This window comes from Acanthisitta chloris, unplaced genomic scaffold, assembly GCF_000695815.1.
Source record: "Acanthisitta chloris isolate BGI_N310 unplaced genomic scaffold, ASM69581v1 scaffold12091, whole genome shotgun sequence".
Taxonomy (NCBI): domain Eukaryota; kingdom Metazoa; phylum Chordata; class Aves; order Passeriformes; family Acanthisittidae; genus Acanthisitta; species Acanthisitta chloris.
This window is the reverse complement of record NW_008656563.1, coordinates 59,984-117,246: the sequence shown is the minus strand read 5'-3', so window position 1 is coordinate 117,246 and position 57,263 is coordinate 59,984. Positions and strand designations below refer to the sequence as shown.

General features: G+C 41.5%; 1 protein-coding gene across 1 annotated transcript; it reads left to right on the top strand.

Annotated features, from left to right (window-relative positions):
* Nucleotides 1-19,147: 19,147 nt before the first annotated feature.
* Nucleotides 19,148-55,487, top strand: MAPRE2 (microtubule-associated protein, RP/EB family, member 2). The gene is given in 7 exon segments (XM_009084384.1): nucleotides 19,148-19,271; nucleotides 31,290-31,435; nucleotides 33,406-33,488; nucleotides 33,490-33,605; nucleotides 44,860-44,999; nucleotides 49,450-49,608; nucleotides 54,701-55,487. Coding segments are annotated over 7 exon segments (837 nt in total). The 5' UTR covers nucleotides 19,148-19,150; the 3' UTR covers nucleotides 54,773-55,487.
* Nucleotides 55,488-57,263: the final 1,776 nt, after the last annotated feature.

Genomic DNA, 57,263 nt, shown 5'->3' with positions numbered 1-57,263 from the left:
TCTCGGGGTTATTTTTTTGGGGGGTGCGCACGTCTTTTTTGTCGCGGTTGTGATGAATCGTTCGGCATGGCGTTGCTGGCAGCGCTTCTGCATTAACATCTCTGACAATATGTTCGGGCAGATAAGCTCATTAAAATTGTTTGCATTGTTTTTGATAAGGGTCGCGGCGCAGCCCGTAACGCAACTGGTTTGATGTGCTGCTTGCTGCCGACTCGAGGGGTGATAATAGGGCCGGTGGTTCCCCCTATGTCAATACAGTTATTTTAAATGCTGCCTGGGTGACAGCGAGCAGTGCCTCTGCAGAGAACACGCCCCTTAGAGCTGATTTTTCAAACAGCAGGAAATGATGCTGCTCTCAAATATCTGACTGAAGTGTTGAGTTGTATCTCGATTAGATGAAAACAAACGTGGATGACTTGGCTTGTTCGTCTGAAGAAAATCACAGTATTTTATCTTCTGCTGAGGGATAAGGGAGCTGCTGCTGGCATAGCTGACCATTAATAACCTTAACAGGGAATCTCATTGTTGATCACACGCTGATGGGTGATGGCAGAATGTGTCGGAGATCCTGGTGTGTGGTTTGTTTGAATTGCACAAAATTTAGTCTGAGAATCTGTTTATAGCAGTGGAGCCCCAATGCACACATTTAGGACAAAGTAGCAAGCAAAATTGCTTTTGCAAAGACCTATTTTTACTTGCAGACAGCCTGAGACTCTTTATGTCTAAATTTTGGCTGAGCGGTACAAGATTCCATTTTAAAGGAAACCTATGTTTTTGTCATGCACCTAAGGATAAGTATGTAATAGATTTGAAATATCATCTATCTGTCTTTAGTTTTTCTGACATGTCATAGGTGCTACTGATTGCTCTCTCACCTCTTCAGAGAGGTTCTTTGGAAAACCTCTGTCGAATGGGGCTCTCCATTTCCCGTTTGCAGTAGGTTTGTATGTGTTTTTCTGCAGACACCAACAAGTCAGTTTTCTTGTCCTTTTGCCTGTCTTATCATACATTGAACTATATCTAGAAAGCGCATTTTGCAAAGCTGCTATGTTGAGCACATGATGACAGAAGTAATTTCATCACTTGTCTATTTTTCTCAGAAATTGTGAAGTTTTTCTGCATCTGAATAGCCTCTCATCCGGAGAAGTACTCTCTAGTCTTGTAGGGATTTGTATCCAGTTGTATCCCTATCTAGAGCAATATAAAGGAATGCAGATCTCCTAATGCTGACATTGCATGTTATTTTTGGGCAGTAAATAAGTAATCCAGTTCAGTAGATTTCAGAAATAAACCTTTAATGCACAAATAAAAATTTCCAGTGGGGAATTTTATTTGGGTTCTGTTTTCCTTGTGGAAACTTACCCTGATCATGACACACATATCTTGATTTCCTCATTTCTCCAGGGAAGAGAATAATACTTAACTTACTTTCATCTGTAGCTTTAAGGACTTTAAGAAGTAAGTAGCAAGCATGATAGAACAGAAACCTTAAAGAACACAGGTGAAAACTATGGTGAAACTTCTTCTTGATACTGCAAAAATGGGCTTTTAACTTCCATGAAAACCTTTAGTAGCTAGGCGAGTTTGGTCCTTGTTCAGTTTGAGCTGCAGCAGGAGATCAGTAAGTACAACAGATGAATACCATCAGTATTGTGCCTACTCCCACTCTGGACTGTCAGTGCCATTGCTGCCTTTGAAGCAGCCTTATGGAGCAGCCTCTGCAACCTCACCATATGACACATCAAGTTGCTATGCCTCTGATTGTTGGGCTGGCTTGTTCCATCTGTATCTAGGAATACGGAACAAATACGTCATTAAATGCAGCCTGGAGCGTGACCTCGGATCAGCAGTTGTACAAAGCTAGGAGTGTGTACTTTGCTCACAAAACACTTGTGTGTGCTGCAGCTTTGCTCTTAAGTTAACCTGTTGCTGCCATGATTCAGTAGAGGTTCAGTATCTGCCTTTCTGTCCTTCTCTCCTGTGACATCAGAAATGTGTTCTCATTTTACAACTTGTAACGTGCTCTGTTTCATAAATATATTAAAATATAAGTAGTCTTTATTGATTGGAACAAATTTGTGTTTATCAGATTAGATATTCTCAGAAATAAAAAAAAAAAGATAGCTTTGCTATTTCTAGTACCAGGTCGTACCGTAGAGTTGGTGTCCAACTCATGGAGCAGATTTGAAAACAGCCTTTTCACAGACTAGGAAGCTGACATGGGAGGAGTTGCCGAAAGTCATCCACTGAGTGGAGGATGCAGCAGGGAATTGAACCTATATGACACGAGTCCCAACCATGTGCTCTGGATGCAAAACCGCAAATAGTTTTCCCAAGTCTTCCAAAGGGCATATTATATTTTGCAGACTGGGACATACAGGCCCAAGGTGTTAAGTTTCTCATCCAGCTTTACTTAGCTGGTAAATGGAAACCAGGCACATTGGCATAAAATTTCGTCACAGGGAGATGTTACCTTTCAGAGTTAATAACTGTAATCAGTCTGTATTGCTTTAGTGAAATGCTGTTTCATGTGCTGCAGATCAGGAGGCTGAGGTTAAGATTTGTTTGGAACTGAGGTGTCTTTTTGTTGGCCCAGAATAGATATGGGGTCATTTCTGAGAATGGCATTGCATTTAAGTGTAGTTTTACTTTTGTGTTCAAAGAAGGCTGAAAACATTCTATGAGAAACCAAATCAACAGCTGGAGATTTATTTTTTTTAAAATAGAGCAGGTCTGCAGTGCCTTTTCTTTTTGCCATACTCTAGGCATCTTGTGTGGTTGATAGCTCATCGTGTTTTTAAAAGCTAGCTGTGCAAAGAGGTTGAACACTTCCAGGTTCCAGTGGCATACCTAGCCTAAACCACCCTGGTGGTGAAGGGGCAAGCTGTTGTACCCTCCTTTGCAGGATACTATGCTTAACTTTTGGTTTGTCTATGTGTGTTGGTAGAAAAAGGGCTTTCTGGTCCTTCATTCAATGTCTGTATTTAGTTTTATACCCAAAACTCACACGAAGCAGGGGGAAGGGGGCCAACTTCCTGATTACTTTTTGTTCAAGACACTAAGCTAAAAGGAAAGAGTTCTTTTGTTTTAGTTTTTATCCGAGTGTGTACCTTTCTGATGTTATCTGTTTTAAATATTTGGTTTTCCTAAGCGTTGCCTTCCTTCTAAAAATCATTGTGTGAGCCGCTGATGAGCGATGGTGCTGTGCATAATAATGAAACCTGGACAGAAGTGGCGATTTCCTCACCCACTGCTGAAATAAACTGTGGAGTGTTACAGGGCATATCTGGCTGCCTTTTGCAGCAGTATGAGCTGATAATTTCCACGCTGAAAGTCGAGATTTGCGTTGTAGCAAAATCTGTTTTGGTCTTTGGCTTCCCAGCTGCCTGTGAATTGCCGGATGCAGGCTGGCCCTGGCGGCACAGAGCATCCTTCCCTTGGCAGGACCTGCCCCTGTCTCTGGCGACTCTGTGCCTTCCACACGTGTGTGGCTTTATCCACGGTTCAAAGGGAAACGTGGCTTCGCCTTACTTTGGAAAGAAGGCATTTCTTGCTCTAAAATTAGGTTCCATTGCATATGGTAAGCAGGTAGTTCCACTTAAGTAAAAAACGAGCATTTGTGTTGATAAAATTAATATATCAAGGCTCAAACTTGCTGAGAACAGGGAAGATAATGCAGAGTAAAAGCAGTGAGTTGTATTCTCACTTCATAGTACAGAGAGGTGTGACTGGTCCTCTGAAGCTGTAAATGCTAGTCAAAGCAAATGCTATTAAATATGTTAGTAACTACATCATTACTTTCAGAGATGTTTGCTCTTGGCCTAACAACTTTATTGCAGATTACGAGAATTCTGTCCTAGGTTGCACTGAAAATGGAAGAAAGGCAATAACAAATGTTTTAAAAAATCCAGCAACAAAACTTAAGTCACACCCCATGAATTTGGCTTGAGCTTTTCTAAAAGTGGTATTGTTGATATTTGTAATAACCCCCTTGTCTGTCAAGCATCAATAGTTATTAGCTATCAGGGAGAAAACCATTCTGATGACTTAGAACCAGTAGCTACTAGCCAGCATTAAGAGGGACCATGCAGAAATCTTTCCTTGGTTCCTGTGAGCTTAGGTACCCTCTATTTTCTCTTCTTTCACTTTCATAAAGCTGTCTTCCTATCGCTGCTGCTGCTGCTGCTCTTTAATCTTGTTTTCTGATTAGGGAGTACTCTGCCTAGAGAGAGCTGTTTTGGTGAGTATCTTCTGCTGGGCAGGTCCAACTCTCAAGAAAGCACAGGGTGAGATTGTCTGAAGATAGCTGGCAATCATATGTGAGTGTATGTAAGTGTGTCTGAGGGTTACGGGTATGACTCTGCTGAATATTGCATCAGTAGTTTGAAACCTCGATAGTCCCTGCCTACATATTGGGCTACCTCTCCTGACCTGGATTTAGACCTTCCTTGAAGGAAATATCTTCACAAGCGTTTGGGGCCTGTGGGTGTTTGTTAAAATCGTCGGCTAAGAGGAAAGTAGCTTGGGGGGGAGGGGAGAGGAGCAGGAAGAAAACAGCACTCCACAGACAACCCAGTTTGTGTAAGGAAATGAAGATAACTTTCAGACAGCACCATCTTCTTAGCTTGCACCCGAGTGCACTCACCAAAAAGGTCTGAGAACGCCTGATTTGCACCCAGCCTCTGTGGGCTTTGCAAACATCCTGTAGGTGGGAGGCTGCATTCTGGATTTTGTTGTGTGATGTGGTTTTTTTTAAACTACCTTGTTGAGCTGCATAGCAACAGCAGTGTGTTTCTGGCATATTAACAAAAAAAGGAGCAAGTTTAGGATATGTGTGAACTGAACCTGATGCTGTAACTTTTTGAAACAGACATTTTTGGCTTCTCTCTGGTGTCTTCAATTTAGTCTCCGTGGAAAACAGGCACTGAAGAATATGCTACATTGTGAAAGGTGATTTGGAGGTGGGGCTGTGGAGCAAGAGACCCTGATTAAAGCTATTTCTTTGGCTGGTTTGAGGGAGATGCAGCTGCTGCCTCATGACAAGCAGGCTGGACCACAGGAATGTTCTCCCAGGGGGCATACCTGGACTAACCTTTTGAGATATAAAACTTGCTCTGGGAGGCAGTAAGGAAAAAAAAAGTGTAGTAGGCCTACGTTTCAAGCCTTGGCATTTGAATGAGTGACTCTTTAAAAATATCTTCAGAGGTTTTAGGGTTTGGTGGGGAGATAAGTTTGACAGTCTCTTCTCCTTTCTCATGCCCAAAGCTAATTATAGTAGCGGCTTGGTAAGGAAGAAGACAAATCGTATGCCAGCGTTTCATTTTGGAGATGCAACTTTCAGCCTTTGTTTGATAATTGAAAACGAGTGGTCTCGTCACATCTGTTCTCAATCACACAAACCACTGAGTGGGATGGCACAAAGGCTGTAGTGTGGCGTAAGTGAGGTGGTGGTGGTGGTGATGGTGGCAGCGAGACTCACGCTGCACCAGGACAGTGTTTGGATACTTGAGTTCCTCCTCACTCCCTGAATCCTGGACTCCAGCTAGCAGCACTGATCACTCACTTCCAGTATCACGGTTAGGGAACGTAAATGGAAAACATCCGTGTTTCTTCTGCGGATGGTGTTAGCTATGCACTGCGTAGCTGTTTGGATCTTGCTCAGATCTTGCTGCCTGACTCACCAATAAAGCATCTTCTTCATATTGTTTCATTGTAATTAGGTGGGAGGGGAAAGGGAATATCAGCTGTAAAAGTTTACTAAACATGCATTTAACTGCTGGGTTTTAAAAGCAGTGTTTTGTTTTGTCTAACGCAATTCTACTGTCTTCACACTATCAAATACTGAATTCAGAATTAAAATTTTGCCTGTGATATTTTGGCAGAAGTTTGCTAGTTTTCCAGTGGTATACTGAGTTATTAACTATTTTGCAGAGAAGGCTCTATATACTGAAAGCACACCCATTAAATATCTCAGCCTAACTACTCTGAAATAATTTCTTGTTTTCCATAGAGCCCCATGCTTAGTGAAGGGTGCTTTTGTGTTAAGTCTGGTCTTTCTGCTATACTGTCCAAACAGGAAGTGTAAACATTCATCAGCAAGTCGAGACTTAAGGATGTAGCTTCCGTAGGAAATCCTACAACTGTGCCAAATCATTCTGCCTGGAGAGGAATATGCCATGTGGGTTGTGCTGTTAATCCTCTGGCCTTGATACAACCACCTTGCATTGTATTGTTCACTTTTCAATATTGTGTTTCTTGGCAATTTGGAACCCTGAGAGCTAGTTAGTGGCATGCATGGACTTCAGCTTTATCTTTCAGGAGCAACTCAAGTGAATATCCCACTACAGCAGGGTTCCTTAGTACCATACAGATTTCCTTCCCAAGCAGCTGTAATTATTCAGAGATGCACATGAATGCGAATTCTTGCCTGTCACTATGGAATGCAGTGTTGATGCTTGGAAGGTCTTGCTGGCAGTATGTATTAAACAATTTGGGGAGAATGAAAATTCATTTTAGGCAAATTTTACATGGTTGTTATGCTTTGCTTCTTAAGGTTAATCTTCGTGGAGCTAGTCCAGTAACATCATGAATAGGGAGCACTGAAATATTTGATGTAGAATGCTCATTTGTTTTACTTATGGATTCAGTGTTATACAAATCATAGCTTGTTAAAATAACTATAGAATCTATGAGTAATTGTTTGTATGAAAGTGGAATACATAACCCAGTGATATGAAGGTCCCGCGGGAGCTTGAGTATACAGAAAGACCATGGTGTGTAGGAGTGCTGAGAACATGGAGGCTGTGGTAATTGGTTGAATAGAAGTGATACATTCTCCCAAAAGGACAGCATTCACATGTAATTAGCCATTCTGCTGGAAACCTTGTTATGGAGAAGAGTGTTAGTTATATTTTATTGAATTTTTTTAGGGTCCATATCATTCCTTGCTCATGTTAGTGTTTCAGAGTTATACAAGATGTTTCTGAATCAGGGTCTGAAAACAGTTTTCAGTCAACACATGCCTGTTGTGCCAATTGTCAGACTCAAGGAGGTATAAGGAATATTTCTTTTTTTTTTTTTCTTCATTTAATGTTTCTCCTGTGAAGACAGGCTGAGAGAGTTCGGTTTGTTCAGCTTGGAAAAGAGAAAACTCCAAGGAGACCTAATTAAAGCCTTCCAATACCTGAAGGGGCTACAGAAGAGTTGGAGAGGGACTTTTTACAAGGGCATGTAGTAACATGGTACGGGGCAATGGCTTCAAACTGGAAGACACTAGGTTTAGATTAGGTATCAGGAAGAATTTCTTTACTGTGAGGGTGGTGAGACACTGGAACAGATTGCCCAGCCAAGTTTTGGATGCCCCATCCCTGGAAGTGTTTAAGGCCAGGCTGGGTGGGGCTTTGAGGAGTCTGGTCTTAATAGAAGGTGTCCTTGCCCATAGTAGGGGGTTGGAACTAGATGATCTTTAAGGTCCTTTTCAGCCCAAACCATTTTATTATGCTGTATATTTGTGCTGGCAGAGCTTTGGCTCTCTAGGGTACAGTTTTCATCTGTGGTCCCCAAGTGTAAAATGAGTTCCACAGCAGTGAGTATGTTGTAGAACTGCCTTGTCTCTCAAGCAGCTCTAATTTTTAATATGGTGAAGTGAGATTTTTTTGTCCACTACATTACACACTCTCACCAATTGTTCCTGAAGTGCGGTACAATATGGACCCGGTGCTGCTGGTGAACAAGATGAACATGAGTCAGCAGTGTGCTCTTGCAGGGAAGAAGGCCAAGCCCATGCTGGGCTGCATTGGCAGGCATGTAGCCAGCAGCTCTGGGGAAGTGATTCTTCCCCTTTGGTGCTTCTGAGGCTGCATCTCACATACTGTGTCTGAATTTGGCGTTTCCAGTTTGAGAAAGACAGTGACATACCGAAGTGAGTGTGTTGCAGAGATGCAGGGATGGTCAGAGGGCTGAAGCATGTAAGCTGAGTTTGATCAGCCTGGAGAAGGGAGAGCGCAGGGGAGGGGAAGATCTCATTGCAGTCCTTAGCTGTCTGATGGGAGGCTGTGTGTAAAGAAGATGGAGCCAGGTTGTTCTCTGAGGTGCATGGGGAGAGGATGAGAGGCAGTGGCAGTCAGCAGCTGCAACAGTAGAAATTACTTTAGATATTGGGAGAAATGTTTTCACAGTAGGGATGGTCAGACATCGCAAGAGGTTACGCAAGAGGGGCTGTGGAATATCTGCCCTTGGGAGGACTCAAAACTCAGATGTGATCAGCAGCAGCTTCATCCAGAGGCTCTGGGTGAGATCTGGACAGATCATTGGCTCTGCAGTGAATGGAAGGTTGGGGCAGATGTCTCCGGAGTTCCTGCCTACCTGGGACACTTTATGGTCCCGTTCTGTAACTCTAATAGGAATAAACAGCTCTTGACTTAAAAACAAAGTAATGAAATCAGGTGCTTTAAAAGTGAAAGGAATATCATTTGGCAACAAATATCGTATGTCATGAAGGTGAAATCATCCCTATCATCAAAGGTTTCAAATGGAAAAGAAAAATGTGTATGCAGTCTCAGTTTGGCTTCATCAATTTCAACTGCTTTCTAGCTTAATTCTTGCAGAGTTATACTGCTGCTGCTGTAGGAGCTTATTAATTCCTTCATATTGCATTCTCTAAACCACTGGGAGCAACTTCTGCAGTTTACTACCCAGGGATGACTGAAAGTTTGTAGAGACATGGTAGAGTGAAAGGATAGTTTTGCAATGTCATAACATTAATTATGTACATTGCAGTTAAAGATTATGCCTTGAAGTTAATAGCTGATAGATTGCTCCCTCTGCTTTTAAGCAATTGTGTCTTTTTTTTCAGGCAGAAAAATTTTAAGTTTAATCTGTAGAAAATGTTTTAACTGTGAGCGCAGCTCTAAAACTCTGTCAAATGTCCGCTTAGTTTGACGTGTTTTTACAGGGAGTGGTGCAGAACTGTCTTGTTGCATGGCCTGCAGCAACACTGAGGGAGTTGAAGAAACTAAAAATTCGCATTGCAGCACAGATTATTACCTTCTTAACTGTACTTATATGTAGTCAAAGGCAATTCTAGCAATAAACTTTTTTTTTGTTTCTCCTTGTTTATTGTGGGAGTTGAACTTGGTAATGTCACCGTTTGCCAGCTGGAAGCAATACACTTTAGGAATTGACCTCAAGATATTCCATGAAAGGAGGCCAAATCCTATTAAACAGTACATCTATGCTTCTCTTAGCTTAAGGTACAAGGCTTTACTGGGGCTTGTAGATAAAGACTGTTGTAACTAATTCTGTTTTTACAATCACAGTTGTATCAAAGCAGTAAGCACCATCTGAAGAACACCGGAAAACAAAGCTATGGGGATTTTCCCCTTTAGATAGGCAGAAGATGGTAAAAGTTAAAATCTGAAGGAAAATGTTGATTTCACAGACCTTCAAAGACAAACATGGTTGAAAAAGTAAGTTTTGGAGAAGCTTTACTTGATGCTGATAGCCTCAGCAATTGTGTTGGTAGTACAACAATGGTAAATGAGTCTGTGGTTACTGGCACACAGCAAGAGTAATATGTTACGTAAATCACAGATGGTTGAGCTAGCATGTTCCTAAAGGGCAATTTACTTCGTGAAGGATTAGTGAATTCTAGTTTTAGTTGCTCCAAAATTAATTTAGCAGTTAAGCAATTGTACTTAGAAGTTCAGCCCTGTTCTAGATAGTACTTGGTAGGATTAATTCTTAAGTGCAAGTCATTTACTGGTAATATGTTGAGCACCAGAATAATTTGAGTGCTTCCTTCTCTGTTATAGTATTAACTCATGAAAATGAGGGAGAAGGTCAAGCTGCTTTGGTATCCAAACCCAAAATTAAGTGTTGTGGCTGGTAGTCACACTTGAAATCTGTATAATATTAATAATGATTTGTGGGGAGTACAGACAAGGGTATTTATTTGGGCCTATAACAATAACATCAGAGATGTCAGAACTCCCAAGATTTTTTTATTATTATCATTGTTTTTAGTCTGGCTTTCACCAGTGGTGGAGAGAGAAGTGTGAGAGAGTTTGAATGGTGAGCCTGTTGGAAAGCCATAGAGTGTGCTGGTGCAGTGCTCTGCAGAGGCAGTGCTGGCAGCTGCTCCAGGTCACAGGTGTTGTTTGGAGTTTGGTCCTAGAAACCTGCCCACCAAATGTCCTGCATACCCAGAGGAAAGCCTGCTGCTTCTCCTTTCCACCCCAGATGGCCACAGAGATGTGATAGCAGTGAGAACCCTGAGCAACCATCCTAGAGCTTAGTATTTTACTCTACTGAAATATGCAGCCGTGTTTTAGAGAGTGATGCACCAGTGAAAGCAGCCGGCATGGTTGCCTGTTGCTTCATCTGCTGTCACGTGCTTGTTTACAACGTCAGGGTCAAGGTGGCTTAAAATAAATATTGTCTTATACCCCTGATCAGTGTTGTCACCTTCCTGCCATGCTGACTTGTTCAGAGATGGAGTGGGGCTGACTGCCTGGCTGATGTCTAGGCAGCTCTGTCGTGCTTCCTGTGCCTTGGCACCTTTGCACACAGGTCCTGGCACATTTGCACAAGTGGTTGCTGTGCTGTTTCTTGTCGCTTCCTTGGTGTCACTCCAGGCACCTTCAAAGTGAAGGTAGCCTTAAGAAGGCCACTTCCAAAGGGCCTTGTTCCCTGCAGTAACAGAGAATTTGACTCAGTGATCCTTGGTGGGTCTCTTCCAAGTCATGATACTCTGTGACTCTAACATACGTTTACATTAAGGTTAGAATAAATGTTGCAGTACATAAATCAGTGTGCATCTACACTTGTATTTAATGTAGAAGAGAGAAAAGTTGGTGCATGACAAAGTCCTTGTTCTCTGCATCAGATTACATCATTTGTGAGTAGAAAAGGTGTATTGCAGTCCCTCCTTGGCTAGTGCAACAGCTATTCCCATGAGAGTGCTCTCCTCGTTAGCTTTGCCTGCCTTGGCCAGCACTGAGTGTACTGCAGTCTCTTGTTATGAAACGGCAGCTATGTGTTAGGAGAAACGCATTGCATTTCCCCTTGTTAAATCCTCCAGTTTTCCCTTCTTCCCAGGCTTGTCCTCTCCTGAAACCCGCGGGTGCTCGGTGCCGTCTCCTGCTGAGTCACTGCCTCTCTTGCCTGGCTCCGTGCGGGGTGTGCGGCGCTTGGAGGCTGCTCAGCCCCGTGTCAGGAGGGCTGTATAGCATTACAAAATCTCTTTTGCCATTACGTTATGCTTGGAGTAAACCAGCGTGTTACTTTAGCCTTTCACCTCCGAATGTATACACGGCGGAGAGGAGGAGGGGGGCAGCAGAACCTCGGATAGGTCAAAACTAAATTCATTTGGTGACTTCATCTGTCTCTAGTTGGATGTCATCCCTGCTGAAACTCCCGAGCCTGCCCACAGCATTTTCTGGACTTACAAGGTGGAAATGGCAGGAGTCGGGAGCAGCGGCAGCGGGCCTGCCTGCCCGGCCAGACCTGCCCCCGGTGGGCTCTGCCTCGGTGCCCAGCAGCGGTGATTTTTCTTAATCGGGGTTTCTGATTGTCCTTATCCCTTCCTAATCACGGGCAGATGTTTCCTTGGTGTAGATGCAGGTGTCTGCTTAGGTGTGTGCCTCTGCCCACATCGTTTTGCCTAGGAGTTCACAGGCTGCACTCAGGTGGGGCAGTGGCTTTGGGGACAAGCTCTGCTCTGCTGCCAGCTTCATTTTCCAGTAAATTTAGGTTTGCTAAAGCACTTGGGAATCTCCTGTCTGAGAGCACATCTATCTACTCATCCATCATCTGGTTGGAACAAAATAATAGGAGGTTCCCCTGTTATTTGCAGAACTCGGGCTAGGAACTGTTTGCTAATATGTGCTGCCTCTCAAGGCATCCTTTCTCCAGTACTCAGCACTGATGTTACCTCGCTTTATGGCACGTTTTTACCTTCTTAAAAATCCTTTAGCAATGTCTGCATGTGTGCTTAGTAATCTGTTATTTTCCATTACGGGGAAAAATTAATAAAAGGAGAATTAAAGTTCCCATGTGTGTCTTGGTTTAACAGAAGATTAAATGTTGGTTTGTTTGTCAGCTTTTTCAAGGTTTTCCAGCTACAAAATGGTCATAGACCTCTTCTGTTTCCTAAAATCTAGGCATTTCTAATTGTCTTGAGTTTATTGTGTAAGTCTGAGCATTATTTTTCTTCACATTCCTTTGTCTATTCTGGAAGGTAGATTCGTTGCCAGTGTCTATTGTGAAAACGTTACAGGTTGAATGTCTTCCTTCAGGGCATCAGAGCAGCAATTCAAGCTTAAGATCTTACACTTGAAAGCTTTGGAGGGGGAAGGGTAGTAACTCGAAGTAAGAGCAGTTAAATTTTTTCAGCATTGCAGCCCTGCCACCCTTGTATTCCTATCATTGAGCCCATTGCAAAGGTTTTTTGTTGTTCTTCATTAATAAAATGCTTTCTTAATGGGCAGTAACACTCTTTTTATACTGAAATTTCTGTGTCCTTGTCCCAAGTTAACTAGTGCCTATCTGTTAAGCGCAGAGCATTACTATTGTGTGGTTCAACTATCTTAAGGTGCAGTTTGAGGGTGGAATTCATTCATTCACTGCTGGGATTCATTGCTAACCAGATTGAGTATACCTGTGTGGAAATGGTGGTGGCCAAAGACGGAATTGCTTTCATTTTGTGGAAGCTATTGATGTCTGCCTTGCTCGAACCCTCTGTCCTTTGTCAGGAATGCATGTTAAGATTTGTTTACTCATAGAAATTGCTAAGGAGCCTTCTGGAGCATGCGAGTACCTACAGCCACAATTAAGATACAGTGTAGTTCAATGTTAATACCTCATTGTACTTTTGGAGGCAAAGGTTACCTCTGAAAAAAAAGAAAGTGTGTTACTGTAGAGACTTGATGTTATGTGCTACATTGCTGTACAGTTTCAGTGGCAGCAGGCAGCTGGAGAAATAAAAAAGTCTTACTTGTGCTATGCAAATATGACTGGCAGATTCAAGTGAGTCAGTGAATGTGGCTTGTCTTCCTCAGGTGCCCTAAAGTCTTCCAAGCACTAAATGATTTTCTTGGAATTTGTAACTGTTATTCTTGTTTCTGTGAATGACCCCAGTTTCGTAACTGGTTAGTGAATGAACTTAAAACTATTTCTAAAAGCTGTGCAGTAGACAGTGTAATGCATTGCTAGTTATTAGGTGATCTTGGAGGTTTTTGCTCAAATTATATATGTTCTTTGAATACTTTTGGTTGTGTTTTTCAGATTTGGGGAAACTGAATGTCTGAAAAAGAACCAATATTTTTCTACCTCTCAGTCAGCTGAGTTTTTTTGGGGGAAGTGCTGTTTTCTAAAGCCATATGTAGCACAAACAAGAATTCCCACCAGTCTTTCTGTAAGAGTTACTCAGATTTGGGTCTAAACCAGTCCTTGAGACCCATCATAGACATTTATGTAGGTCAGAACATCCCAACATTGGCAGGCAGCCTCTAATTTAAAAGAACAAACATTTAAAATGCCCTAATCCAATCAAAGTAAATTTTACTCTAATCTCACTTGCATTTAAACAGGGAACTGAAATGAGAACAATAGAAAATATGCTGTTGGCTGTGTTAGATGGTAATCCTACAATATTCAGGCAATAGAAATGTGCGTGGATTGCCTCAGTGTTGTCTAGACTCTGTAGCGTGCTTCACAGATCATTTTAGGTCAAGTCAGATCCCCGTGGTAAATGTAAAGCGGCATTCAGAAGTGAGTGAGATATGCAGATAATAAAAATATTTTTAACATTTCGAGGCTATTTAGTAACACGGGAACAGAGCACAAGAGATTTGACATTCGGCATAGTAAAAGGTGTGAATTTCTCAAAATAATACAACCACAGGATTCTTTTCTCCTTTTTTTTTTCCCCCATGGCAATGCTTTGTTGTGATTTTATCTGATTCCGTTTCTGACTAGGTAGAGCCGTTATGCCGCTTGCTACAAATATCACTTCAGTTGCAGCACTCTGGTGCCATGTGATTTGCTGCAGAAGTGCAGCATAAGTCAAAAGGGAGAGTAAGAACAGTGTTGCCAGTGTTGCACAGGAGCTTTTTGTGGTGTTTTTCGGTCCTCAGGACTCCTTTCAGTAAAGACAGCCTCGAGCATAACTGGCCTGTGATGACTGTGACTAAGGTTATGTATAGTGAGTTTTAAAGAAACAGGCGAGGTCCAGCTGCAAATCAGTTGCCATTTCAGGGTGATATACAAGGATGAATTTTCCTTGTACAGGAATTCAGCCACTGAGCCTGGCAGGTTTCTTCCTTCAGGGATTTTTTTGTTATACAGTTGCTTTAATCTAGAAAGCCTTTTCAACAGCAGCTGCAGCAGTCTCAGCTACATCTTAGCCTTTCTGCTGTATCTTTCTGCTTCAGTAATTTTGGTGTGAGATCTTTTGTGTTACTGGCAGTATCTATCCTGGTGCTATCAAGTGCCAGCTTCCAGAAGGCTCCTCTTTGTCCTGTCAGACACACTTTCCACTGCATTTGAAGACTTAACATCGTACTATGCCTATTTGTACTAAACGAGAGACAATGGACAGAAACTGGAACATGGGGGATTCCACCTGAACACGAGGAAGAAGTTCTTTACTGTGAGCGTGACTGAGCACAGGAACAGGTTGCCCAGAGAAGTTGTGGAGTCTCCTCTGGAGATAATCAAAAGCCATCTGGACACAATCCTGAGTAAGGTGCTCTAGGTTGTCCTGCTTGAGCAAGGACGGGGGACTAGGTGACCTGCAGTGGCCCCTTTTCAACCTTGCCTATTCTGTGCAAGCATTAAGGCCTTGCAGCTTCAGAGGTGGTGGCATGTGTGATGAGTTTTTACACTACAAATATATTCATTGCTGTAATCCTTCATTATTACTGATTTGTTGTAATACAGCTTTTGGTGTCAACAAGAGTTAGTTTATCCCTGGAAAAAATAAAGTAAATATGCCTCTTGCGAAACTGTCCTTAAGAGCAGCTGGATAGCACCTTGTAACAGCTGCAGTTATCTGTAGCAAGAGCAGTGGAAAAGGCCTAGTAGCTAAACATTCAGTGCTGCATGCAGTGCCTTAAAAAATTAATAGACCTTTGGGTATAATGTGTTCATGCTGAGCCAATATATTTCTGACTGGGAAAACTGCTTAAGCATATACGTGATTTTCAGCACCTAACTAATCCTCTGAACTGTGGGGCATAGTTGTGCCTGTGTGATGTGTTTTCCTGAAATGGCCTGGACTACTATGTGAATACTCCTATGGCTTAGAGTAAAACAAGGGAGAGTCCTTTGTGGTCAGGCAGTACTATTAACAACCAGAAGTTTTTTATGTCCACCCTGAGCTCTGAAGTGGGAGGTATGATGTCCTGTCTTAGATCTGCTTTTAGTTGCTGTAGAATTGCCAAGCATCTCTATGGAAGGTGAAAGAGCTCAGGCAGATGCTGGTTTTCAAGGTTGTATAAGCCTCATTGCAATGTTATGCTTGAGAGCCTTCAGTCTAGATAAGGGAGAGCCTAACAAGTTGAAAATGTAAATAATGTTATTGGAAAGAAGTAGAACATTAGGATGTACAATCAAGTTGTTAGCTGCTTGGCCATTCAGAGCATGGCCTGTGTGTCTCCACCTGTCCAGCTGTTCTCTTGCATTGCCTTACACACATTTATTAACGTGTTTTGGAACTGGATCACATTTTTTTAAAGTACTTCAGTACTCAGGAAACTGGGTCCTGAAGAAAACCTGAGCCCGGCTGTAGGTGTTGAGCACCAGGGTTCTTGGCTGTTGCCAGGCATGGTGGCTGTGCTACCTATACCTGCTTGTTCTTTTTTTCTTTCCTTTTTGTTTTGTTCAAGCTCTCTGTGTGGCAAACAGGATATGTGTGTATCTTAGCACCAAATTAGAACATGCTTACTGTAAAGGAAACCTTTCCCAGCTGGGTTTATTTAAAACATAACCAGTAGGAGGGTGGGGAACAGGAGATGCAAAGACAGGGTGAACTTTCTCAAGAGAAGAGACTGGAAGATTCAGATATATTTTAAATAAGTCTCTGAAAATGAATGACAGTGGCATGTTACTGAATGTTTTACACACAGATTCCAGTTAATTTTGCCTAACTTCGTTTAAAATTTGCTCATACACCCTCATGCATACTTGTGTGTACAAATGTGAAGCTATTGTCTCTAACAAGTAGCCTGAACTTTTGTTTGGTCCATAGACCATAATAACTCCTGTGTAGACACAGCACTAAGTTGTATTACAGGTACCCTTGGAGGGTGTCATTGTAAAACTCAAGGTTACTCATTTGCTCAGTTTCCTGCAGTAGAGTTCCCCACCCCATGTACTGCAGCAAAGGAGGTTGGTTGCTCCCCTGTGGTTTGCAGAAAGGTGGGTATTTCTCTTTGCAGTGTGGTAAAGGATGATGAGGGAAGTTCTGGTTCCTTCCTGCATGTGGATTTTCTTGATATTTTTAACAGAGCAGACTTTCCCCTTTCTCTACTGGTAGCTGATGGTTATTCTGAGCTCTGCCTGGCCTCGAGAGGCCCATTAAAATCTTCATGAAGTAGTGGCAATTACAGATCAGAGTAGCTTTATTTCAGGTGTTGTCATCTAAATATCTTTAGCTGCTTTAGAATTGAGTGGACTGTTCCATATTGAACAGTTGGTTTAATATTAAGCTCACTATTCTAAATCTTAAGTGAATATTAAATTCATTATTAAGCTGTTATTTCAACTGGTCTTACAACATTTAATGTGTTAAATAGCAACAGTGATAGTATCGTTCTGTTAGTTTCGTATCTGTATAAAAAGGCTAAAAATAATAATGTAAAAACCATGCTAAGAGTGAGGTTTCAAACTTCAGATGTCATTGTCATCAAAGGTACTGTTTCCCTGCTCGGTGAGTCCCTTCCATCCTGACATTGAAGCTAAGCTTTTATGGTTAGCCATTATGGTGCAGTTTTTAGAGTAAAAGGGCACTCCCTGTTTCTGAAACTTTGTTCTAGTGCTCAGTTCAATCCAAGCACTTGGTGCATGCCAAGAAAGCGACCTTTGCTGACTGCTGCAGTGAATACAGGGCTGTGTTCATACACTTGGCTGTGCTGTCTGGGAGCCTGCAGGAAGGACTGAGCAGACAGACTGAGCACGGGCTGATTTCTGCTGTGCTTCGGAGGTGCCCGCACAGAAGCAGGTAGAGAGGCAGCCTGGTTCTGAATGGATTTCTGGCAGTACCTGCTGACTACTGGAGCATGAATTTTTAAAGCTTATTTTATCTTTTTTTTTTTTTTCTCTTTCCCACTTCCTTCTTCCCCCCCTAAAGCAAATGTGAGGCTTTTATGTTTTGGATGTTAATGTCAGCAGATGGGAACAACTTGAACAACTTTCTGTTTGTGAAATTTGTTTCTTAGAAAGTGACCTGTATTATTAACTTTGTAATCTTGTATATAACTTTATTTGCTGTTTTATGTACTTACACACTTGCATGTTACTGAATCAAGTGGCATGCTGGTAGGTTCTCCCCCACATTTTACCTAGGTTGCTCCAGCACACCTAGCTAAGAGTGGAGTTAATCTGCTGTCTTTGTGTTCACAGCAGAATTGTCTGTCAAGCTTCAAAGGGTTTCATCTCTGCAAATTCTTCACGGAAATAGTCCATGCAAACCTAGGACCCTATAGAGAAGATCCTGCTCTCTTGCAGGAAGAAAGTTGAGCTCCAAGGCTGAGGTGGCCCGACTGGCACCGAGCTAGACTGTTAAGTGTTAGCTACAAGGTGTCACTAGAGATGAACGTCACAGTCCCCACCAAACAGAGAATAATATTCTTTCCGAGAATTTTAGTTCAACTTTGATCATTTCTGAGACATCTCATTCTTGGTTTGTTCCCAGTGGACTTTCTGAAGTTCATTACTCATGGGAACATTATTTACTCTCTTTATGAATGATCTTGACTCTGCTTTGTGAAACTGTTGATGAGATAAAGTTGAATGTGCTCATCTTTTCTCTTGGCAGTGTCTCACAACAGAAAGATGTGACTAGGGTAGGATAACAGGCAATAAAATTCAGTAGTATGTTTCTTGTCTGTGTACTTGGGGATTAATGACCAAAACTACTATGAATTACCTGCTTCCTGGAAGGGACCTTAGCTAACTAGAAGAATCTATGTAAGATGATGTAGCTATGAAAACTTTCAGCACAGAGTGTTATTTTCCAGTGTCTCAGTGAAATGTTATCTGAACACAGTTTGAAACTGTCTGTTCAAAGGAGGACTGCTGACATGATCAGTCTGTGAATGTCTGACCTGATATAAGAGACTGGAATTGATTTGTTTAATCTAGACTACCTGGACATTGGGATAGACTCTGATTGCTGTCCCTAATACAGTATGAAATCAGTTCTGGGGAAGAAAAAGCCATTAGAGCTGGAGGGTAATGTTGGCAGAAGAGCAAATGGGTTTAAGCTGAGAGGAAATGTTCCCGATGTTTTAGAGGAATCAGGCTCCACGGCAGCTTTCCAGTTGGGGCTGCAAGTCTCAGTTACTTTCAGGATAGAAGTTGGTAAATTGGTAACAAAGATTATCTGATATTCACCCCGTGACTGTTTGGAACTGAATTAATGGTCCAAAAGGCCTCTGTCCCAGTAAGAAACGAGTAGTTCAGTAAGCAGAGCAGCTACATCATCTGCAAGTTACCTGAAAATTAAATGCTGGTTTAACATCCTGCAGTGGCGAAAACCTGACAGATGTCAGATCACTGTATTTCTGTGACACTGTGTGATGAAATCTCAGGTCTCTGATCATGAGATTTCTGTCTGTGTATCTTTAAGCTATGTCTGATTTTTTTTTTACCTTATTTGCATTAAGCAGAGTACTGTAGTACTTTCAGTAGTTCTTTAACTTAACAGTGACAGCTGGAGAAATAAGTTTATAGATTCCAGGATATTAAGGAGGTTACATATCACCAAAGAATAAAATTTAAGCCTCCTTTCTCAATAAGTAAGAGAGTGGTGTAAGCATTGCATTTTTTCCTTTCCTTTTTTGAACAGGAAGAGTTATTTCATTGTATTCAGTAAACAATTATCAAAATGTCAAAAATATTTTCATCTTTTTTTTTTCCTAGTTGGGGAATGGCGGTCAACGTGTACTCTACCTCTATAACCCAAGAGACTATGAGCAGACATGACATCATCGCATGGGTTAATGATATATTAGCTTTAAACTACACAAAAGTCGAACAGCTCTGTTCAGGTAAGAAAGCATGGCATGCTCTATGAAGTGTTTATTTTAAAACCACTTTAAAAGTCTGATTTGTTGAAAATAGATAACTTTTAACTTTGACATAAACCAGTTACTCTGAGAAAAGAGACTAATGTACATGCGAAGGAAGCGTTTGGGAGTTTGTGTTAATCACGGAAAGATAAGGTGCCTTGGGAAAGCATAACAAAGGCAGAGGTGAATAGGACAAATGTAGCAGAAGATACACAGAAGTAATAAAAAGCTTGGCTAAGCAAGAAAATACTACAGTGCTAAGCTTTTGTGTTTTAAAGCTACTGGGGTGGTATCTTTTTAAATGGAGAGTGGACATAACTGAGAAAGAGACAAATAGAGAACCAACACGCTAGATAAAATTCTCCAGCACCTTTTCCTTCCTGATGAGTTTCCTCAAATCCCTGATGATGTTTGCTGGAAAACATCACAAGTGTGACTGAAGAAAACATGGATTTGAGGAAATGAGCCTTTAGCTGCTGTGAGGGCTTTAGAGCATTGTCAAGAAAATATGCCTGCTTCTCTTTAAATGTAACTGAACTGTTGTATATTTGGTAATGAGCCCTGAAAAATGATAACAATTTGAATACTTTGGACATTTTGGTTAATGGGAATAGCAGCTACAAGATACTGTTAAACAACAGGGTCTGTAACTAGATGATGGCTAGAAGTGACACAGACAAAGGCTGATGTTACATATGCCTCTGGGGAGTGATTTTATTTCTAATTTCCCAGTGTGATTTTTAAATGTGAAGATGTTTGTGCTGGAGGAGATCTAATTTAAAATTGCTACTCCCAGACAACTAACATGCTGGGAGTATCTTACTGTATGAAGACAGTGCTCTGAGTATGTGGAACAGAAGCGAAGTTAGCACATTTCACCTATTTCCTGCACCAGATGAAAGGCACAAATGGGGTCTTATTCTGGGTAAATTTTCTGTCTTAGTGATGTTACCTGAAAAGTACAGACAATCTTTTGAGGTTGATAGCCTCATAGCCTATTCTTCAACATACAGAAACTCAATTCTCAGCTGCAGAATTGGGTTGCATGCTTGCACAAAGACCATAAAATCCATGTTGAAAAAGTGCAGGTCAAAGTACATGTAAGCACCTGATATAAACTGAACAACTAAAGACATAGACCATGGGAAATAATCTTTTTAACAGTTATTAAACTTGAAATTGAAGTGTTGCATTTAGCTGTTGTTATATTTACAGGTCTGGAAGTTAGCCTAAGCATTTTATTTTGTTGAGTTATACATAAAGGCCATACTTACACGGGGATGTGTGTGCATATGTGAGTAAGCGTGGGAGTAACTAGGTATAGATAGATACATATGCACATGCACACTTAAGGAGATAGAAAGATACAAGAAAATGGGTGTTTGCATCCCAAAATACCCAATGCTTGCCATTGTTTGAAACAGGAAGCATAGTAGACAAGTTATTGACTTGTTCCTGTGTAGCTATTTAAATGCTCATAAGTAGTTGAAAGGAAGCTTTTGAAGTGAGTTCTCAATCAAGTTAAATGTGTGTGGGCTTGCAAAGGGAAAAAGACCAAAAAACCAACTAAGACAAAAAATCCTGCCAAAATCCTTTCCCAAAACTGGGGAGAAGTGATCTAAGAAGATCTTGATTAAGCAGGATACAAAGAGTTAAAGTTATGTAAGCAGGTCAGATTGAGACGTCAGCTGGGTGGGGCAGGCAGGGGAAAAGCATGAGAACTGTCACAAATCCACTGTCCCGTTTCATTACACAGCTTCTTATACAACTTTTGCTGTGACCTCCGGTGAGGATTTTGGGACACACCACAAGGGAAAAACTGAGAAAGGGTTGTCTTGTTACAGCTCTTTCTGTATAAAGTGAAACCTTTTCTTCCTTTTGAATTTCCTGGATTGTATTGATTGCTCTTGTTACCTGATGCTTTTATATTCTTATCTTAACAGGTGTTTACTTCAGTTTCCCCATTTGGTGTGATAATTGAGCTTGATGCTTACACATTTCTTTTTTGTGTTAATGTTCGTTACAACCCAGAAGAGGTTTTAGTAATTCCTTATCTGAAGAAGTGTTTCAGCGTGGTTCTTCCTGTGTTCCAGAGGACTTTGCTCTCTAAATTGAGGAATCTAAACACTGCTGGATTATTGCAGACACCAGAGCACAGTAGTCTTACAGACCAGGTCCTTTCCATTTGAGACTGCACAGTCCGTTTCTCATATGCAAGGCATACAAATGTGGGGATTGAAGACAGATGGACAGGAAGCTTTGGGAATCTTTCTGCATTTAATATAGTTTACTGTGTAAACTCCAAGCAGTTTATTTAATGTACATATATTTAGCATATTTCTAGTGTAGTTTTCAGGATGGAAGCTAGGGGAAGAGTAGCACAAATGCCCAGCCAACTAACAGAGCACCAGCAATCATGGTGTGGACTGTAGTTTGAGAATGGCTGATCTAACTCATTCATTCTGACATTCTTTGGCTGATGTTCCCTGAATCGTTGGCAGCTTTCATATGGATTAATGTTGGTTTCCATAAAGTATGAGCATTTCTCCAGGACTTCAAAGAGCAGGAATATGTGGGAAACTCTTTTACAACTATGAGGCATTTCACAGCATTTACAGGGAGCTGCAGAGCCACTGTACTGAATTTTTATAACCTACTGTAAAATTGTATGGACATTTTCTTATTTTTTTTAGAAAAAAAGCATGAAGATTAGTCATGCTGTTCTATAACTGTTCAGTTCTTGTTAATTTTTGTTAATAAGGAGCAATCAGAAAGGCCAGAAAAAGCTAAATGTAAGGCCAAAATAAGTGGGGGAGGGAAGGTGGGAGGATGCTGTATCTGAATTAAAAGCTCAGTCATTACTTTTTAGGAGGCATGAGCAGCCTAGATATGGCATACACTTCTGTTCAGGACCTGGCTGTGAGACCTCATGGATGTGTACATTTGGCAGACAGTGTAGCAATAATTCTTGACAATTTGAGCTTAAGCAAGAAGGAATAATGTGACATTCTGCCTTTACTAAAGGCTTTATTCAGAACATATCTGGAGCTTAATGTGACAGTTAGTTACAGTGACAGAAAAAGCAACCAGACCTTCTTTTTCTCATTGCTGTGGAGAATTAGCTTTGATAATACACATGCTGTAGCAATACCAGCCTATTTCTCAATTTCCACTTACAGGAACAGAGCTGCTAGGATGGGGAGCAGCAAAGAAGGAAGCTGGCTTAGTCATAAAGTATTTGTATTCTTTGGGAGTCTTAGATGTGTTTTTTGTCTCTGCTAAGTAGGCCGAGCAAAGTGTAGTGTCCCCTGAGCTTTCTGAGTGCCTGCCGTGGTGGCGATGTTCTAAAAAAGCCAGGTTATGGATGGGTGCAGCCCTGGAGAGTCTAAATTTAGTCTGCAGCTCCTCTGGTAATTTAGTTTTGACAACTAAACAGAGAAAATCTGAGTGCCTCAAAGCAATGCAATTTTCTTTGCTTTAGGTGAGTGTTGTATATCAGTTTTTTGTCTCTGGGTTTGACTTCCTGCAAGGTTGTTTAACCTGAATATGGAATTTATGACCCATGGTTTTAATTGAAGGCATAGAGCATTGCATTTAGATTAACATTAGACTCAGCCTTTGATTTGATACATCAGTGAAAACCAATAGAGAACAACTAAGTGGATACAGTGTAGTAGGGTCCCCCGTGCAAAACCTATAGGCTTGGGTAATAGAAGGTTCATATGAATTATGACACTGGTTGTTTCTTAGGAGTCATGCTATTTTTGTTATGAATACACAGTGGCTTCTTAAGAAGAATTCTGACTAAACAGCTTATAACTGAATTTTCTTTACTAAGGCTGTTTTTCATCTATAGGGAATACCAAGTGAACGTGTTACAGTGCTTTTCATGACTGTTAGAGAGCTACATGAGAGCGTATTCAAAATAAGAGTCAGGCAGGAGACTGTAGAGGGATTGCATAAGAATTAAAAGGAAACAACACAATGTGTACAAGCTATATAATGAGCAAGGAAGCTAGAAATGGTAAATGTGTATAGAAAGGAGAATGCAGTCTGAAGCAAGATATAATTTTTGGCTTAGCTATACTTGTGTGATCCTTTGAGGTTAAGGAGGTACAGACTTTGTCCTCCATGCATTTGAAAATTCTCATTAGAATTATAAAATTGCAAATTGTCTGGCCCCCAGTGCACACAGACCTTCTGTCTTTCAGGATTTGTATGCAAGGATCAGGGATTAAATGTGGGCTTCTCTTTTTTCCTTGCTTTTAATAAATGACTGTTTTATAAAGAAAGCATGTGGTTTGGCATTTTCAAATTTTAGACTGTGATGCTTTCTCTACAGATGCCCTGGGTGTTGCCACAGGGACTTTTTCATGGGGTGACTGCTGTCGTTAGTACCATGTCTTGGTTGGTGTTGCTCCTGTGGAAATATATGGTCCCTTTAGACATATATTTTGTTGGTACTCCACGTCCCCAGTGTCAGAGGAAAGCAGTCAGTGTGAGGTTAGGGCAGATGTCATTCTTTGTTTGATTTTTGTGACACCTCTGGCTGGGGTTATGGTGGAGAGCTTTATCACAGCCACTGTGGGCTGTTGCCCCTCATGAGTGGTGCGGTACCAGGGAGGAGCTTTGTTCCTGGCTTATGGTGTTCTGCTTCCAGGGGCTGAGTACTGGGGTTCTGAGCCATGAGGCTGCACACCATCCCCTAGGCAGGGAAGCACCTATTTGCAAGGTAACCATCCTGTGTCCAGCACCCCTTAGCCTTGGGACCCTCGGCAGCAGCAGGGAGCAGTGTGCCAGGCATGCTCCCTCCTGAGCAGCTCTCCGTGAGAGTGGGCTCTTCTTTCCTCCACACAAGAAAGACCTTTTTGAGCAGGGCTGAGGTGGCTGGAGAAGAAGGTTCCTGGCCAGACAGAGGGATGGTGAGAAGGGCTTTTTCTTCTGTAAGTCATTTTTTTATACATGCAGACGTGGTGTATTCTGTGGGTTAACTGCATAGGATTTGGTTTTTTCACCTCTCGGGCGGTGTATTTTGTTCAGTGCCTATGTTGACCTATAACTTCTTATGTGTGTATTACTAAAACCTGCATTATAGGACCCTGTCGGAGCGTTTGGTGCCAACAGGATTTCTCTACAGCTCAGTGTGGTGGTACCTGGGAAGCTAAAGCATGTTTCAACACTGGTGGTTTTACTTTTTTCTCAGTTTGCAGCCTTACAAAGGCTTGGTCTCTAGAGCAACTTCGGAACATGATTAAAACATGTCTTCATCCCATTTGCACTCTGTAGCCAAGCCATGTTTCAAGGAACTGGCTTGTTGTCCTGAGGTCATGCAACACAGAGCATACTCTGTGTCAGTGACGCTCTAACGTCCTCTATATGATGTTTAGGATTAGAGGGATACAGTGGATGTTAATGATTGAATTTAAATCATTCCCAAAACTTTCAGAGGAAGCTTGCAAAGCAGTATAATGAGATTTCCAGCCAATAATTTATTTTTTTAAATGTCATTCATTAAGAATTCAGAAGGAATAGAACTTGAACAAGGTTTTTACCATTTTAAAATTATTATTTAATTACTCACAGCACTCACTTGCAGTCTGTTGCTTGATCTCCCTCTGGTTTAGGGAGCTTGTTAGATATTGTGTGCTACTTTTTTTTTTTTGGCATGATGAGTTACACAGCTATTTTAAGTTAAATGGGAACTGTGTTTTCTGAAATCGTTCTGATTTTCCTGTTTAAAAATTAATGAATTCCAAAATAACTTATTGCCAAAAATTAAGTATTAAAAACTCTGCTATGTGTAATTTATGAGCAACTTAATGATTTACGTATTTAAGAAAAAGAGAACACAAGTTAACACGGGAAACCTCCCTCCAGTATCCATTGTTTAAAATGATCTGTGGATATTCTGGATTATGTCACATGCATGTCCCACCTGTGTGGAATAGGACTTTTGAAAAGAGATGTCATTTAGATGCATGTATCTCATGGCTATTGGTAAGGCTGGCAGGAGGTAGGTAGTTCTTGTAGGCAGCACTGCTTTCAGAAGCTCCCATCTCTGCAGGCACTGACTGCCCACCCTGAGGAACCTGTGCTCATGCAGCTGTTAGCAGGAGTGCAGGGCTGAGCTCTTAATCGGCATCAGTTTTGCACTTTTTTAAAGTGCCTTCCCAAGGCTGTTGCTGGGAAGAGTGCAGCCAGGCCAGAGTGGCTTCATTGGTGCACAGCCCCATAAATGCTTGGCTCTCTGCAACTAAGTAGGTGGTAAATTGATGAAGGTTCACTGGGAAATGGGATGAAACTTCTTAAATGGGGTGGTGGGTGGGTCTGTGTTGATTGGAGAAATAGAAGTGTGTTGCCCTGTATCCTAGGTCATATAGATGCTGCTGGAATTGCAAATGGGAATTTGAGGACCGTGGTCTCCAGTGGAGTGCTCAGCATAAATTGCGCAATTTCTTAAACATGTGGCTATATGTAACACAACTTCAAGCTCACAGACATAGAATCATAGAATCATTTAGGTTGAAAAAACCCTTTAAGATCACAGAGTCCAGCCATTATCCCAGCATTGCCAAATCCACCACTAAAGAGTGTCCCCAAGTGCCACATCTACACATCTTTTAAATACCTCCAGGGATGGTGACTCAAACACTTCCCTGGGCAGCCTGTTCCAATGCTTGACACCCTTTCTGTGAAGAATTTTTTTCTAATATCCAATCTAAACCTCCCCTGGCACAACCTGAGGCTGTTTCCTTTTGTCCTGTTGCTTGTTACTTGGGAGAAGAGACTGACCCTCGCCTGGCTACAACCTCCTTTCAGATAGCTGAAGAGGGTGGTAAGGTTCCCTCTGAGCCTCCTTTTCTCCAGGCTAAACAACCCCAGCTCTCTTGGCTGCTTCTTGTAGACTTGTGCTTCAGACCCTTCAGCAGTTTGGTTGCCCAGTTTTATTAAAAATACCAGCTTTGAGTGGCATAACAGAGCAACCATGTTTGGAATAGAAATGAAAACCATACTCTGATGCCAAAGTCGAAAACTTGCCATGTTCTTACCTTAACATCACTCCCAAGGAAGCTATTCTAGAAAGCCTGAGGTAAAAGACAAGCCCGAAGTGCTGCTGGCACCATGATTGCTGGAATTTGTGGGTTTATTTTCCCCTTTCTTATCAAAACTATTAAGGTCACACATGCTCCTTGCAAGCTGCTGCCTTTTTTTTACTGTTGTCATCCCCAGCAAGAGAGACACAGGGTGTGTGCAGTTTCCCACCAGCGTAGCAACTGTAGTGAGCTAAAAGTGCCAGTGACTAATACTTACACAAATCATCTGGTATTTTCCAAATGCATGATCAGGTGGTTGCAGCTTTGGAGGGAATGAATAATTTGAAGGAATTTGTATCTAACATGACTGGATATATTTTTTATATTATCTGGAAAGCATTTCATTCAAGCAAGCAAACAAACAGATTTAATTACAGAAGAAGGTACAGTGACCCTTTTTTCCAAATGGGGTTTTTAAAAAATGGAGTGTGTGAAAATCAAACTGAGGCCTGGTTAAAAGGTTTGAACTTGAATTGTATGCAGTTTTAGAACAAAATTTGTACTAAGCATTTATAGAAAATTTGTAGTGTCGAACTTAGCTTTATTTGCTGTGGTTTGTGTATCAGAATTAAAATGAAGCAGCCCCACACCTGCCCGAGCCAGGCCCTGTCTTCTTGTGGGCCCTCTGTGTTCCCTTGTTGGCTGGTGTGGTTTCACAAGACTCTCCTGGGATCTTGCTCCCAACACAGTGCAGGGATGCAGGGAGGAGTGGAGAGCGACAGAGTCTTTTGAGATTTGACATGAAGGACTGACTTGACGTGTATAGGGCACACACGTATTGGCAATACCTGAGTTTACTGTATTTCTACTAAGTATTTTATTAGCGTGCTAAGTTCTAATTATAGTATATTAATAGCAGTTGGTTTGTGAATAATGTTTTCGTTTTCCATCATAAATACATAAACATCATTTCTAAAGAAAAATAGTCAGAAGCAGAAGTATTTTTGATTATCACGAAACTAATTCTTTACATTTCATCAGCCTCCAGATGGTGGAGAAAGACAAAGTCTGTAATGATGTAGAGTGCATGTGCCTCAGAGCAAACTAAGTCAGTGTGGACAGTCTGGGAAAGAAACACAGAAGCAGGAGAGAAGTATAGGACAAAAACTAAAATTAATTCAGCATTGCTTACTGCAGGGGACTAGTAAAGATTATCTACAGCTCTGAAAATGCTGTAAAAATACTCTGATTTTTTTACAGATTTGATAGTAATTTCAGCTTTACCATTGCATGTGGCAAAACTCCGCAAAACTCGCGAATTTTAATATCTTTAAATAACCACTTCTTCATTTCTCAGTTTATTCTTTTGTATCTGAGTTCTGCCACAGCATCCCTTCACCTTCTCTGGCAGCTGCCTGTCTGCCCAGCCTGGTGGATTCCATCCCCTCGCTAGCACGTGCTGCCTGCTCAACCCCAAGTCAGGGCTGCCCAGCAAACACCTGCACAGCCTGTGATGCTGCAGGGTTCTCTCTGCTCACTAATGGGACTAAAAATAGCCACTGCTGGGGGTGATTTCAGCACTGCCCTGTTTACAGGCTTATTTTGGAGTCTGGCCTGTGAATATCTTCTGTAACTAATGGCTGCATCAATATTCTAGATCAAAACACAAAAGGACTTTGAGCCAGTGATTCTAAATTGCTTGTTAGCTAATAAAGGGTAAGAGGTTTTTAACATTGATCCCTCTTCTGCAGTGCCACCAGCTGTAGTTTCCATCTTTCATTTGAGTCAATATCAGATTATTCCTGTTTGTGTGAATGTGCATCTTTATGCATATAAAAGTTTTTTGGTCATAAAGATAGATTTACTGTGAGACCCATTCTGGACAGGCAGTATGTTTTCAACTTCTCCGTACAGATTTGTTAAGGTTTTGGGGTTTTTGTTTGGTTGGGTTTTTTTACATTATTTTTATTTTTATTTTATGTTTTGAGGAAAATGTAGGGAAGTTTTCAAATATCGAACAAAATACATAGCATAAAAATCCTTCTGTTTGTGTAAATCATGCAAGAGGTATGTCACAAGCCACGCTATCATTATCTTTACGGTAATTTTCTTTGCGTTCTGTTAAAAATACTTCTTTCTCATGCACCCACCTTGTAACAGTTGTGTAGTAAATTGGCTGGGCCTAAAGTGCTGTCCTGCATGAGGAGGACCACAGGTATATGCTGTGGCTGTAAGGTAAAGGCATTGCAATCTTGCATCACTTAAGTAGGGCTGCTCTTTCTGCTGCCTCCTGAAATCTCAGCCAAGGGGAGGGTAGAAAGTGGTGTCCCCATTGTGTTGCTCTGATGTTTACCATTCAAATGCAATGTGAAGGCTACAAACTTTAGGGGCTAAAATTTTAAATTATAAATAAATGCCTATATAATATTAAATACATACATAACCTCCATGTCCAAAATCAGGTAGTCCCAGTTGACTGTGATGATATATTTACTTTCTCCTGTTGCTGTGATAGGCAGGTCTTTGCCTTTTTGGAGTCGGGGAAAAGTTTCCTCTCTTTGTAGCTTAGTGTTTAGTTCACTCTATGTTTGTGTGTTGCCTCTGTACTTCAGGAAGGAGTGTTCTAATGATTTGTGTTTGCCAATGTAATCAAATCCTCCTGTTGGGGAGATGGCCCAGCCGCCAGCTCCAGTGTTGTATTGGAGAACAGGCCTGTGCTGCCATGTGGATGCAGTCCAGTGCTTTCTGCCCTCAAGTGCTGAGCAGACCCAGGACCACCTCCTGGCTGGCAAAGGCTCAGAAACAACTGCCAGCATGATGGGAAGAAAACACAAGGAAATACCGTAACTGGAGAGACTCTATCTAAAGGCATGCAGAAGGAATTTGCATTACCAGCACAAGGAGAAAAATCTCATGTGAACACTTTGGGCTTCTAGTTTTCTAAAAGGATGTAGATGAAAGGTTGTGCAGCACATTTTTAAGGCCTCCAGGCAATTACTTAGATATCAGAGTAAAGCTTATAATTGGGGTATGGGGAGGATGAAAGGACAGAGTTAGGAACAAATTCAATTTATAATATTAAATGATTGCATAATAATCCTTTTGCATTAAATTAAACAGTAATAAGTGTATTCAAGCCAGACGTTATCTGTATATCCATGCTTTTAATTGTAATGTCATTTTTCTGTTGCCACATATTTACCAGCTCTCTTGCTAAGGATGAGTTTCGAAAAAATAATTATGTTTATATAGTTTTTTTATAAGAAGATGCAAATTTGTCATCTGATGATTGTAACTTGCAATAAGGCTCCTTTTCCTTTAGGGAGTGTTTTACTTTGATTCCTAATCATCTCAAGACCATTGCTAACAACTAAGCACAAGGTGTCCTTGGAAAATCAGATTTTTTTATTAACCAGTTTCCCCCACAAAGCTGGGCAGTGTGAAGAGAATTTCTTTTAAATGGCAGTGGTTTTCAGCACTAAAGCTGATCAGTATTTCAGAGAGCATTTTTGGACTCCACTCTTAAACTCTGGTTCTCTTTGGGAAGTTATGAGCTCTGTAGCCCTTCATATGATGACTGAATGGATACAGAGAATGAGAACTCTCTCATGCATAAAGTTGGTCTTGTCAAAACATACACATACCCATGAGGAAAAATGATTTAAACTCTAAGATATTGTTGACTCTCCTGTAAAACTGGGCAAGCCAGGTGTCTGCTTTGTTAATTTGATTTCTCTGTGAGCACTCAGAATTATTTTTTGATAAAAATCATTGTTGATGCTGGGCTGAACTGTTAGGTGAGATCTGGACTCTTTGTTTATCAAAACTGATCTGCACTAAATGCACAACAGTCTTTTTTGTGGAAGTGAAATCAAACTTGTCAGGGGTAATCAGGCAATCACTTCCCTGCCCTGTATGCTCAAGCACAAGGGCTGCATCCTCTAAGCCCTCTGCTCCAGAAGTGGACCTCACTGAATCTTTGCTGAGTATAAAGCATTTTGGAGAAAACTCTCTTCTGAAGAAGAACCGAAATTGCTTTTTCTCTGATTTCCTCAAACATTTTCATCCTTGATTTCTAAACACTTGAGTGTGTCAGCAATAAAGACTTACTTTTCAAATGACAGTGGCATGATGCTGTAGGAGGAAGCTCCCTACACACAGGAAACACTGTCTCTATTAGCTGTACTCAGTACGCTGGTTAGAGGTTTTTCTGTATACTTGCTTTGTGCTGGATTAGTTATAAACACACACCCCTACCCTCTGCTCTGTAAGTTCAGAGGGCCCTCAAAATTGAGCTTAGATTGTTACTGTTTGAGTGGGACCTGAGGCTGACAGCCCAACTTCTGCAATCTTATGGGCGGACTGTGCTGAAGTCTACTTATGTAAATGCTTTGTCCCAGGAGATGATAATCAGTAAGGATGTTTGTTTTAGAGGGGTGGGAGCTGACTGATATGTTTTAACAAGCTGGAGCTTTGCAATTAAATTTTTTTCTAAATCATGGTTTGATATAATCTTAAATGATTGCCTTGGACTTGCTTGGCATTCAGTTACAAGTGCCAGAAGAAAGATGATCTTGGCTTGTTTGAATTCAGGGGTCTGTGAGGATTGAGGAAGCTTATTAAGAGATTTTCATTTTTGCTGCGTTCTTCTCATTTTATGGGCAGTCTTACTGTGTGTACAGACTCCAGGAACATCCATTTTACTTTGCACTCATCGTGGTGATGCTTCAGATGCTACACAGCAGTGCATCATGCATCCAAGTTGAATAGAAAAGAATCACTTTAATATGTCACTTTGCTCAGTGTACATTAGATAAGCAGATCGTGGGTGTTAGGTTGAATTACAGCAGGGACTTACTCAGCACTGTTGCTTTCTGCTCATGCTTTTTGCTAATGACATTAAATGCCATTTGGTCTTAGCTGGGTGCATCTGGATTAACGTCAATGCATTCTCTTGTTGTAGGAGCAGCTTACTGCCAGTTCATGGACATGTTGTTCCCAGGGTGCATTAGCTTGAAGAAAGTAAAGTTTCAAGCAAAGCTGGAGCATGAGTACATTCACAACTTCAAACTTCTGCAGGCATCGTTTAAAAGAATGAATGTGGATAAGGTAGGCATTCTGTATTTGTACTTCAATCACTACATGTTTCAAATTGGGTAACACTAATAAATAGGGGAAACCAACTTCAGAATACTTAAAAGTCCCCTTTGTCAACTTTCAGGTGGAGAACTGGAGTTACAGGTTGTATGTGAAGGTGTTCTTGACCTTTCATCATCTGAAAAGGGTATTTAGGCATGAAGGAAGGAGTTTGACATACTCCATTTAGGTACAGATTGAAAATTGAGTCCATGCATCTGCCCAGGAATTGTGCAACCTAACTCATTATATCTTAATATCAGAGACCCTTCTGATAGAACACTGTGTGTTGGAAATTCCTTGTCATCAGTGAATCTTAATTTTTAGATACAGTGAAATTACTGGTGACCTGATTTCCAACAAAATAACTTGGAAACATGCTGTTCTTGCAAGTATTACATGTTTCTTGTCCAAATCAGGGTTTAAGAAATTTAAATTATTTAAAAGCTGGAATAATTTACCCAGTGATTTGATAGGTTGGGCAGCACATGTGAAGTTGTAAAGTTAGGAACAGAAGTCTCTGAGAAAATTGCTTGTTCAGCTGTAAGGTATTTGGTTTATGTGTGAACATGAGGGTTTGACAAACTCACCAATGTAAATTACAGTGTTGATAAAAATGAGTAATGGAAGTTATGTTGTCATGTTTATAGTTTTGCACAGATGCACTACCTGTATACCCTTTTAAGGCTCTGCTCTGGCTTTTACTGTTGCCTTTTTCTGAAATTTAAACAGTCTTAATAGAGAGTCCCATAAGACTTTAGTAAATCACTGGCAAACCCTCATTGTTTCATGAAATGTTAGGTGTGCTTGTGTTTACAGTGTGATTTGCGAGTGAAACATTGAAAAGCCTAATGTAGCTAACATTGTCAATTTTCCTGTAGGGAACAAGCTTACTATACCTTCTTAATGTGGAATTGAGATACAGGTAGAACAATCTGAGATACAATAGAACAACCAATGCAAAATGCTATGTTAATTCTTGTAGAAGCATCATTGGTTTGTAAAATCCTGTACAGTTGACTTAACCTTGAAAAAGAAATTAAAACTGGTGCTTTTGGGTACCCTTTTCCATCTGAAAATGGAATGCATTCAAGGGGCATTAAGATCCATCTAACCTGGCTCTGTAATCAGCTGCATGAATTAAGCCAAGCAAGGCAGCTCTCCTTCTGCAGTTGTGGTCCCTGTCTGCCCACAGTGTCTGGGAACCTTCAGCACTGTAATATTGCCCGAAGACCCTTCCAGAGGTTTCATGTCTGTGAAAAACCTGTAAGGTATGGATATGGAGACATGCTCATAGCCTTTCTTTTGTTTTACTAGAACCTTATAGGCATTTTAGTCAACTTTTGCACATCCACAAACTGTTCTATGTATAGCTATATGTGGAATGGAAAAAAATGACAAGGTTGAAACCTCAGGGTCAGTTTGTATGATGAACATGTGCTACCAAAGTGTAAGTTGGTTTGAACTTTAGCATGTCTTGGAAAAGCTGCTGGGTTTTTGTAGTTCAAACAGTGGAACAGAGAGCAAGAAACTCCTATCTGGACTTCTTTAAGAATTGTTCATTTTTACCATGTCCAACTGTAGGGTGTCCATTAAAAACAGAAATCCCTAGTTGGCTGAATATAGTGTTACTCCCAGAACAGTGTCATTCATCATGGCTGTCACTGCAATCAGAAAGGAGTAAATCTTTGGAAGAGCAGTTATAAAGGCTTATATGCAGCTACTGTGTAGCTACTTCAAAGGCTGTGTCTCTGTATTAGTCTGTTTTCATTTTTTAAGACCCCTTGCAAATCAGCCATAATTCCCTTTCTTTTAGGAACAACAGTGGCAGAGGAATATTTGCTAATATAGTTAGTAGGTTTTTTCAAATAAGTGTGTATGTGTAATTTTTATATGTAAAAATGGTAGTGATGTATTATTGGAGCCTTTATTCTATCTTTCAGGTAATTCCCGTGGAAAAACTGGTCAAAGGGCGTTTCCAAGACAACTTAGATTTCATTCAATGGTTTAAGAAGTTCTTTGATGATAGAGTATGATCCTGTGGAAGCTCGACAAGGGCAAGATGCTCTTCCCCCACCAGATCCTGGTGAACAGATCTTCAACCTGCCCAAAAAGTCTCACCATGCAAACTCTCCAACTGCAGGTATTTTGCATCTTAAGGAATTTCATTTCTGTCTCTGAACACAATTATAAACCATGATCCACTTTGCATAAATACTACTTAAAAATCAGTTCGTTTTGCTGCTTTTTGCCTTGTCATAGACTTAGCATCTTGAGATTGCAGAAAGCTAACTTCTTGTGTGCTCTAGTTTGGCCCAGCCCTATTGAACCCCTCGATGTAAATGATGTGGATTCTGGTAATGTCTGATGGTGGAGACTAAGGCTTGTTGCTGAATGTGGTATGTGTAAGTGTACTCAAGAAGATTAAATGGAGCGTGTTGCTCTTTTACACCTCCACCTTTAAAGGAAATTGCTAGCACAGACTGATTTATTTTTAATGATGTGATGTTTCCAGATCTTAAGGGCTGACCAGAAGTTTAAAAATTCATTTATTTTTGGTTTTATGGGTGCTTATTGTTTGGGTATGCTAGTCCTCTTAACTGAACAACATACAGCTATCGCTCTTTCTCAAAGATACCTCAGTCTCCTAACTTTATGTTTTGTGTTTGTACCGGGTTTTGCTAGGATAGAGATAACTATCTTCGTAGGAGATTTTATGGTGCTAAGTTTTGGATTTGCAGCCAGAACAGTGTTGATGAGACATGGATGTTTTAATTATCGCTGGTCATTGTTTACACAAAGTCAGGGCCTTTTGGATTTCTCACATTGCCTCGCCAGCAAGCAGGCTGGGGCTGCACAAGACTCTTGGAGGGGGCACAGCCAGAGCAGGTGACCCCAGCAGACTAAAGGGATATTCTGTACCACTTAGCATCAGGTTCAGCAATTAAAACTGGGGGGAGGAACAAGAAAGGTGGAGAGGGATGTTCAGAGTTACACCGTTTGTGTTGCCAAGTCACGGGTATGGGTGATGGAGTCCAGCTTTCCTGGAGATTGTCTTAACTCCTGCCTGCCCATGGGAAGTGGTGAATGAATTCCTTGTTTTGCTTTGCTTGTGTGTGTGGCTTTTGCTTTACCTGTTAGACTGTCTCTATCTCAAGCCATGAATTTTCTCACTTTTGCCCTTCTGATTCTCTCCCCCATCTCACTGCAAGGGAGAGGGAGTGGGCAGCTGTGGGGGCTCAGCTCCCTACTGGGGTTAAACCACAACAGTGTTTCTGGAACAGGCCAAAGGACTAAGCCTGATCTTTGGTGTTTATGTAATATGGGTATGACTAGTCATTAAGCAGATGCCATTTTTATTAACTGAGAATTAAGTGAACAGAAGAGCAGCTAACATTTTTTTAAAAGATAATCACAAAACAAGTGTTACTGGGCCTGATTGCCTATGTGCACACAGGTTTGTGCATACAGAAACACACATGCACACGCACTTAATTCCTTTACTGGTTTGTCTTGGATTTATGATAACCCATTCCTCAAATAAGGATTAATTTTTAGTTGGTTTTGAGTCTGTGACCTGTTTTCTCATGGGCTCGAATATGCCCCAGTACTGGCAAAGGGAAGGGGCAGGTGTGAGGCACCCTCAGTTTTAGGCTGGCTTGTACTCTGGAATCATACCCAGATTTCAGCGTTCTGCTCTGATCACTTTTGACGTCAAAGTGGGGCATACTTGGCCAGCTGCCTTCAGCTCATTAGTGCTTCCAGGAAATGGAGCACCTAATAGCTGGCCAGTGCTGCTCTGGGCTCCTAAAGCTTGTTTACATCCTTGTTTTCTACCGTCTTGTGCCTGAACTTCTGAATCTCAGGGCCTGGAATGTGCTGATTTCCCATGTGATGTCTTGCGTTCCCTTTGAAAATAGAAAACCCAAGTGCTAATGTCAAGATGTCCAACTGAGAAATTCAAAAAGACACTTTTATTAAACACAGACTTTACCATGCTTGTTAATTCTTCTTACAGATGGTCCGTTTTTACCAAAGTCACAAATATGTCATCCAAATTAAAGCTGTGGAGGTAACAATCCTACAGAAATTGAATAGCTACTGGAGTGGAACCAGCCAGCTGATATGCAGGATAATGCAGTGATGTCGTGTTGTGTTGTTGGTTGTATGAAGAGCATGTCCTGTGCCTTCCCTCATTTGTATGGAATAGGACAACTGAGATAGTGTGATGAGTTTTGATAAGATCCTGTAACTAGGAGAGTTAGCTTTTTCATGGAAACTTCCTTCATCATTAACTTAAGTATTGTCCAGAAGTGTGACAGGCAGGACACCAATTTGATTTCTGAGTTGACGAGGTGGGGTGTAGATACTGCATGATGCTGGGTGAAATGAGAGTTCTAACTTCTTTTGCCGCTCGTGTTTTAGAGCAGGACTAACTCAGTTAGGTGTCAGTCATTCATAGGTTTATCGATTTCTGGGTGAGCACATTTTCATTTTGCTGATGTCTTGTGCCTTTGTGCGTCTCCTCAATGCGTCACACAGCCTGTTTGTTTGACAGGATGGAGCCCTTACTGGATGCCTGTTGATAGAGGACACTCCGGGACGGGTTCTGTGTGTGAAGCTTGTGTGTGTGGGAGCAGTCTTGGGTAGTTGGGAAATTGCCATGAAAGATATGCTTCTGTAGCTCAGTCTTGTGCAGATTTAGCTAGAAGTGAAGGAGTATTTATTGCAGTTGCTATAGGAACCATAATATGCAGCTCAGGATATGGTTGGCCTTCTGAGCTGCATGCGCACATTGCTGCGTCGTGTTGAGCTTCTTGTCAACCAACACCCCCAAGTCCTTCTCCTCAGGACTGCTCTTGATCCATTTTCCACCCAGCCTGTGTGTTTGGGATTGCCCTGACCCAGGTGCAGGACCTTGCACTTGGCCTTGTTGAACTTCATGGGGTTCATACAGGCACACGGGTCAGGCCTGCCGGGGTCCCGCTGCATGGCATCCTTTCCCTCCTGTGTGTGTTGACCATACCACACAGCTTGGCGAAATTTTGAGTTTGTGTGATTTGCTCTGCATTGACACTGGAGCTTTGAAGTTTTCGTACTGTCTCGTTTCAGTTCATTAACTAAATAAAAGGAAGCAATAGTGAAAGAAAATTAAGAGCCCAGAAGATCTTTCAACATAATCCAAGTCTTTAAGCAGTGTGCAGTGGACGTACATAAATGTATGTATCTATTGTTTGATGTCAGGAGTGAGCAGATACAAGGTTACCCATTCATACCATATTTTGGGGTTTGGCAGACTTTAAAGTATGCCCATTCTAAATTGATCAGATATATAAATTTCTAAAGGAATAATTTATTTAGCTGCTAGTAGTCTCTTACACATTTAAGATGATTCCTGTTGTTCCACGGAATAACTCTTCCAGTGCCATTGACAGAGTTTTGGGTTTGAGTGATTTAGGAGATGCTGAGCTCATTTAACTGCTCTATAACACTGTGTTCTTACACTTTATTTTCAGAAGTGGACTAAGATATGTCTTTCATTTAGCAAGTGGTCAAATCCCAAAGACAGCTCTGAAAACTTAGCCCAAAAGCTACTGGCATGAGTTAAAATTTTTGGTGTTTTAATCAGACACTAAATTCTGACAGGACCCATGGTATCAAGGTAGCTGCTTTCTGTACCTGTGGCTCTACAAATGCAGAGTGTGGTCTTTATTTAATTTGGAAAAAAATGCTTTGACAACAACCTAAAACTTGAGAAATGTGAAAATGCACTCAGTTTTGTGTTAATCAGGGAGCAGGCAAGCTTCCCCTTTCAGAGGTGATCCTGCTGGGGAGTTAGGGCAGGTCAAGGATAATGCAGCTCGGAAATGGAAGCGTAAATCGGTCCCTACAACTAATCTGCTGTGCCACCCTTGTATTGCCTTGTCCTGCCCTTCGGGGACAGAGCTGATTTGTGGCCAAGCAGTGGCACCGTGGGTGGATGGGTTTAGTAACGGGTAGAAGTCTGCTTAGAAAGAATAGGAGCAGCAGGGATTCACCAGGTAAATGCAGCTCCCTGCTGGGGGAATAAGGGTGTTTTCCTTCTTCGAGGAGCAGAGCCAGCAGCACAGACCACTGCTGCAGGCTCTCTGCCAGCAGCACCACAGCTGCTTTTAGATATAATGCCATCTGCCAGCCCTGAGCCGACTTTCGATCTCCTACAGCCTCCGCTCTTCTCTAATGCAGTGGTAAACAGCCTACAGATGTAGAGCCAAAATGATGGTACAGGATTAAAATATTAGGGCGCTGTTGTTTGTGCCAGTTCTATTACTCCCTGTGGGAAACAGTGGAAAAAGCTTCATCTGATCAAAATTGAAAATAGTGATCAGGTTGTCAGGATTTCAGCTTAGTGTCTTATGTAAGTATTCCTGTATGTCAGAGCAAATCTCCATGGAGCACTCTCTTGTGTATGGGCGTGGGGTGTCAAAAATACGTGGGTAAAAGAAAACTTAATAAAATTAATTATTTACATGTAAGCTAAAAATGTGAGAGGTTCTTAGATCTGAAGGCTGTTAGATTTTTTTTTTTTAGTTTGAAATATTCAGTGAGAGCAGGATGACTAAAGCAGAGCTGGAAAATACTGGAGGATCACATGAGGGCTAAAAATACTCACGCTATGACAGGGAAAATAACCAGGGCAGAATGAACTGTTTGTGCATGAATGCTTTATATATAATGTGCCATTGAAGAGCCAATTGCACAAGGAAAATACTGATTTTCTTTAGGGAAATGGTATATCCTGCTGTGGCAGATGTGCTGTAAATTAATTTTGAGGGATAAAAATAATCAACAAAACCAGTCTTTATTTTACCAGCTAGTGATACGATTAGGAGTCCTGGAAGAGTAGAGAACTCCTTCTAATGCTTTTTTTTTTTTTTTTTTCTTGCTTTCCACCAAGAATTGCTACCTTTTCCCCAGGCAGCAGGCACTTGGTAATGGTGATGGCAACCTCTGCTCACAGTGCTGCGGTGCTCCAAGACAACGTGGCAGAGCTGGAGATGGGAAGAGCTGCAGGGCGACAAACTGAAAATGTTTTCATGCCTAGTTCATACAAGGCCAAGGAATTGTAGCAGCCGATGGGAACAGCATGTGCAGTGACACTGCCGGTCTGGGAGGTGGAGGAAAGTGGCTCAGATGTAATATACAGACACACCTCCCCTGCCAGCACGAGGAGAATTTAATTTTTAAACCCACTGAGCTTGAGAATTTAGACCACGAGGCAATGCAGCTTGCAGTGCAGGAGCCAGGGCCTTTTTTCTAGCAGTGGTGAAGATGGCTGGCTTAATTTTCAGTGTGCTGTGGGTGTGGTTTGTGTGTCTGTGTTGCTCAAATTTTTACATGATCTTTCATTTTTCAGTATGCATTTCTTTGCAGATTTTCCTGCAGATTTTCCTTTTGAGACTGCTTTCTTCTTACAGCTAAGCAGACAGTGGGGTTTTAATAAATGCAGGGGGTTTTAGGAGCATTTCAGATTTTAAATAATATTTTTCTGTTAAGCTTACATGGAATGGTTTCATCCATTGAAGATTGAATGTTTACATGCTTGAAGACATTTCTAGAGAAAACGGGTTTTGATTGAGAACAGTCAGTAGTCACCATTAAATGTTGGTTATGTTAAATCTGAAGTCTTCATTCATGATGGGAAAAAGGCTTTGGTGAGTTTCCATCTATCAAATCTTGTATTGAAGACTAACTGAGGGAGTCACGCCATCAACAGAACTTTTTCATCTGACGAGTAGACTCTGTTGTATGTTCTTTCTTGGATGGCTCTGTTGAAATTGTAAAAGTTTCAAGTACTTGCACACGCTTCTCTTTGCCAGCTCTCTGGCGGTGAGGGTCAGCGCAGAGCTTATCAGGCTGTGCTGTGCCAGCAGCAGTGGAGGTTTGGAGAGCTGAGGGGACAGAAGGGTCCTGCCACCCAGGGGATGGTAATACCACAGAATAATTAGGTAACTGCACCACAGCGTGTTGGGATGCTGAAAATCAAGTCAGATTTTGTTTGAGGTCATTTAATTCCCATTAAGCATCATTTGTCATCACTTGCACCATTAAGCATCCCTAAATTGAGCAGTTTCTTGCGTCCTGGTGTAGCTTCCGCAGTGTGTGTGAATATTAATTCATCTACTGTTCTCCCTCATTTGGTGTGAATGGAGAGGTTTTCTTCAGCTTGTGAAGAAATTACTAGCTCTGTGGCCTCTTGTTGGGTTTGTTTTTTCTCCTGTGGCATGAGTCAGGAATATTCCTTTCATGAAATCCTTTACTTTGACTAAAATAGACTGCGAGTGATTCCCAAATTCCACTGAAGCAGTGGTTGTGTGGGCTCAACCAAGTCTTGTGCTTGCTCAGGCCTTCCAGTGCTCTCCACGCTGTCCTCATGCACATCCACACTGCATGTGTTTTCTTGAAATTTTGCATGAATATTTAATGGCATACTAATTACTCATACAGCTTCAGGAAAGATTTCTCCCTAAACATTAAGTAGGTCTCTTGTCTGCAAGACTGCACTTGCGATGTAAAGAGACCTGGAATTTGCAGCCTAGCTTTGTTGTACCCAAAACCTTCAGAGTGTTTTAAATTGCAGGAGTTTGCATTTGTTTGTAAAGCTTAAGTCTTTAGCAGAAAGAACAGTGAAGTCAAAACTGCAGGGCATACATTTAATTATGATGGACTGACTAGTAACTGTTTGTGGAGTACCACAGATAGAAACCTGTAATGCATTTCAAAACTGGTTCATCTAACTTGTTTCAGTACAAGAACAAAATAATTTGTCTTTCAGTGTGAATTTACATTTTCCATCTCTGCTAGTGTTATGTGGGCAGGTACAAAAAGTTATCTAGGTGCTAATCAAAGCAGCTGCTTTACTGTTTACAGAAAGTTCTAATTTGGCTCCTGCATTGACCTAAAATCAGAGCATGCTGTCACAGAAGTTCTCACAGAACAGGGGAGGTGGGAAGGCACCTCTGAGATCGTCCAGTCATACCTCTCAGCTGGAAGCAGGGTCACCTAGAACTGGTTGCCCAGGACCATATCCAGTCGCATTTTGGGTATCTTCAATGTTGGAAACCTCCCAACCTCTCTGGACAGCTTGTTCCAGTATTTGATAAACCTCAGAATAAAGACGTTTTTTCTTATGTTTAAATGGAATTGCTTGTTTTTCATTTTGCCTCTCATCCTTTGAGGACCACTAAAAGGAGCCTGTTTGTCTTCTTTGCACCATCTCTTCAGGTGTAGGTAAGATCCCCCTGAAGCTTCTCTTTTCCAGGCTGAACAGTCCCAGCTCTCCGACTTTGCTCATGTGTGAGGTGCTCCAGACCCTGAGTCATCTTTGTGGCCCTTTGTTGGACTCTCTGCAGTTTATCCATGTCTGTCCTGTACTGGGGAGTCATGGACTGACCCCAGCATTCCTGATGTGCCTCTGCAGTGCTGAGTAGAAGGGGAGCATCACCTCCCTTGGCTTGCTGGCAGTCCTCTTCCAAGTGAGCCCAGGAGACTGTTTGCCTTCCTTGCTGCAAGGGTGCCTTGCTGGCTCATGCTCAACTTGGTGTCCACCAGAACCCCCAAGTCCTTTTCTGCCACATTGCTTTCCAGTCTGTTGGCTGCCAGCATGTTCTGGGACATGGAGCTGCTCCTCCTCAGGGGCAGGGCTCTGCATTTCCCTTGAACATCAGCAGTAAGATTGAAAAGGAATTGGTGGTGGGAAACATTTATGGTACTGATTACAATGCAGTTCTCTCACTGGTCAGTGAAAAAGAGCTGGTTATTAGATTTATTTTTACATAAAATGTATAAAATTTTGTGCTTTCTCAGAATATGCAAATGGATTATCTATAAATATTTTCATAGAAGATATGATGTTGGAAATAATTTAGACTGCTTGGATTATATAGTGCCTCTGAGCAATGCATTAGGAGTTATTCCACAATTGCACTAATTGACTGCAAAGCCATTGCTCAACAGCAAGTCATTAAGTCTACCAAGATCTTTTGTCTCTGTTTAGATATCTGGCAGTTTCAAGCACTGCTGTACCAACCAGCATCCTTTAATTCTTGTATGAAATTAAGCTTCTGCTAGAACGGGAGTCTTACCTCTGAGATTATTCTAAAGCTGATGTTTCAGAATAAATGTGAAGTAAAACTTTTTTTTCCCTTCAGGAAATTTTACATTAGAAATCCCTAAGCATTCTCTGTTGCAATTAAGTTCTATCCAGCTGTTGCTGATACCATCTAGTATCTTAGCTGGTTTTTTCAGTGTTACTGAAATTGGAATATCATGTTCGTTTAAGTGCAGATCCTGAGCAGTGGAGCAAAAGTCAGTTTCTTTTGATTTGTCTGGACTTTGTAAAGCTTAGTAACACTTTGCTGTAGAAATTCAAAAGGCTTTGTTGTTTTCAAAGGAGGGCAGAGTATAATGCGGTGTATTGGTGCTATCCATCCTTCTCTGTCCACAGGCAGTGGAGATGGAGGCTTGCTCAGCACCCTCTGGGAGGGCCCCTCAGCTGCAAATTAAAAGAAAATACCTGGGGATTAAATGTCTGTGCCTGCTCTGCCCTTAACTCTCTCTGCTGGTTAAAAAGAGATGCACGTTTGATGATTTGACTTTCTGTGATCAGTACCCCCATCTACAAAGAGCTAGCTCCCTTCACAGGGCTGTGGAACATGAAAGGGAGCAATATGCTATGGCTGTACAACGAGCCTTGCTTAGGTCTTGCACCATGACCCCCCAGAAGAAGTGGTGAAGAGCTGACAGGCCGAGGTGATGCTGCCCTGGAAAAGCTGGACAGCTGCTCCTGTGCTTGTGTGCAGGTGCTTGCTGCCTTCAGGTAGAAGAAGGGGGAGTTGGTAGAGGGAGGAGCTTTATCTACCAGCCAGGGTTTCACATCTGAAGGTCCATAGCTTGTTTTAAAGCATTTACTTTTCAGCTGATATCCTGAACCATATGTTGTATTTGTAGAATACAGTAAGAAATAAGTGCTGATGCTCTGATGTAGTATACATGTGTATTATTTTAAATGTTGCAGAGATAACTCTTGCAGTTGCCTGCGATACAAGCACTCATTAAATAACACGAAACCCAGCTAGAATGCTAGAGTCAAAGTGATTTTATTTCCTCTATGTGTTTTTCTTGCATATTTAGACATCAGTTTTCTTATGTTTATCTGCTGATCCAAATAAAAATTGTTTTTCTGGCTTTGAGAACATCTTAGCAATCCTGCTCTGAAACAGCTAATCTTTAGTTAGTCAAAATATGGCCTGCACCTAGAAAGCACTGAAGACAGGATGCTGAAGTTTAGGCAACTTCATAATTTTCATAAAGAAAGAGCAGCAAAAGATCTTGGCATTTTTAATGTTCTTTTCCACAAATGATTTGTTCTTTACTGATCTAAGTATGATGTGAAAAAAAATTTAATTTCAGACATATACAGAACTCTGAATTTTCCTGACTGTAGCAAGTCTGTGTACTATATCTGAAATCTGCTAGAAGGAGTTTGTGTATGCAATTCGACATGGGAAGCAATTGGAGTCACCAGTTTCTAAAAGAAGCAAAACAAAAAAGCAAACAAAAAAACCCACCTGAATACATTTTTTTCTCTTTTCTTACCTGTCTTATATTAAAGAGCATAGAAAAGGAGGATGACCATCCTGCATAGAAATGTTTACACATGTTAACTGAATTACCAAGTTGTTTGTGTTCTGTTGGCATTAGGTGACCCAGTTAATACTCAGTTATCCTTAGGGGTGGGAGGAGATGCTTGGTACAGAGGGAGGCCTGTGACTAAATCAGGAAAGCTTAAGCAAGCTTCATTAAATAATCCATTGCTGGTCTCCTTTCCCATCACTTTTCAGCTCCTGCAGTGAACTGCTCTCGCAGTTCTCGGTCAGTGAGACTGTGAGAGCTCCATGGCTTGGTCATATGGACAGCCCCACAAGCTGTGTCTCTGCCTCCTTGCAATGTGTTCCCAGTAATGTCTTTGTAATACATTGGGTTTACAGTGAATTGCTTTATTAAACCATTGTCTGACACTGAGGATACGTTGTGGAACCGCAACTTAGAACAGTTTGTAGTATGCCTTTAATCAGGTAATTGTATAGGAGGAGCAGCTGGCGAGGTGTGAGGTAGAAGGTGTCTGCAGAGGAAGCCAGGGCAGATCCCTCTGGAATTGAAATGCAAAACTCAGAGCTCAGCTGGGAGCTGGGTGCTTGCTGGGTTAGGGCTCTCTCCTGTGTGGCCCAGGTTCCAGAGCCAACAGCATTTGATGGTGGAGGATGGCATGGAGCCCAGTAGCACATTCTGACCACTGTACTTTGCTCTTTGTAAGAAACAGTGATAAACGTGGGTGCTGCTCAGCAGGACTGCTGATTCACACGCCTGCTTAATAAGTCAAAAAATTTGGAGGGTGGCTGAGTTTCTTTTTTGTCTTCTTAACCAAACCAGTTTCTGTACCAGATGTCTGTCCACTGCATGTCAAATTTATGCCATGTTGGAGGGAATCAGGAAAAGGCTGAGTCAGAGTACTGTGCCTGTGGGAGCTGAGGCAGGGGGGACACTGAGCCAGGCACTGTGTACCAGGCAGCACCGAGTTGGTGAAAGATGGAGAGGCAGAGCAAAGGCTGAGGAGCTGGCTGTGAGCTTCCTGTGAAGGCACTGCAAACCCTTCACACAAGTGTTCCTCTGCTTGGGCCTTGGTGTGCCACAGTTGTTGTGGAAAAGAGTACCTGTACACAGTAGTTACTTGCCATTTTTGCTGGTAAAGATGTTGCACCATATTCTGGCAGATTCACAGTACAAGTAATTAAAAGCAAATAGAAAAACCTAAGCAGATCAAAACTCATTTATTGGTCTCTGTGGCAACTGTGAGTTCACCAATGGGTTTAATTTTTCATGCTCTGTCTGAATTCCAGTGCCCTTGTCTCAGGGGTGGTTTACATTTGAAAACGAGGAAAGCATTGAGGCAGTTTAGCTGAGTTTATTTCAGGTCTGTCTTTCTCTGGGGAAATTGAGGATAGCTATGTACACGAAGTAATGGGCTGGGAGAATGGTCTCTTAAATGGCTTTTTTTTTTGAAAGCTGAAAGCTGCTCAGAGCTAAGGAAACTTTATATTCTTAGTTTGATATTTGTTTATTTTGATTTTTGTTTATTTTGATTTTAGAGTTAATTTCACTCTCAGTAGCAAACTAGGAAATACAGTTTTTCCTTTCCCAAAGTATAGCAGCACCGGAACATACTTCACTGTCACCTTGAAGTAAGAGAGAGGATGTCGGGCTGTAAAGTAAATGCTTCCATTTCAATAGCAGGTTAACAGGAATGCATTTATCATGGAGATCAATCTTGATTATTATTTATTTATTGTGTTTTTCAGGTGCTGCTAAATCCAGTCCGGCTTCTAAACCAGGATCAACACCTTCTCGCCCATCTTCAGCAAAAAAAGCTGCACCAAGCAGCTCAGCATCCAAATCAGATAAAGATTTGGAAACTCAAGTCATACAGCTCAGTGAACAGGTAATTTTGCTTTAGGCACAAAACTAGATGCATTCATTGTCACAGGCAGGCATGAAATCTAATGTTGTTCTCTGTTGAATGATGCTCTCCAGAATTACGAAGGGCCAAAAAAACAGAAATAGCTCAGCTGGAAAGAAGAAAAAAAGTGATTTATTGTTAAAAATAACATGTGGCAGAGATGACTGGTGTTTGCCAGTATTTTTAAAAGATGATCTTAGGAATGACAGGTATGTCTTGCTGAAGTATGGTAATTTTATTAGGTGTTGAAATACATCTTTTATTTCACTTGGATAGGAAAAATCCCAATAGTGTCTTTGCTCTTGTGTATTATGAATTTGATATATCGTTTAATGTGTCGTGGAAAAAACAAGCCTGTTTGTAATACCAAGGTGTTAAGAGATTTGCAGCTGAATCACTAGTTCATTGCACTCTGCTGTCTAGAAGGAAGTCATTAAGAAGGTAATATGCCATTTTAATTTGAAAATGCTATCTACCTTTTTGAGAATACTTAGCTATACTATGAACAATGTTCTGCAATATGATTAATAAAGTTTCAGAATTTCTTTGATGTTATAAGGGTTTCATTTTTGTTTATGCTCTGGAGCTTTACACCACTCTCTCACTCCTGGACATGCAAGAGTGTCTGCACTGGACATGAGGAAATACCTGCATCTGGCTTATGACTCTGCTGTCAGAATGGTGTCAATGCCACTAGTATAAATGAGACCTGATGCCTGTATTTTCCTGGATGAGGGTAAATGGAAAGGAAAAAACTCCTGTTTTAGAGTTTGAGCTGCCTGGCAGCTGCATTCAGGAAACAGTCTTTATTCCAAGTATCATTTTCCATATTTAAGGCAATTTTTAGTTTAAGACTTTCATGGACCTGAACAGCAAAGATTTCAGGTTGTTGGGGCACTGTTTGCAAGTTCTTGGTTACTGGTCTGCACTGGAAAGTGCTGGGTGGATAGCCACATCCCAAACACAGCACCTGCAGGTTCAGGGTATCACTCTGAGCAGCAGAGAGCTGTCAGCAGGGTTCACCAGCCTTCCAAATGGGCTCTAGATTGTTGCTGTAACAGAAAAGTTTTGACATGTTGCACAAGGAATGGATGTATATATTTTTCATGGAAACTTTTTCTGTGAATCAATGTCGAGTGGAGTTCAAACGTCAGCTCAATGCGGCTTAAACTGTGACATTTGTACTCAGAAGTCACAATGAATTTGCTTCAGGAGGAAGAGTTCGTTGGGATCTGAGCAACATGAAAATATTTGATCCTCACTGAAATAGGCAGTCACTATCACATCCACTGCTAACATATTCCTAGCACGTTCCATGTGTGAAACCTTAAGTTTTATGTACAAATAACCCCGAAGGAAAAGGGATGATTTCCCCCATCACCAAAGAGGAAAAGAAATTTTGAGGATTTCAAAAGTTGATGCTTTAATAGCTAGTTTTTAAGAGACATCTTCTAACTAGAATGGTCTGGAAGGCTTTTTTTTTTTTTTTTTTTTTTTTTTTATTCAATGCTGACAGCGTTTGGTATCTCATTTCCCACTAATGGATATTTGTGCACCCTGAGCATATAACGTGAGCCAAAAAAGCTATGCTGTAAGCAGCTCTGAGCCAGGTTTTTCTGGCCCCCAGTCTGTACATGCTGAAATGAGCCAAATAGCCTATTTTTTTACCACTCTCCAGCAGTTGAGATGAGAGCAGCAGCCACCAGTTTGTATCTTGATTGTGAGTAAGAGATGTTGAATCGTATCTTGGGTATCAGATTCCTGTGTGGCTGGAACAGTCTCTTTTCAGCCCTTTCATGGACAGCAGCTAAGGGGGACTGAAACATCTGAACTGCAGTTTGTAGTGGAAAATTTTAAGTAGTGGGGAAGTCTGCACGCTGTGTTTCACCATAGTGTAGCTTAATGAGCTATGTGCAATAATCGTAAGCCATCCCTAACATTTGCTAGTTTAACAGCTCCCAACAATCTTAAAGTTTCTCTTAAAATTGTCTTTGATCTGTGGTAGTAAATGAAACACTTAGAAGGAATGTCACTCTGCACTGGAACTTGATTACCCTTAGCATTAAAGTGCTAAAGTGGTCCCTGCTGTGACTTTGGTCTGTGCCAACTAGCACTCTCACAAAAAGTGTCTGAGTGCAGCTGAGGTGACAACACAAACCAGGGGCCATTGCATACAGAGAAGGGACCTTTACATATGGAGAACAGTCCCAGGAACCATTGACTATATGCTGCTATACACATAGTCTCTGAAACCAGAGAGAAACTGAAACTGCAGGCTGTGTGCCTGCAGTTGTGCTTAATCTCCAGCCTGCTTATGCAGCTCCGTGAATATTCGTTATACTCATGCTACCAGTAAGTGCCATCAGAGAAAAGACTGGTTAGTAAGAATGCTGCCTTGCTGCTGGGTTGCAGAGGGGTCCTTTTGGTCCAGAAACAGAGCATGGGAGTTGACTATCAGCCTTTTGGCGTGTTCATGGAAGGAAGAAGCAGAATGTGGACGTACTAAGTATCTGAAGAAAAATGAATTCATGTGTCATAGACCGGTGGTTGATATGTAACTGAAGAAAAGCATATCTGGTTTGGTTGTAACAATGTGTACTCTATACTGTAGTTAATTAGCTGTGCATATAGGCATAGTTTAATGATTGTGTTTCTTTATACAGAGTGAATGTGATAGCATGAAAACAGGAGAATGTCTTCATAGTAAATAGGTCAGATAGGGGAGATGGTCTGAGCTATTAGCTGCCAGTTTTTCAGCTGAAGTTCATTGTTTTCCCAGGCTTGAGCAAGCATAGAGCAAGAGATCTGGAAGCAGTTATATTCTTGTTCTGTCTGGATGCAGGCCTTGCTCTCAGGCAATATGCTGTGGCAGCTTCAGAAGGCATATCCCAAATGTGAGGTCTTCATCTACAGGCCAAAATATTGCAAACTCTTGTTCCATTTTGCTATTCCTACTTTTGTGAATAAATAAGTAATTTTAAGGTGACTGGTTATCATATCCATCATGGATTCAAACTGTCAGGGAGGACTTGGGAGTTGCTCTCAGACAGCTGGTCAGGCATGGGTTAGTACAAGAATGAGGTGCTCTGAGATCCTGCTCTGGTAACAGGTCAGTTCTGCTGTCTGACATCTTTAAGAATGCAAAGGTCAGAAAATGGCATCACTAGCTCAGCAGTTATGGAAAAATGAACTGATAGGATTTAGTAGGCTGTCAAATCATTATTTGAATTCTGCTGGTGTTTTTGCTAGCGAAGGAAATAAATCAGCTTGCAGTAGAACTGGCAGCACAGAACTTTCTATTAAATGGTGTATCAGCTCACTGAAATGTAGTCTGAGAGGATTTAATTTATTTAGCATGTTTTATTTAGAAAATAATTTGTTGTATAATTGCAGGCTTTTAAATGTGAATGCTAATTTGGCTGTAATGGGATGTGATTGGGGTCAGTGTGTTTACTGTAGACAGCTTCGTCTCTGATTATTTCTGGTGGTTTTACACTGCTGTCCTCTGAATTTGCAAGCTACTTACACATTATCCTGATTGTGTAGACAGAAGTTTATATGTTACACTCCCACAAAATCATTCTTTTTTAAATGTAGATGTTTGTTTATGTATATATACGTATAAAATAAATTGCAACATCTGTCATGATTTATATGAAGCCTAATCATTAACAACCATGTGGCTCAATAAATAATTTGCAGCAGTCCTTGTGGTGAAATTGAGATTGACAGTATAGCTTGAAGACTCTGGTGAACAAGGTTGCAAAGAAAAAGGTACTTGGCATTTCAGAGAATTTGCTGATAGAAAATCGGAGCAGAAAGTCCATGGTGCAGCCAGTCACGGCATGGGAGTGCTGAAACACAAGCCTGTAACAGTGGGGAGGCAGAAGAAGAGAGGTGGAAAACCAACACAGCAGTACTCACATTCACAACTAGAGGAGCTTTTAACTTACTTAACTACAGCATTTCCCTTTGTCAGCTTTTCTGATAGTTCTGTGTATTTTTAGGCAAGGAAATATTGTAGGTTTCCCAACAACTACACATGAATCCAGGAAAAATAATGCAAGTACTGAGCTGAAAGTTTTATTAATTGCCATTATGTGACAGTTCTGGCAGCCTCGTTAGGAGACAAGGCTTAAGTAGCCATGATCTCTGAACTGCTGCTTTGGGCTTCAGTGTAAAAGAGCACTGAGAAAATTGACCTTTAAGGATCAAGGTTAAGATGTACCCAGGAGGCATAACAGAGAGCCTGATTTACTGTTCTGTATAGTGTAAGGTTCAGTCTAGCATTTCAAGAAAAAAGGTGGACATCATTTTAAGCTATAAAATTAAATATGTATTTAAGATTGTTGAGCATGCATGAATTTAGACTGAATTGTTCTGTCTGTAGTGAACCTCAGAACTGATGCATCATGTCTTGATTTTTATGCAGGTACATTCATTAAAACTTGCACTTGAAGGCGTGGAGAAGGAAAGGGATTTCTACTTTGGCAAATTAAGGGAGATTGAACTTCTCTGCCAAGAACACGGGGGAGAGAATAATGACCTTGTCAATCGGCTAATGGAAGTCCTTTATGCTTCAGAAGAACATGTAAGTTGACGCTTAATGGGTTTTATTTCAATAAAAAAGCTTAATTTTCTAAAGAATTATTGGTACAGTATTGGGTCATGTCCTATATTTGGGTCAGCAGAACTGTAGCAGCTAGGATTTCCATGTCTCCTCCTACAGAAAGGGAGTTTGTATTTGCAAACAGCAAACTTTTCAGTTTGGGGAGGGGATTCAGGAGGTTGGTTGCTTTCCACTGCTTCACTGTATGTTTCGTATCTTGGGTCTGCTGAGGTTGATCTGAAAGGGGAGGGCCTGTGTCACAGTTCTAAATTGATTTCATATGGTTCTGAGCCTTAGTTGTTTTTTTCATCTTCCATCTTTCTGCATAAAGTCTTTCTCTTATGCACTTTAACGTGTTGAAAATCACAGAAATTCTGGCAGAGGTGCCTGAAATTCTGACAGTGTCTACAGCTGTGAACCTTCTCTGGCCCACATGGCAGTGTTGGAATATGTGTGGTGCAGGTTGCCAAATACATAATTATATCTACAAAGATAATGCTCTTTAGCATTTTTATCCTGTTGCTATAGGCAAAATTCTTCCTTGTGCAAACCCAATAATCCTCTATTAGCAAAATTGCAGAAATGTATTGTCTGCAAGATTAAGCAAGAATCTCATTGCATCTTAGTGCTGTAGACACTGAACAAAGCAAGAAGCTGCAAAGGGTGCTGGTTAAATTCCTCAGAGACATTGAGGGATAATGATTCAGTGGAGATTTAGCTGAACTACTCCCATTCATGCTAGCTAAATCTCTGTATGGATTGTACTGACAATTGACCCTTCAGTCTCCAGCGGACGTGGCTTTGGCTCCAGAGTGTATAAGCATCAACTTAATCCCTTGGCAGCACTATAGTACCATAGGCTGTCTTATATCTGTTCCCAGAAAGCTGTTGCAGCAGTAGTTAGCTGACTTAAAATTTTATATCAAAAGTAGTGCCAAAGGAACTCCTAACTCACATGCTTTTCCAGAAGAGACTGATGAAGAGCACAGATGTTTGAAAGTTAGGTGCAAGGGGGCCACGAGCTTGCTGCTGACAGGGGCCACTGCTCAGATGAGAAGTGACAGGGCAAAGAGGATTTGTTCAGTGGTGCGGGGCGAGGGCTAGAGAGGAAAAAGAAGAGGAAACCATTATTTTCACGGGAATAAACAATAAGACAAATTTGCCAGCATGTGATAACAGGGTAAAAGTGTTACATATACATAGCGGTCAGAGAAAATGTCTTCTGGATTCAAGAACACTGATTTATTTATAAAGCAAAGCCAGAAAAATCCCTCTTCTCCCCATACCCATACCACATCTGTCTGTGTGTTGGCTTAAATAGCAAAGTGATTCTGCACCAAGGAATGTATTTGTTGCTTTTCTTCCTGAAGTTTTCCTTACTGGCAGAACACACTACAAAATGTTCTACTTCAGTCCCTATCCCAGTGTTTTATCTGCTTCTTCCCTCCAAGCCTTTCTCTGTTGAAATCACTGCCCATGCCTGCGTGTGACATCCACACAACTACTGAGCCTTTATCTAAGCTGTGGCTGCAGTTGGAAGGAGAGCACTGCTCCTCCAGAGAGGGATGCAGAGGCCATCCCTCACACAATCTCTTTGTACCATTTGGTTGGGAGACTCGATCTCCTCAGCTTAGCAGATGGACTGTAATTTGCCAAGGAAGGACACCAGTGCATTAGCACTAAACCAAAGACTGTGGTTTAGTGCCGATTCAGATCCTGCCTATTTTTTGGGGTTTGGAGTTTGCTCTCTCATTCCCTGCTTTGCCCTTCAGATCTGCTTTTGCTCTCTTTCTCTGTAATGAATTTGTCCCAAGTTAAGTTCTTTACCTTTTAGCATTTTGCAGGTTAATCCCTTGGTTTGGCTTTCCCAGTCCCCAGCATCAGGTTGTTAGGTGAATTATGTGTAGAATGATTCTGAATGTAAGTAAGAGTATAGTCCCTATAAAAAGTATTCTCCAGGGGTCTGATTATTGTAGTATTGTATTGAAGAGATTTTGATCAGGTCTGTGTCATGGGGTGGGGAGTGGGATAATTATTTTTTTCAGAATTCCAATTCACAGTGTAGTTTCAGTCATGTCACTTTATGAGATTCTGTTTAGCCTAATTCAATAAGGTCTAATTTTTTAAGACTGATCAGTTATTTTGATTGTTTTGGTCTTGATTTTGGTGAGTTTGAGCAGCACAAATATCAATCCATTTGGGTTCCCCATCTTTAGAGGCCCCTTTTCTTTTGGTTCTGTTTTGAACCTGATCCTTATGCAAGAAGGATGTTGTATCTGGTACTGTCATTTAACATTTGGCTGATCAGTTTGTAATCCTTTGTACTTTCTAATTATAAATTTCTCATTTGTAATCCTACTTCTTCACCAAAAACATCAAAGCTGGCAGACAACAGATCCTAGAAAGGCTCCCATTTGGATGGTGGGGCAGTGTGGCCTCTAATTCTCATGCTATGCCTGTTATAGACAGCATCAAGACCTCAGGTGGTGTGTAAAGCATTTAGTCATGTGGTATTACAGAAGGAGAGCTTCAGACTGATGGACAAGAAGAGGCTATGTGTCTAATTATGAAATCCAGAGCCACGTAGGTCTTGGTATAAAGCAGAAACATAGGGAAGCCTTTGCCTTCCTACATATGCTGTTCTGGTTTGATTCATGCAGAAGTTGGGTGAGTTGTTGAAGTTGGATATCTCAGTTGCTCTGCTCAATTTTCCAGAGCAATTGCTTGAAATGCAGTTGGTTTTGTAACTTTCTGCTCTAGCACCTCTGCTGCTGCTTTTGGGAAAGGCACCTACCCTCCCAACACCGGTGTTTTGTGGTCTAGCTGTTCAGTCTACAGTCTACTGTTCAGTCTACGCCTGAATAGTTTGAGGCAAATGGATCTAAGCGTCAAAAGAGAGCACCTCTCGACATGGGAGACAGAGATGACCATGGTCATGTGGCTCAAGCCAGAAATAAATGCTGTAAATAGATCTTCCTCTACTTTCCTTATTAGGGGATGCTATTCAAGGAGATTCCACAGTCCCAAAGTAATTGGGCATAGTGACTCTTGTCTTTCCCATTTCATGTATTTATACAAGCTGTACATACTGAGAAGCATGTGTCCCAAGTCTCAAAGCAACTTCTAAAGTAGTCACACAAGGTTGACTATTTCCATCAAAGGTAAACCTGGCAAGAGAGGAGCCACCACTCCTCCTCAAAGCTGTGGAGCAGATTCTCAAGCTGCTGTCTGTGGTTAGAGGCTTTGCCTCTTGTATGAATGAAGAGAGCATCTGTGTGACCTATAAAGTCTGCATGAGTGGGCTTTCTGACAGGTATATCTCATAAAGTCCTCATAGACAGCCTATGGAACATGTGCATTCCCGAGCAGGTCACCTCAACACATAAGGAGGAGGGTCAGGATAGATGGGGTTAAGGTAACATCACTCACTGCAGCTAAACAAGCTTCAGTTTTCTCGCCCCTTAAGGCAGGGTCACGTTCTCACAGCTGCCAGCTCCTCTGTGAAACTCTTGTTCTCTGCAAGTCCTGTGTCCTTGCAGCCCATCACAGAAGTTGCAGTTTTTAGGTCCTACGCACAAAGCTGTTTTGACATGAGGTACCTACTTTATGTAACAAGGGTGTTGTTCACCCCAAGGAGCAAAAAGGTGCTGAACTTCAGTTGTCCTGACTTATGTGTGGCTTCCACCAGAAAACAGCACCTCAGTGATGAAAAGCTTGCTTTCTATTGAAATTGGGCTGTTTCTGTATGTGATAAACAGATGAAAATTTCCATTGTATCAGCAAAGGTTAGGAACCTTATTCTCCTGCACTTGCCCATTAGAAATATAAATATTTTATTGCCAAAAGGGAATTTGCTTATTTCATAACCTGCTCTGCACTACTGTGGAAAACTCAAATTATGATCTCTCTTCAATTTTTGCTTCAAATTTGAAAACTCAGCAGTATCAGTTTGTTAAAAGTTTGTTCAAGCCACTTGGTTCTAATGAAAATTGCTGGGAGCCGGACAAGTTCTGCACTGGGTGTGCTGCATTCTGAATGGCAGCTCAGTGTCTTGGAAAAGTGTCCTCCTTGAGATCTGCCTATGGCAGAGCTGTACTAATGCAGGGCAGAGCGTACACCAGAGGGATCTGTGCACTGAACCGTGCTGTGGAAAGATGGAAACCACTTGAGAGCAAAGCTGTAAGTGCAGCTGTGCTTAATGGGAATCCAGAAGGGATGCTCTAGGAGTCAGCCAGACTTTTTGAGCTCAGATAACATCCAGGTCAACTCAGGATACTAGGTCTGGTGTCTCTAATTTGGAAGTCGTTTGGAACTGGTATCACCTGCAGTGAGGATCTAGCCTCCCTTTCAGTCAGCGATTCTTCTCCCAGTAGGAATGTTTATTCAGAGAGACAGCTTGGGAAAATACTGTGCATAAGGACCATTTGCAGATGGGAAGTGTTTATTTAGTGATTAGTGCTTTTAGCAGGAGCTCTATAAATCAGGGAGTGATGGACTCTTCTCCCCACCCTCCCCATGAAAACGTGCTTGCAAGTCTTTGGGAGTCAGCAGGGGTGTGTTATTTCAGGGAAGTAGTATGCCTGACCTCTAAAAGGAGGCTGTGTTAGGTTGTGTTTAATTTTTAAAGCAGGTGATAGCAAAAGTGTCTTGTCCATTTCGTGATATAAACCTAGTGTGAAGACTGTGTGAAAACTACAGCAGAGAGGTTCAGAAAACCTTGGACAAACTGAAAATAGGACATCAGGATGCTATGATACAGCATCTAACTGTTGAAATATTACTGTCTAACTGTTCAAAATGTTTGCTTCCTGGAGCAGACAACACTCAGTGATGCTGAAAGCTGACACTTTTTCTGGGGAAGTATCAGTACTTCATATGCATTGATTAAAACCAAAGTAAATGCATTTTGTTGTGGTATTATGAGATGCTGCTCTTCTCAGGTAACAGCTCATTTCGTACTTACGTGCATGAAGGTTAGAAGTTAAGCTTTACACTGTGGTGAGCACTGTGGGACAGGACTACATGAGGAATGCTTTCTGCTCAAGAACATTTTGGGGTCTTTTTCTCCCTGCAGGAGAGCCACACAGATGAGCATGAAGGTGAAGAGCAAGTCCATGAACAGCCCCAGCAGCAGGATGAGTACTGACTCACCCAGCATCTCTGACAATTTTCGTTTTGTGTGAGAACTTTCTTCTGGAGAATGGAACATGTGCGGCCTCAAACTTGAAATCAGTTCACTCCCAGTCTGCCATTAACATTTATGTACTATAGTGAGTGCCAGCCAACCACTGCATTCTGTACCAATACTTTGCCAAGATGCATTTGCAGACGTCTTCTTTCAGTGTATCTTCCCAAGAGGTTGTAGGGCTACATCACCTACTGTACATCACTGCAACTTCACCACTTGGCTGCTTGAGATTTGTTCTGCTCTTTAAAAATATATATATTTATTTTTTTCTTTTTTTTCGTCTTAAGTATTGATACACTTGTAACTTGTTCTAACATATTTATATTGGCATTTTGTGTGGCAAGAAGTTCCGTACCACTAGCTGTGTCTCTCACTTTGTGGTGCTTTCGCGTTTTCTAGTACATCTACCTTGGGGCATAAAATTCGGTCAAACAATTGGAGTAAAGGGATATAGTGGATGTCATACCCAAGCCATAAAGATGTTGTGGAGGAAAATGCTCGTGTTGCTCACATTTATTCCTTTCCTGCCTCTGCAAATGGAAGGCAGAGCATCTGTTTTACTGGGAGATTTAAACCCCCCCCTGTGTTAGAAGACCTGTTAGAAAGCTGCATGGTATGTTTTTTGGCTTATTTCTGGAGGAACAGACATCCACTTAAGTTTTTTGAAAACCCTCCCAGCTTTTCTTCCTTCCTGAGGAATCCAGTCCCAGCCTCCAGCTGCAGCTCTGCCTCCGCAGAGCTCAGTGCTGATGGAGGAAATCTCCTTGACACAAGTTTAGCTGCAGGACATGATCTCTACCATCATCCTTGGCTTCCCACCCCTCAGAAAAGAACAAAGTAGGCCAGCCATTTCTTTGACTTTGCTTCCCCCTGCACTGCCCCAGCCATACAAGTATGGAAGACACCAGTTTCCTCACTAGTGCAAGGTATGGGGAAAACCAGCAACAGCACTAGCCCTGAACCCCCCAAACTCCCTCTGAGTGGGTGGTGAACACCTCGTGGTTTTGAGGCTGCGTCTGAAGCATGGAGAGGCAGCGAGGAGCCCTCCTGGAGACAGGGCACACATCTGAGGGAAACCATCTGGCTGAGGGGCACAGAGCCAGTTCTGCACTTGGCTGACCTTCCTCCCTCGAGGCCAGTGCAGTGCAGCACCGTGTCTGCCCCAGAGATGTCTGCAGTGAGTGTTCCCTCCAGCGCGGTCCCATCGCCCTGTTCTAAACCATGGTGTTATAAACAGAGGTGTCTTGAAGTATATAAAGCATTCCTTGTTGTTCTCATAACACTGCACATCCTAGTCTCTCTGACTGTTGTTTAATGCTTGGTATTCTTGGTCTCTCCCTTGGATTTCTGAATTCTGGATTGTTACGTTGATTTTGCAGGTACGTAGAAGTCCCATCCCAATTGGCATTCACTGAAAAATCCCAAAGCCTATTGAGCAGCTAAATCATTTCAGACATTCATAGGCTCCTGAAGCATGAGTTCCCAGCTTACGCTTCCTCAGAAAGGTTTTCAATGACTCCACCCCCGGGGGCACACACACATGCACGTGCAGTTTTCCATTCCTAATCAATCTTTTGCAGCTAAGTGGCTCTTAGTTAAATGTGAGAACCCTGCTGTTGTGTTGCACCACCAACAATACACAGAGTACTGTTAAGCACTAGAACAGGTATTTCCAGTTCCCTGATCCTCCCCCTGCAAAGCAGAAGAGTTTCTGGACCCTGCAGGCTGAAGTTTTCCCAGCTGTGCATCCAGTTTTGACCTCACATCCTACCTGGCGATGAAATCAAAGTACTGCAACCTGCAGGCCAGTGCTCTCTGCTCCCATTTCGATTGGTTACAAGTAAGGTCTGGTTTCCAAAAATGTGTATATTCCAAAATAAGTATTTCCAAGAATCACCACAAATGGGGGAAATGTCATTTTTGTTGTATTTGTGTTTATTAGAACATATGTACTTATTACAATTGTCATTGTAATAAACGGTAGTTCTTCATAATACTGTTGAAGAGCAGTTGCTAATTTTTTTTTTCAGACTCCAGAATGTCCTTTAACCTACATGGGATCTCTGATGGGGCAAGGAGTTTGGCATCAGGCTATAAACTTAATTTCATCAGCACCAGTCTCTGCTTACTGCAGTTCATCCTTCTGCTAATACTTGAGCAGACGCATGGAGAGCACTTCAAGGGAAAATGTTTTTCTAAAGGTGCAAATGGTTGGGGTTGCTGAGCTCCCCAGACGTTCATAGCCAGGCTGTTGTGCCTCTCTCCCTTTCTCTCTTTTGAAGCACATATAAAAAAATACGTTAAAAAAAAAAGCTGAATTTCATTTCCTGAAAATTCCTTACATCCTGTTTCTGGTCTGAGGACCACAGCCCTCTCACTGCTCATCTCAAGGGGGGGAGTGACTGATGCAGGGAGCCAGGGGCAGCGAAATACCTTGAGGACACTAGAA